Source organism: Mustela lutreola, chromosome 1 (assembly GCF_030435805.1).
Source record: "Mustela lutreola isolate mMusLut2 chromosome 1, mMusLut2.pri, whole genome shotgun sequence".
Taxonomy (NCBI): domain Eukaryota; kingdom Metazoa; phylum Chordata; class Mammalia; order Carnivora; family Mustelidae; genus Mustela; species Mustela lutreola.
The window spans coordinates 276769042-276832911 of NC_081290.1; the positions used below are offsets into that span (position 1 = coordinate 276769042).

The 63870-nt window shown below is 39.7% G+C and overlaps 1 protein-coding gene across 1 annotated transcript; it reads left to right on the forward strand.

Annotated features, from left to right (window-relative positions):
• The first annotated feature begins 4773 nt into the window (after nt 1–4773).
• Nucleotides 4774–41193, forward strand: LOC131822672 (fatty acid desaturase 2-like protein FADS2B). The gene is made up of 12 exons (XM_059158961.1): nt 4774–5361; nt 12075–12185; nt 17028–17225; nt 19466–19567; nt 25339–25464; nt 28782–28842; nt 33735–33811; nt 33989–34086; nt 35015–35111; nt 36970–37049; nt 38944–39069; nt 40712–41193. The coding sequence occupies exons 1-12, from the start codon at nt 5047–5049 to the stop codon at nt 40761–40763; spliced, it is 1443 nt and encodes a 480-aa protein (XP_059014944.1). The 5' UTR covers nt 4774–5046; the 3' UTR covers nt 40764–41193.
• Nucleotides 41194–63870: the final 22677 nt, after the last annotated feature.

Sequence of the window (63870 nt, forward strand, 5' to 3'; positions counted from 1 at the left end):
CCTTCTGGGGAGTAATGATGTCAAGAAGACTCGTGTTGTTTTTAAAGATGGCAGAGAGGCCTGGAGGCACAATGCCAGCCCACAGAATCTCCTCATTACAGGCTTGGTGGATGAATCCGTAAATACATGAATGATTCCCCTTGCCCTGGTAAGAGATGCTAGCTTTTCAAAAAGCTCATTATGGGGGGCACCTGGGTGGCTCAGTAGGTTAAAGCCTCTGCCTTCAGCTCAGGTCATGATCCCAGGGTCCTGAGATGAAGACCCGAATCGGGCTCTCTGCTCAGCAGGGAGCCTGCTTCCCCTTCTCTCTTTCTGCCTGCCTCTCTGCCTACTTATGATCTCTGTCAATTAAATAAATAAAATCTTTTAAAAAACAAAATTTTAAAAAATTTTAAAAAGCTTATTATGGATCATGAGAGACTATGGACTCTGAAAAATAATCTGAGGGGTTTGAATAGGGGATGGGGTGGGAGGTTGGGGTACCAGGTGGTGGGTATTATAGAGGGCACGGATTGTATGGAGCACTGGGTGTGGTGCAAAAATAATGAATACTGTTATGCTGAAAATAAATTTTTTTAAAAAAAAGCTTATTGTGGACTTCACATATCAGAATCATATCCTTCAACGATATTTGGGGTTACACACACCTTTTTGTAATCAGAACAATCTTGAGCATTACCTCTGAGGTAAGGCATTTACTTCATTCCCCTCCCCAAGTAAGAGTTAGAGCAGTGGGTGTTTTACTCAAGTAATGAATCATTGAATATTACATCAAAAACTAATGATGTAATATACATTGGCTAACTAAACGTAATTTAAAAAGAGAGAACATGATGAGTAAGATAGTTACTGAGGGGAGATTGCTCTCTATGAGGCTGGGACAAGACCCTCGAAGTCTGGGAAAGAATTGAACACAGCCACATACACTCATATTTCTACAGACTTGCATCCATTCTGGAAAGGCATGTGTGGCAGGAACCAAGTGTACTGAGGACTTTGCTAGGAAAACCTCCATCACCAACACTTTCTGAGCCTTCAAGACACCTTGCACATAAAGCAAGAACCAAACCATGCCCAATTACCTTATTTAAAGAGGTTCTGGTCCCCAGTTAGCAAAGGCTCATGTGCTCTCCCTCTGTGACAAGGCCAGTATAAGAAATCATTCTAAACTGTCCCCTAAACCACAAGAGGTCCTTCCAGAAAGGCCAGCAACAATCCTAACACTACTGAGAACTACTCAAAACTACTCAGAAGCCCATCGTTACATTTTCCTATGAAATGAAGTAAGGACATTTTCTCTCTCTTTTTATATGCTGTTAAACTTGAACGGCTGCTGGAGGCCATCAATTTTAACATCTCATGTTAGAAATGAACAAACAGTGCCAGTGAAGGGGCCAGGCTGGCAGTAATTGGGGACGAAGCTGGGACGTGCATCCCAGTCCCCACTGTGGTATGTACTTCCTTTTTCTACTCCATACCACTTCCTCCTTTCTTATCTACTTCCTCTGGGGTTTTGCTCTCGTTTCACTCACATTTATCATTTCTTCTGTCACTTTCCTTGTCTCCCATTCTCACTTTCCCTCTCTCTTTCTTCCACAGAATTGAGTTAAACAAAAATGGAGTCCACTGGACTCTCTCTCTCCTAAAAGAAGATAGAACAGAACTCCTAGCCTAGAAAGTGCCAGATGTAGGGCCCTTTGTTTTGGAGTGGAAAGAGGTAGAATCCAGAAAGCCCCAACTTCGGTAGTCAAACACCTTTGGTCTCTTCTCCTGGACCTTAATAACGATGGTCATTTTAATGACAACATTAAAAACAATAATAATAATATGAAGTGAGCACCAAAACACAGGTGACGATGTTCCAAAGCAAAAATAAAACACATACGATAACAGCAATAGCAAATGTAACATTTATTGTTTGTCCAGGTGTTAGGCACTACACTAGCTTCTTCCAATACATCATATAATCGTCTTCATAAATTCATAAGTATGGTTTTCGCTCACCCCACTTTGTAGAATAAGAAAACGTACACACATAGATCATAAGAATCTTGTGCAAGAATACTCAGCTTAGGTATTTCTGAATCCAGAGTTTGTTTCCAATTTACAAGAAGGCTCTCTTCCTCCAAAACAAACAAATACAAAAGCCTTGAAAGAATGAGTTGCTACACTGAATATCCATGCAAGTACAGACAAGAAACTAAAAATTACAGAAGTCTGCTATGTGCCAAGTGTTTCCAAAGCATCACCATTGGAGGGATGGGAAAGTCCTTGATTATCTCCCCCAACACACAGCCACACTTCCCATCAGTGTGTTTGCATTCTATAGTATAGCAAAATGACATTATCTCAAGCATACATAAAGGGCCAGCCTACTTCCTTAGGCAAGCCATCTACCAGCTCCCCAACAAATTTCCAACCAGATTGTTGCCCTCAAACCTCAATTATACTGAAATTCTGCAAGATGCCTGAATGTATGTGTAGAGCGTACAAATACTATGTATATATATGTTGGATTCATGAAATTTCCATACAAAAGTCATGGAAACTGTTGAGAGTTTCTGTAAATACCACAGCGTTTATGTTAACTCACTGTAATACTGAGAAGAGTGCTTCTTTCATTTTACAGATGGGAAAACTAAAGCCCAGAAAAATAAGTGATTTGCATGATGCTCTACAGCTAATAAATGGCAAACAGAAATATGATACCAGGTTCAACTACCTCCAAAATTCATGCTTTATGTATTTTTTATTGGATCCTTATTTTGTAAAAATCTGCTTTTTCTAAATTATAAAAGTAATATGTATTCATTGGTAGGAATGTGGGAAATGCTATTAAAAATAAAGATTAAAAACATGCTTCAATAACACTATAATCCAAACTAATGGCAACATTTTAACATTTTCCCTTCCAATCATATACTACTCAGTAAATAGAATTTCATCAACTGATTATTTTCATTATATTGTATACATAAGCCCATGAATTTAAAAATTCTATAAAAATTACTTTTAAAATATCTATATATCTATATAATATTCAACATAAATAAATATCTATATAATAAACAAATATCGATATATTTATATTATAATATAATAATACAATATATAATATATAAATAATATAATATTATAATATAATGATATTATATCTATAAAATATTCAACATATATATAGTTCATTCACCTTCTTTTAATTGCTGGACATTTAGGCCATCCCTGATTTTTTTTTTTTCTCATTAAACTTTTGTTTTAATGGGTCTCAAAATTCTGTGACAGATTTTTGGTCAAGTTGTTTCCATTAAAAAGTACTGATTTTAAAAACTAATAAATTAAAACTGCCACACACACAAAAAAATAACAAATGGTCCACCAAACATTCTCCTTTCCTTCTGAAGGTTTTATGATGCATTGTTATCATTAACCAGTCTTTTACTATTAAACTTAAATGGCCAATTGACACAAACAGTTCTGAGACCGTTCTTCCATCACTGATTAAGACTCGGGTGGCAGGTATTGGGGATAATATTCATTTAGGCTTCTGAGCTTTCTCGGCAGACTTGGTGACCTTGCCAGCCCCAGCTGCCTTCTTGTCCACGGCTTTGATGACCCACAGCAACCGTCTGTCTCATGTCACGAACAGCAAAACGGCCCAGAGGAGGAGAGCCAGAGAAGCTCTCAACACACATAGGCTTGCCAGGAACCATATCAACAATGGCAGCGTCACCAGATTTCAAAAACCTGGGACCATCTTCCAGCTTTTTTCCAGAACGATGATCTAGCTTCTCCTTCAGCTCAGCAAACTTGCAAGCAATGTGAGCTGTGTGACAATAGCAATTGTAAACTAGTACTAGAATAAGCCCTTAGCATATAAATCTTGGGCTGAATTATTGATGATTTACTTAGGACTGATTCCCAAATAGAAGAATGGATGTTTTCTATTATTTCATGCCTCTTCTTTTCTTGAAATTAAGACCCTTCCCCACCACCACCACCACTATATTATCCCAGAAGCTCTCCTTCTGCCTCATTTCTAAACCACTGAGTTAAGTTACTATCATATATGTCTAGACCCTAGGTTTGAAGAACGCCAGGGGAAAAGTTGGAGATCTGTAAATTCTGAATTCCTCAGCAATTTACTTATGAATAAGTGATTCTGGCACGTTACCTGGGGTCTTCAGTTCATGTTTTCTCACCGGGAATATGGGACACTAAGAGCACCTCCCTCAAAAGTTAAGGTGAGGATTAAATCAAATATAACATGTGATAAAGGCTTTGTAAACCATCACGTCTTCTAGCAAACATCAGTTGCTGTTCCCTTTAGTAGTACGACAGATTTAGACAGCCTTCAATGATAAGAGAGAAAAACTAGTTTTCTGCTCATTGGCTCTTTTGGTAAATCTAAATCATTTTTTTAAAATGTTGTTTTTTTAAAAAAGTTAGCAAAACCCAGGGAGAAATAACAGCTGTCCACAAAGAACACTTCCCAAGTCTATCAAGCGTTCATGTCATCCTGGAGGTTTTGAAAGGTTTTGCTTTCATGCGGAATTAACAAACCTAAATGCCTCCAACCACAAGCATGCCAGAGACCTAGTGAACCCAACCCCATGGGGTAACAGTGTAGGACAGCCCAGTAACCTGAGGCTTTTCCCTCCAACCTGGGGCAGGCTACAACTTTCAGACCAACTGATTGGCTCAAGTTCCTTCCTAAGGAAGATTTAATGCTGAAGGAAGACGTTGCTAAGACACCTGCCAGCAGAGAAAGGAGAAGTGAAGAGAGACAGTTGGTCTCATCCCCCAGGAAAAAAAATGTGATCCTGCCTCTATCAGTGCAGAAAAGATTCAGAACAGACAGAGACGTGAGAAGCTGGGGACGTACACACTGTCAGGTTTGCGAAGAGGTAACTAGGCTAAAAAGAAGTGCTCCGGGAAGACATCACATTGTAGTGGAATAAGAAAGAAGGAAAAGGTCATTTTGTGATCCAATCATAGGCAAGGATTAGAATTTCAGGAGTCAACCCAGAAATCTCAGGGGTGTTGACAATGATGCTTGAAGACGAGCATGAAGGTAATGGGAGCCTCGTGGGAAAGAGTCAGCAGTATCTAGGTGAGAAGCAACAAGCAAATGGGAAACCAGTAACAAATGGGAAAGACTCTGTAAAACAGGAGGCAAATGGGAAATGTGACATGTCCAGAAAAATCCTCACGATGTACAGCTGGCAGGAGATCCAGAGACACAATCAGGAGGCTGATCAGTGGCTGGTGATCAATCGCAAGGTCTACGATGTTACTGACTGGGCCAAGAGGCATCCAGGTGGGCACCAGGTCCTAAACCACTATGCTGGTGAAGATGCCACGGTAAGGAACTCAAATCTCTGCCCTTTCTCTTCCAGCTAATGGGGGACTGAGACGTGGCTCTCTTCCCAAAAGTATTTTGAGTGTGTGCTCAAACTCCACAATTGCTCATCTCCTCCTAAACCAATTTTATAGGATTCCTATCCAGCAAGAACCTGAAAGCACATTAAGCCTTGAGGTTTAACTCTTACTTGAGGATGAGCTCAGATGTTGACAGTGGATACTGTTTGTGTCTTTTGAATTTTGTTCTGCTCTTGGTGTTTTGTTTTGATTTGAATTAAAGCCACTGTCTATTTTGCTTTGTTTTTTGAGAATAGTTGACACAGCAGTGTTAAAATTAGTTTCAGATATACACCATAGTGGTTCAACAATTCTATATATTATGCTATGTTCACCAGAAGTGTGGCTACCATCTGTCATTGTCTTTTAAGAAGAAAGTAACAAATGGGTGAGTAAAATCTAGGGAAAAAAATATCTGTGCCCAAGGAGAGATTTCTCAGACTCTTATAAATGGAGTGTGTAAAAGACAGATAGTGATTCATCTGATAGGTATAAAATGTTAATAACGATAATGCAAACCTACAAATAAGGATGGTGCTTTTCTAGTTCAAGTCACAGAATCAGCTCAGATGATCTGTTGCCAAAGATGTGGGCTTTCTACCACCTTAGAAATAAATCACTGATAAACTCACTCAGCTGGAGACAGCTGGGCTGATAAATGTGTAACTTGCTGATAATGTTTATCTCCCAGAAATTAAGAAAACTCCATGATTCTGCATTCAATTCTAGCCAACAAGGAGGAACTGAGTAATAAAAAAAAAAGAAAAAAGAAACCATCAGAGAACTTCAGGGGAAAATACCCATGCCATCTAAGGATTCCTATCTTAAGAACGAAAATCCTGAGCATGGTCAACCGTGTACCTTAGAAGTAAGGTAAATAAGCCCAAAAATATTCAGAGAAAAGGTTCTTCCAAAGGAAGATGTCTTGAGAAGAACGGGAGGTTCTGAAAGAATTCTGACAAATGTAATGTTCCATAGCTACTCAGAATTCAGGGAGCCTGAACTTTGGAAGTGATTGTGTGAACATGGGGAAGTTATTGCAATTCTCTCAGCCTCTACTTCATGATTTGTGAAACAGGAATGACCTTACCTATCAGACAGGTTTATGGTAAATTGGACTAATGTTTATAAAGTGCTTAGCACAATGCCAGATACTTAAGAAAGTTTCATTAAATTGTACCTATTATTATTTATCTCATTTATTATTAATAATAAATATTATTATTTATCTCACTGGCTAGGCTACTCCTAGCCTCAGAGGTGTAATTATTATTTCCTGTTTAGCACCAGGTTAGAAATCTGGTTGTATTTGATGTCACGTGATTGGGGAAAGATGGAGCCCATGGTGGGGAAGGATCATGCTCCCTAGTGAAGAAGAGCAAAATGTATATAGGACCTGCAGTCAGATGTTTACTCCACAACTTAAGAGGTGTTTGGAGGTTGTACCTTGAAAGGCAACTGTGGACCAAAGAAAGTGTGGTCTCTCTGTGTGCTGGTCCTGGACCCAAAAGTGCCCAGAGGGGGACACCTTTCTTATATTTACATGGAAACTCTTCTCCAAGCTTCCATCCTCCTTACAAAAGGTGACTAATGATAGCCTTTCCCATAAATTGATTAATTCATTCCTTCATGTAGCCAGCCATTCTAAAACCTTTGTTAAGGGTCCAGCCTAATAAGTATGAGTACAGACTTAGGAACGAAACAGGCCTGGCTTGTATCTGAGTTCTTACTGAGAATGCCTTGAGGGAAGACTACAGAAGCTCTTGGAGCCTCAGGTCCTTTACCTAGAAAGTGGGGATAATAATACCTTCATCTTAGCCTTGTGAAAGTCAACAGTGCCTGTGGTGTTTGACACAGATTAAACACTGAAAAAATGACAGTTCCTGGGCCTTTTTATTACTTTATTCTGATATGGGTTGTAATCTTCTCCAAAGAACAAACAAGACAAATAATTCCGTAAAACAAAGGGGGTACATCAGCTCCTATTACTGCAGATACAGGTTATCTTACTGTTTTTGAACTATGTGATCTAAAACTAATGACACGATGGGACACCTGGGTGGTACAGTTGGTTGAGTGTCTGACTCTCAGTTTCGGCTCAGGTTATAATCTCAGGATCATGGGATCCAGCCCCCTGTTGGGCTCCATACTCAGCAAGGAGTCTGCTTAGGACTCTCTCTTCCTCTCCCTCTGCCCTTCCCCGCCCTCCAAAATGGATAAATAAATCTTCTTAAAAAATAATAATGACATGATGCTAATAATTACAGTGTAGGCCTAGTCTTCTTACCAGAGAAGAGCTTACAGGAAAAGTCCAAGTAGAATTGATTATATAATTAAGTATATATTTATATGATGGGCTGCTTTTGCAATTATTGAAATGAGGTTTACAAAGCATTGGAGGACATGACATGAAACCCTACTTGGTCACAAATTTTTTGTAAGGCAACAGTAGGAAAGGAACAAATGCAATATTGTGGTGCATGCACATCAGCAACATGTCCAGAACAAACAAAGTAGGTTAAGTATTCTCCTTATCTCTGGAGGCCACACTCTTTTTTTTAAGATTTTAATTATTTATTTGACAGAGAGAGACCACAAGTAGGCAGAGAGGCAGGCAGGGAGAGAGGAGGAAGCAGGCTCCCCGCTGAGCAGAGAGCCCAATGCAGAGCTAGATCCCAGGACCTTGGGATCATGACCTCAGTTGGAGACAGAGGCTTAACCCACTGAGCCACCCAGGTGCCCCTGGACAGCCACACTCTTAAGAAGGACACTGAGAAACTCGAGTGCTTTCTTGTGTGGGTCAAAGGTCAATTTGATAGAGAAGGGATGACAAAAACTTAGAGGAAATATAGAAAAGTCCATTTCATCTATTTAGAGGACTGCCATGTGGAAGACAGGAGCGTTGTGTGCAACTCCAAAAGGGTGGTATGGAGCCAAGAGAGGTGAGGCTAGGGTAGGAGATGGAGAGGATGTGCACAGAAGTGGAGTGAAAATAGGATTCACATCAGGACTAAATACCCAGCCAGAATGGACATCCCAGTTTAGCCACTTCCTCTGCTTAGCACAATATTGGCACATAGTATATGCTCAATTAGCATCAGTGACTGTCATGGCATGAGGAGGAGAGGTTGGAGAGGAAAGGTAGAGAAAGAGAAAAGAGAAAGGGGAGGAAAGGAAGGGGTCTTAGAGTGCTGAGCCATGTCTTCCTCCTCTTCTTCTTCCATTAAACATAGTGACACTGCCCTAGCACGTCATCCCTCCCCACCCCCAGCCACCACAAAAGCAGCCAGGATTTCTAAGCTGTTGATGAAAAGAAAGTAATAATCAGTAATCATAATTGCATCTTCTCTGGTAGGGGGGCAATCTTGAGGAAGAACAAATCTAGAGGCATCACACTCCCTGATTTCAATACATACCACAAAGCTATAATAATAAAAACTGTATGCTTTTGGCATAAAAAGCAGACACACAGATCAATGAAACAAAATAGAGAACCCAGAAATAAACTCACACATACATGAACAATTAATTTATGACAAATGATCCAAGAATATGGGAAAAGACAGTCTCTTCAATAAAATGGTATTAGAATAACTGGACATGGACAGTTACATGCCAATGAAGGAAACTGAACCACTATCTTGCACCATACACTAGAATTAAAAATAGATTGAAGACTTGAGCACAAGACCTGAATCACCAGAAAAATGCAAATCAAAACCACAGTGAAGGATCACCTCACACTTGTTAGAATGGTTATTATCAAAACATAAGAAATAGCAAGAGTTGATGAAGATGTGAAGAAAAAGGAACTCACTCTTGTACTCTATTGATGGGAATGTAATTTCTGCAGCTGCTATAGAAAACAGCATGTAAGCTCCTCAAAAAGTTAAAAATAGAACTACCCCATGATCCAGAAGTTCCATTTGTGGATATTTGTCTGAAGAAAACAAAAACACTAACTCAAAAAGATATTTGCTCCCCTAAGCTCATAACAGTATTATATACAATAGCCAAGACATAGGAACAACTTAAGTGTCCACCAACAGATGAATGGATAAATAAAAAGTGATAGATAAATGATAGATTAGTCAGCCATTAAAAAAGAATGAAACAATTATCATATGATTTTACTTATTTGTGGAGCATGACAAATAGCATGGAGGACAAGGGGAGATGGAGAGGAGAAGGGAGTTGGGGGAATTTGGAAGGGGAGGTGAACCATGAGAGACTATGGACTCTGAATAACAATCTGAGGGGTTTGAAGTGGCGGGGGGTGGTTGGGAGGTTGGGGGAACCAGGTGGTGGGTATTGGAGAGGGCACGGATTGCATGGAGCACTGGGTGTGGTGCAAAAATAATGAATACTTTTACGCTGAAAAAAAAAGATATAAGGGTAATAATATAATCCTGCTGAGGAACAAGGGATAAAAAGGGGAAAGGAGGTAGTGCCAACAACTGTTGAATGTATCCTATGTACAAGGTACCCTATGGGCCAACTCATAATCAACACTTTAGTTCTATGAGGCTCTTAATCATTGAATGGCTCTCTTCCTGGTTTGGGGAACTAAGTTTTAGACTTGTAGAACATAACAGCTAAGAAACACATTTGAAATAATACAGTGTAGCCTTTCCCAAGGGGGTCAGAGGAAGCATACAGAAGCAGAATGGACAGTTGAGCCTGGACTGGTTCTAGCAAATACAAAGCCCTTTTTACATCATTGAATCTAGAGACCCTTAGGTGACGGAAGTCTAAAGAGTTGATATTGTACCCCTCTAATTAATGTTATTTGTTATATAAACACCTTCTAAGTAGGCTTGTATGTAGTTCATAGATGTATCTAAAGTTGCTTTATACTTTGAAGATGGAGGGTTCATTATATTCACTAAAATAAGTGAGAGCTCGTATTACATTAGGCATTGGAATATATGAAGAAAATCTACGAATTGCTGTATTGAAGAGAAGGTGGGTAGTAAGTTCTTAGAACTAGAAGTATACATAGAAGGGGCACCTGGGTGGCTCAGTTGGTTAAGCGACTGCCTTCAGATCAGGTCATGATCCTGGAGTCCCAGGATCAAGTCCTGCATCGGGCTCCCAGCTCCACGGGGAGTCTGCTTCTCCCTCTAACCTTCTCCCCTCTCATGCTCTCTCTCACTCTCTCTCTCAAATAAATAAATAAATAAATATATTTTTAAAAAAAGAAGTATACATACAAGAAAGATGGCTGACGGGCACCTGGGTGGCTCAGTGGGCTAAGCCTCTGCCTTTGGCTCAGGTCATGATCTCAGGGTCCTGGGATGGAGCCCTGCATAGCATCGGGCTCTCTACTCAGCAGGAAGCCTGCTTCCTCCTCTCTCTCTCTGCCTGCCTCTTTGCCTACTTATAATCTCTGTCAAATAAATAAAAATCTTTTTTAAAAAAAGATGTCTGATATGTATTGAGGATTTACTATATGCCAACAGGATTCTAGTTGATTCACTTAATCCCTACAATAACTTTATGAATTGGTTGGCTATGATCACCACCCTTATATATTAGAGAAATGGAAGTACAAACAGGTAACAGGACTTGTCCATAATTACACAGATAGTAAATAGAAACCAGAACTTAGATGTAGGAATGCTGCTCCAGGGTCCACTTTCTTAGTGAATACTATGGAACACCAGCGCTTCAGAGTCATATGTAAGACTTCCATGTATTCAAGTTACAATCTTGGTAATATTTCCTCATTTTTAATCACTCCTGTCCCCAAAGCCACACTAGCAGAAAGTCTAGCATCTAGCTCTTGGAAAATTCTCCTTTCCCAAAAACTGCTTAAATCCCTGGGGTGGAAGAGAACATTTCTTACTTCTAAATATAAGCAGGACATACAAACCACCACTGTTTCTCATAGCCTCTACAAAGTGCTACTTAACATGGAGATGAGGCGGAGGAAAAAAAACACACACACACACATACAGTTGGTCACCTCTCTTCTATGCCTAGCTGTCACAATCCTTTGCAGAGATTGTCTTAGAATTTTTTAGAAAAAGTGACGAGACCCCTTCGGTGTCAAACTGTGCCAAGAGTGTAATACTTTAGATGACACAGACCTCAGAGCTGTGCTCCCATGCTCTCTTGTGCACTTGTCCTACACTACCATTGCCAACTTTAACCCATCCTTGTTTAGAAATAATGTAATTCAAATGCTTCAGTCTTCTTGGCTTTGGCCAAGAACCAAGAGGGAGATTTGATGGGAGATGGGATTTTTATCTGTTTCCCCACACAGTGTGATCAAATTCCACCAAGCCTGACATTGGGCTTTAAAGAGGTACCAAGGCTCATTAACTCAAGCTGACTACTTCTTCTGGTGCTCAACAAAATAGTAATCTCTTTCAATGCTTAGGAATGTCCTGGCTGTATTGGGCTTGGCTAGTGAAGCAATGTGCTAAGTAGGTGGGTCTCTAGCAATAGGCTTTCATAGAGGATTTCCAAGAGTAATGGGATTATGGTAATTTTGATTTTTCAACTTGAAACATCCACCTGGAGATAGAAGAAATCCTCCAGAATAGATTCTACTGATTCCCAAGATGGGTGCAGGATCAGGTAAGGAAGGGAAGTATTCTGTAGGTAAGTGTGTATCTCTTAAGCATCCAATAGTTCTCTCTGATTTACAGGATGTCTTCAGAGCCATGCACCTGAAGCTTGACATTGTAAAACTGTACCTTGAGCCACTGCTTATCGGAGAGCTTTCCCCAGAAGAGCCCAGCCAGGAAAGAAACAAAAATGTGAGTGAGGTCCTGGGACCCAGGTGCATGTGGAGGGATGGAGATAAGAGCCAGTTGACTTTTTCCTGATATATCCAAGAACTGATCATTTTCTGTGAGCCACCAGCCATTATGCCTGGGTGATCCTGCCATACCATGAATGAGTAGATTCTGCATACTTCAAAACAATGTTATCCTCCTTGGACCCTCAAACTCTTAAACTTCTGTGTGAGAAAAGAATGAAACTTTTGGTCCTGCACCAAACAATAATTCCACATCTCTAAGTACCTGCTTCGTCCCAGGCAATGTACACATACAATTTTTTTCAGTGGTTACTTATAGCTGTTTGATGTCTATATCTGTGTTTCCTGCTAAAGTAAATTCCATGAGAGCAGTAAATATGTGTATTTTGCTTATCCATCTGTCCTCAAGCACCCACATACCCAAGATCAGACATGTAGTAGAGACTTCTAAAATGCTATTGAATGAAAGATATGGGTACATCCTAACAGCAGCACCTTTTAAATTTGGTGAAATTATAGTCCTGGGAGAATAAATTACTTTCTGGAAGTCCCACAGTTGGTGGGTCAAAGAACTGGGACTCCAAGTGTCTTCTTTCTGGTCCCAGCCCTTAGGTATTCCCAAAGAAAGGTGCCACTCTTTCTTTCTCTAATACTTTGGCTATCTGAGTACTGTCTTCCAAAAGACAGAGTCTCGGTAAGATCAAACATTCCCTCGGATGATTTTACAGAAAGCTTACAGAGATTTTAACTAACATCGAGCATTTATTTTTCTTTTTCTTTTTCGGCAAGTTGTTTTGTTAAAACCTGTTTACGTTCTGTTTAATTGTTAAGAAATAATTTTTACTGAGTGCTGATCCATACGTCACTGTGAGGAAGATAGAATAAGCATTATATTTCTGCCTGAAGAAATGATACAAACTTGCCAAGAAGAGGACACACAGCAGGTTTGGGGCAGACCTCAAATGAACACTTATGCTTACCCCTCAGGTCCACATGCATCCCACACAGCTATGTGTCAGGAGGCACAGCCCTGCATTTCGCAGCAAGGGCTCTGAGGCTGCACACTGGTACTCACAGCCCAGGCCTACCATAGGTTTTATGGGTTCAGACCAGTTACAAAACCTCTCCATGACTCAGTTTCTCTTTTTCTCTCTCAAGCAGTACAGTAGTAGCACCAGCTTTCCTAGGAGACATTGGGGGATTATGGAAAGAGTTAGAGGCATTTCGAGTTAGCACAGTGTCTGGAATGTAGTAAATACTCCATACATTTTAGATACTATCATTATCATGAACCCAGTGGTGACACTAGCAATTGACAAACCTCTAGATATGCCCCCACCATTTAGAGCAGGAGGCTCTTGGTTTAAAAAGAGAAAGTGATGAAAAGCTTAATTGTTTTTCCTAAATATTTCTAAAAGGAAAAGAAAGTCCACTAATGGTTAAGAGCTGTAAGACAATCATTCATTATCTAGAAGTATATTGGTCTCTGCAGGGAAAGGTCTGCTCTAAATTGTCTTTAGTACATCTACATGGTTTGATTTGTTGTTGATTCTCCAGTTCTTTAAAGTGTAGAGATAGCTGGTGTATTCTGGATTTTTCAATTTTTTTAAGGGAGGCTTCGATGGCTATGTATTTCCCCCTTAGGACAGCCTTTGCTGTATCCCATAGGTTTTGGACCAAAGTGTCTTCATTCTCATTGGTTTCCATGAATTGTTTCAGTTCTTCTTTGATCTCCTGGTTGATCCAAGCATCTTTTTTTTTAATATTTTATTTATTTATTTGACAGACAGAGATCACAGATAGGCAGAGAGACAGGCATAGAGAGAAGGGGGAAGCAGGCTCCCTGCTGAGCAGAGAGCCCGACGTGGGGCTCGATCCCAGGACCCTGAGATCACGACCCGAGAGGCCCAACCCACTGAGCCACCCAGGGACCCCCATGATCCAAGCACTCTTAAGCAAGGTGGTCTTTAGCTTCCAGGTGTTTGAGTTCCTTCTGAACTTTTCCTTGTGATTGAGCTCCAGTTTCAAAGCATTGTGATCTGAGAATATGCAGTCTTCTGGTATTGGTTGAGTCCTGATTTGTGACCCAGTATGTGGTCTATTCTGGAGAAGGTTCTGTGTGCACTTGAGAAGAATGAGTATTCTGTTGTTTTAGGGTGGAATGTTCTGTATATATCTATGAGGTCCATCTGGTCCAATGTGTCATTCAATGCTCTTGTTCCTTTATTGATTTTCTGCTTCGATGATCTGTCTATTTCTGAGAGAGGTGTGTTAAGATCTCCTACGATTAGTGTATTCATATCAATATGACTCTTTATCTTAACAATTTTCTTAAGTAATTGGCTGCTCCCATATTGGGAGCATAGATATTTACAATTGTTAGATCATCTTGGTGGATAGTCCCTTTAAGGATTATGTAGTGTCCTTCTGTATCTCTGACTAGTCTTTAGTTTGAAGTCTAATTTATCTGATATGAGAATCGCTACCCCAGCCTTCTTTTGAGGCCCATTGGCATGAAAGATGCTTCTCCATCCCTTCACTTTCAGTCTGGGTGTATCTTTAGGTTCAAAATGGGTCTCTTGTAGACAACATATGGATGGGTCCTGTCATTTTATCGAATCTGCAACCCTGTGCCATTTTATGGGTGCATTTAGGCCATTCACATTGAGAGTGATTATTGATAGATACGTTTTTATTGACATCGAGTTACCTTTGAAGTCTTTCTTTCTGTAGACTGTCTCTATATTTTGTTCAATGCTATTCTTGGGATTTTTCCTCTTTTATAGAGCCCCCCTTAATATATCCTGCAGTGTTGGCTTGGTGGTTGCATAATCTTTTAAGCCTTGCCGGTCTTGAAAACTCTTTATCTCTCCTTCCATTTTGAATGTCAGTCTTGCTGGATAAAGTATTCTTGGCTGCCTGTTCTTCTCATTTAGTGCCCTGAATATATCTTGCCAGCCTCTTCTGGCTTGCCAGGTCTCTGTGGACATGTCTGACGTTATTCTGATGGGCTTCCCTCTGTAAGTAAGGAGCCTCTTTGCCCTGGCGGCTTTCAAGAGATTATACCTACAATTATAATTCCTCAATTTGACTATCAGGTGTCGTGATGGTTTTTTTGGAATGTATAATCATGGGTGGAGACCGTTCAGCCTCCTGTACATGAATGCTGGTTCCATTTGCGAGATTGGGAAATTTTTCTTGAAGGACTTGTTCCACTATATCTTCTAGACTTCTTTCTTTCTCCTCCCCTTCAGGGATTCCAATAATTCTGACGTTGGAACACTTCATGGCATCATTTATTTCCCTGATTCTGTTTTCGTGGTTTCTAAGCTGTTTGTTCCAGTACATCTACATGGATACACAGATATACATATTCATGTGTATGTGTAAAATAATACATATATACTCAGATACATGCATATAGACAATTAGTTTGAGTACAACACTTGTGTCAGGTAGCATAGTTTGGAGTCCTGTATCTGTTGCTGACTTGATGATGATTTCCGAGCAGTTACTCTACTGGGCTTGCTGACCCCCTACTAAGCAAAATAAATGGGTTGGAAAAGATGACCAGGATGGAAGGCAGTCTAAGAGATGGCCTCTTAAGGTCATCCATGGCTACCAGAATTCCAAAGTTGATGGCGGCTTGAAAGATAAATGCAGATCTTCTAAAAGTTCAATCAGTGAATTTTGAAGTGAAAATGGTTGCTTCTAGAATTTTGTTCATGGCTCTTTCTTTTGATACTGCAAGTGTCTCTCTCTTCATGTATCTGAATAATCCTGCTCTCTTCCTTATACCCTGGTCACTGTGTAAACTGCCCCGATTTCAAACCCATTCATCATTAAGCTAAGGGCTATCTATTCTCAGCCCTCGCACTGATTATCCAGTCTGACCGGCAAGCTGGCAAACCAAAACTAGCCTTGTGCATACACACACATGCATGTATACCTCTTACACAGACAGAGGACCAAGGCCCCCACACATGGCAGCAGATACACACTAACGTCACCAGAGATCCTGCCTTGTTTCTGGGGCTCCATCACGCAGCTCACGGGAAAGTCATCCTGAGTGAGCTACACTAAGTGAACAGTATTTTTCTGCTCAACACCTTTAATGAAAGAGCCCTTCACACATACTAAACTGCTGATGACAAAGAAAATGTTGTGTAAACTGTACCCCTAAGTATGGGGTACCCATATAGACAATGTTATCAGAGATCAATTAACATCTGAAATAAAACTGATGGTTTAAAAGGCAACCATTAGGGGTCCCTGAGTGGCTCAGTCAGTTAAGCATCTGCCTTCAGTTCAGGTCATGATCCCAGAGTCCCTGGTTTGGGATTGACCCCCATATTGGGCTCCCTGCTCAGCAGGGAATCTGCTTTTCCCTCTCCCTCATGCACTCTCTCTCTCTCTATTTCTCAAATAAATAAATAAAAATCTTAAAGAAAAATAAATAAATAGATAGATAGATAAATGGCAACTGTTAGACACAATAACCACATCCACCCCCCAAAAGAAACCCAATTCTGATTTCCAAAACAGTCTCAGGACAGTTTACAAATCACTACTCATCTTTCTCTTCTCCAGAAAAAAAATATTATTTTTATAATATACATATATATGTAATAACCTTTTAAAAGGTTTTGTTTGTCCATGGTTTTTTTTTTTTTTGTCCATGGTTTTATGTTTTTAATTTCACCCAATTAAACATATTAATATCAATAAATTTCTATGCATTAAAATTAAGGTATTAATAAGCTTATAGAATGGATTATTCATTGTGTTCACTTGTGTTCCCTGAGCGAATTAATTCCTTCCATGAATATTTATTTCTCAGCCCCAGTTGGTGGAAGATTTCCAAGAACTGCGAAGAACATTGGAGGCCATGAACATGTTCAAGACCAACTGGGTGTTCTTCTTCCTTCACCTAGCCCAGATCTTGATTTTGGAGACCCTGGCTTGGCTAATGGTGTGGCATTTTGGCAATGGCTGGCTTATGACAATATTCATTTCCTTCCTTCTCTTAATTTCCCAGGTAAGCAGGTAGCCTAAGCTCAGGCAGTGGCTTAGGTGGAAGGTTCAGAAGGTTTCCTTCTCTCTCTAGACTGGCATCAGCTGCTGCCTGCCACTTCCTGTCAAGCTACTAGTCAGCGTCTGACACAACTTGCCAGACCCCAGTTCTTTTTTCTGTAAAAGTGGAATAATAATTGCTTATGGAAATATTCCAGACTAAACAAGCTAACATATAAAATGCCTAGCAGTGACAGTGACTGGCACATAGGAAATATTTAATTTATGACATGTGCTACATTTCACCTAATTCTCTACATACCAGTTCAGTAACTGGAGTCCTTTCTCAGCCATGTAACACTCACCTTTATCTTGTGTTCATCTTCCAATCAACAAATAGAGAGAGAGAGGCAAACCAAGAAACAGAATCTCAAAGCTGTGATCACCAAGACAGCATGGTTCTGGCATAAAAACAAACACATAGACCAGTGGAACAGAGTAGAGAGCCCAGATATGGACCCTCAACTCTATGGACAAATAATCTTCAACAAAACAGGAAAAAATATACAGTGGGAAAAAGACAGTCTATTCAATAAATGGTGCTGGGAAAACTGAACAGCTATATGTAGAAGAATGAAACTCGACCATTCTCTTACACCGTACACAAAGATAAACTCAAAATGGATAAAAGACCTCAACGTGAGACAGGAATCCATCAGAATCCTAGAGGAGAACATAGGCAGTCATCTCTTCGATATCAGCCACAGCAACTTCTTTCAAGATATGTCTCCAAAGGCAAAGGAAACAAAAGTGAAAATGAACTTTTGGGACTTCATCAAAATCAAAAGCTTCTGCACAGCAAAGGAAATGGTCAAGAAAACAAAGAGGCAACCCACGGAATGGGAGAAGATATTTGCAATTGACAGTACAGACAAAAGGTTGATATCCAGGATCTATAAAGAACTCCTCAAACTCAAAAAAAAATGTTCATTATCACTAGCCATCAGGGAGATTCAAATTAAAACTACATTGAGATATCACCTTACACCAGTTAGAATGGCCAAAATTAGCAAGACAGGAAACAACATGTGTTGGAGGGGATGTGGAGAAAAGGGAACCCTCTTCCACTGTTGGTGGGAATGCAAGTTGGTGCAGCCTCTTTGGAGAACAGTGTGGAGATTCCTCAAGAAATTAAAAATAGAACTTCCCTATGACCCTGCAATTGCAGAATCTCAACTATAGAGAACACACTGATAGTTATCAGAGGGGAGGGAGTTGGGGGTGGGTAAAATAGGTCATGAGGACTAAGGAGGGCACTTGTGATGAGCACTCTGGAGGTTGTATGCAAGTGTTGAGCCACTATATTATACACCTGAAACTAATATTATATTGTATGTTAACTAACTGGAATTTAAATTTTTAAAGAAGAACATATGGATTCTACCATAAATTATAATCAACAACTGGCACATAGCAGAATATTTGATAAATCTTTGTTGAACGAAGTATGAATCTCTGAACATGGCCTTCTGTGAGCACAACACTGTGTTGTGGACATGAAAAGAAATGCACCCGGTTCTTGCCTTTGGGAAAAGAGTTTTCAAGTGCAGGAGATTGATGCTCCAAATTGCTAAACATACTACATAACAGAATGACATTAATGCTAAGGAGGGGGAAAAGTATGTGCTGTTAAAGCAGAAAAAGACATTTATTTCTCCTTGGTATATCTGGGAAAGTTGTCCATGTTAACTCCAGAATTTTATGCTAATTTTTTCTTGAAAAGTCAACTTGCTTTTAAGAAAGGAAACAAACATTTCTTGGTGCTTAGCATAAGCCAGGCACTTTACTGGTATTTAAGATACCAAATGGTCCATGAGTAAGGTATTATTATCTGTACTTATCAGAAGAAGAGTTAAGGTTCAGAGCTACTGAGTATCTTGCCACAATCCATGCAAAAATTACATGGTAAAGAACAGTTAAGAACCCAAATCTGCATGACTCCAAAGGCCATACTCTTTCTATTTCTCACACGAAGATTTTGACAGTGGCAAGGAAAATGTTCTAGGTTGTGAGAACCCCATGGACAAAGGCACACAATTGGGAAAGAATCCAACATGTGGGAAATAGAAAGTGAACATAGCTTGGGGTCAGCTGAGATCCCCCACAATTCCTCTCCAGAGGTCTCCTGAGTCTACAAGCAGACTTAGTTATTAATTTCTTCTTGACACTCCCCTAATTTCTCTAACAACAACTTCTCTCTTCTAGATGCAGAGTTTTTTCCTGCAGCATGATTCAGGACACCTTTCCATGTTTACAAACTCCAAGTGGAACCACCTGATGCAGAAATTTCTGATGAGTCATCTCAAGGTACAGGATGTTAGGGGAATGTGATGGGATTCTCAGACATCATTTCCTAATGCAGTGGTTTCCAAGTTCGTGAGCTCAGTAAAAAATGTTTGTGCACAAATAGATTTATAAATAAGTGTAAATATACTAATAATGTAGATACTATGTATATGCTAATATGTATATAATATGCTAAGATTGGGATGTTAAATTTTTATGGAGATAAGTTTATTTTTATTTAGGAAGTTCCAACATCTTTTCTTACCCTAATAAACTCTTTGGCCCAATCCCTGGAGCCCCATTAAGAAACCACCTCACAGGACAAGGATTGTGCCTTTATAAATGAAGATGTGCCTTGTAAAATCATGAATGGGAGCATTCAGAGAAGGGGTCTGAACATTTACTGCAAGAAAGCTACAGGAATCCAGCAAGACTGATTAGTTTTGGAAGAATAGGGTATGAAGAAATAAAGGAAAGGCAGCAGAATAGAAAAAAGTGAAGAGAAAGAGAATGGACCAGAAAGGTCAGATGGCACCATTTGAGTCAAGGACTACAAACCCCAGACTGCTAGAAAAAGCAGTGGTGATGGTGACAGTTGACCTTGTCTCCCTTCCCAATTCAAACATAAGCTCCAGGAGGGCAGGCACATTGTCCTATGTGCCACTGCAATGCAGCACCTAGCAGAGTTCCTGGCACCTAGTAGGCCTTCAATTTCAATAGCATTTGTTGAGTGGATGGATGGATGGATGGATGGATGATTGGATGGTTTTGTGAACCAAGGTAGCAGTACAGAACTGCTAGGAATGGGTTTTAGCCTGGCTATGATAAGGCTCCTTGTGTGATCTGGACGGAGTCATATTCCATCTCTGGTTTTCAGTGTTCTCATCTCTAAGATTAGGACTTAAACTGAATCTGTGCTTTTCTATGACATTCTAGGATTTATTGACTATGTACTCTGGCCCAGAAGGGAGGAAGTGCCTCTGAGCCTTCCACTAAGCCAAATCTTGCGTTTGAGCCAGGTCATTTTAGGAAAAACTCATAAGCACTGACTCAGAGTCTATGTGTTTTGCTTTAACACAATGGTTTTATATTGAATGGGAAGACACTTAAAATCACAGCCTTATCAACCCTCTTTATGGTTGAGCAAACTAAGTTTAAGTAGATTAAATAGCACAGACTTGGATCTAGATTCATATTAGAATTATGTCTGTTACTCAAATTGGTTAGAATGAAAAATATACTGTCATTTTATGTGCCAAGTCTCATTTAACTGGAAAATTCCTACAGATACACTGCTCTGCCTTCTATCCACCAGTGCTGGATTGACAAAATATTTCTGCATCCATTCAGAATCTTTACCACAGAATAAAAGCAAAGATCATTTCTTCTGTCCTTGTGAGAACTAAGTAATGGGCTCTCCAACTCTCTCTGTTTTGAGGAAGTCAGAGGAAAAGAGGGACTCATGTAGCCTGAAGATAATTGACAGTTGACTCAGTGCTAGTATATGCAATATTTCAAGCTCCATCCTCTCTGGTGCTTTTAAAAAGTCACTGCTTTCCCATTGGTCCAAATTCTTACACTACTCTCTCTCTGTAAATTGTGTTGCCAGGAACAAGTTTGCACTAGTTTAAGTGAATATAACCTTGATGACTCATGAGCGAAGTAAGTAAATGGGAAATGCTCTAAAAAGCAAATCGAGTATACTCTGCTGTTTTGCCCACAAAACCAGGAAGTGAATTTTGAGAAAAATAAATATAGGCTTCACTCTGTGCAGGAGAGAAAACTATACAGGAAGGATAGGCAGGCAGGAGGGAGATAACAAAGAAAATTATAATATAAGCAGCAACAACTTCACCTTCTACGTACATTGTTGGGTTCCCAATGTTGGGTCCCCCCATAATGGGTCCGTGATTAAAGGAGCAAGACTGATACAAAGCGAAGGTCAAGCAAAGCTTTATTTCGCGCCAAGCATCGAGAATCAAACCGACCAGCCAGCGCCATGCCTCTTACAGAGAGCATGACCCCGCCCTGCCTCACAGACTAACGTTTATAGAACAAAGGCCATGTGGTTGAGCCTGGCCACACACAGGTAGCCAATACACAGAGAAAGCAGTACAGTCATGCTAGGTCACAGACCGGTGGCCAATTGAACTACAATTCACCCCATAGTAAACATTTGAACTAGCCTAACACCTTAGTGAGAATTGGCACCCAAAAAAACAACAACAACAACAACAACAACAACAACAACAAAAAAGAATTGGCACCCAAAAGGCGAGGCCCACACTCCTTGGTAGCTTGGGAGACAGTATGCCCACTTTACTGATTGGATGTCTCCACCTGACCGGACTCAACTCTGCATTAGGGCTGTTATCTCTACCTGACCTGACCCACCCTTGTATTTGGGCTTTGTTACCTGGGATTGGTTTCCCGGACTGGCTTTTAAGTAAATTCCCCTGGGTGGTGGGGGGCAGTGTCAATTTAAGTTTTACTGCAGAAACAACAAAATGGCTGTTCAACTGAGGTGGGACCGCTTTGGCTAAATAGGCCTTTACATACATCACAACTTTAAGTTTTTTAAAACTTGATTTCATGTCAATTTACCCTCCTCCTGGAAAAGCACAGACACTTAGTTGGGTTTTGTTTTGGGTTTTTTTTGGTGGGGGGAGGGATTTTTTTTTCACTTACTGCACTAAGCAAATGTGTATGCCTGGTCTTCATAGCAATAAAAAAACCCTTGTGAAAACACACTGCAAAATATCTTTTTCCAAAACACATTTTGGATTTTTGTGCAATGCCAAAATCCAAATCGACCCCCTGTGGTGTATCTTTCAACTCCCCTCCCCCAACACCCAGTATGCACAGTTTGAAAACTATAAGAATCAAGTATATTATAAGAACAAAGAGACAAAATATTTGATACTAAGACTTACCTTGAAACTGGCCTATCCTGTTTCTATGACTACATCTGAAAATAATTTGGGAGGGAGGAGTCAAGCATGCTATTTCCTGTAATCCTCTTCTTACCTATTTCACAGATGAGGATTTTGCCCAAGGCCACACACATCCAGTAGCAGGGATTTGAATTCAAGCCAAAAAATGGCTTCAGGCCAAGGCTTGGATTCCTTATACTGCACGGAGAAAGGACCTCACTTGGAAATGAGAAATGACTTTTAGGGTAGTTTCTAGATGACATTTGGTATGGGGCAGCCTATTTGCATGCAGCTAATAATCTTCACATCCCCATGGATCAGTAACTGTGACTTCCAGACCCAGGGGTAAGGGTAGAGCTAGCTACTTTAGATTCCACTCACAATTATTCTGACCATTGTTCTAAGCTACAGAAACTTGAGCTGTCAAGATCTACTACCCAACCTATCATGAATCAAAACTTGTCTCTCCTATTATCAGTTTCCACATATAGTCATTGACTGTAAAGTTACAGTCAGCTGATGGAAAAGTCCAAAATGTTGGCTCTCAGAAGACTTAATTAAGAAAGTGAATCACTGCTTATTACAGTGTCCTTGTGTGTTTATTGCTCCTATTAAGGTTGTATGTTTCATAAATGAGGGAACCCCATTTTATCATGTCTGACTTTGTATTCCAATGTTTGACTCAGTGTCTGGTGCATAGGATCTACTTCAAAATGGATAATGAATGGGTCAGTAAAAATGCACAGCTCTAAGAGTGAGTGAGTGGTATGCTGTTTTGATGGAGTTTTAGAATATAAGTGAAGTTTGGTGGGGTGGGGTCCGGAGTCAATGCAAGAAAGAATTCTTGAGACACTTTTGGTGCAAAATGGTGGTTTATTAAAGCCCTGGGACTGTGAGCAGTGGTCCATTATATACTTGTAAGTTGGGAGGGGTTCAGGGATAGCGTAAGTCTTTAAGGAATTTTGGAAGCAAGGTTTCCAGGACCTTTAGGGGCTATTATTGGGAAAAAGGTTGTTCATTATTGGTAATAAAACCTTTGTCATGAGACCCTTTAGATGTGTTTCAATGGGCCATATGCTTGGGAATGATTGTCAAGACTATCTTGGAGTGTTTAGAGATAAAGTTTTCAAAAGAATTGTTAAAGTAGACTTCAGGAGCCTGGTAGAGGTTGGGGTGGGTCAGGCTAGGATTGCCATTTGCCCTTAGCAAATCCTCCAGGTGGAGGTAATTGAGTCCCTAGAGGAATGTCACTCTGCCTTTTCCAAGGGTTTGTCAGTGGGTAAGGAAATTTAATAATTTTTCTTCTGCCTCTGTTTCCCACATCAGTTTGATGGGATAATGCAGAGTTCAATGGAGCCCCAGAAGAGGGAATAAAAATTGATGAGTACACATTGAGTTTGACATATCATGAGCCAGAAAAAAGGAAATGTTTGGAAAGTGACTGCCCTTTCAAGCGTGAGATTCAGGGGAGAGATACGGGGATAAAAGAAGAGAGATTTTACTCTAAGAATGGTAGGGGGTGTTAGAGGTGAAAAGAGAGTATCTCTCCTGATTGATGGGGTCAGGAAAAGTTTGCTAAGAGAGGGCTCTTCTCCAAGGACTATGGAAAGACAATGTTAACACTTGCAGATTTTCAAGCATACCCCTCCCCTTCTACATGGTATGTCAGTGTCTAGACCAGCATAGTCCAACAGAAATATAATGTAAGCCACATTAAAATGACACCAATCACTTTAAATTTTCTAATAGCCAAATTTTAAAAGGTACCTATATTACCCCACTTATATGTATTCAAAACATTATCATTCAATATGTAATCAATAGAAAAATCATTAATATGGTATTTAGACTCCTTTTTTCATCCTGAGCCTCAAAATCTAATATTATACACATACAGCAAATCTTAATTTGACCGGTCAAATCTTAATTTGACCAGCATGTGGTCCTGGCTACTATATTGAATAGTAAAGATATAAAATACATATAAGCCAGTTACTGAAAGAGGTCAAAAATTCAATAAAAAAACAAATGCTCTTTATTCTTCTGTAGTGATTAATGTAATGGAAAGAAGAGAAATTGAAGATCTCAATGTACCAACAATTTACATATATCATCTCATATCTCCCCAAAAAAACTAATGGAGGTAAATGTCATTATATTACATTTACTGAAGATGGACTAGAGCCTCAAAGAGAATGAAAATTACCCAAACCGCACAACAGTATTTATACATCCAGGACATGAAACCACATCGATGAACTTCCAAATCTTAGCTCTGTAAAAACGTTCAGACTGTAATTGAGAGAAAATCACAAACAACTTAATCAGAGATTATTTGAACTTGACATCAATTCTTTATTTTTATATGAGAGCACTGAAGCCTGAACATCAATCTTCTGAGTCAAGCCCCCCTAAGAAAACATTACAGATCCATGGTTCTTTGAAATACTCATTAAAGCAGGATTCCCAGCACCATTGTGCTTCCCCAAAACTAATTAAAATTTTACAGCTGAGTTTTCTTTATTTCTAAAATAAGAATACTCTCTGCCCCACCCACCTTTAGAATTTTTTCAAATGAGGAGCCCCCCCTAAAGAAAGAGGGATGGAAAAAAATTTCATTGCCACAGGTTTTTATGAAATTTCATAATCAGGAATTGTGTTAGTCTGAACTTGTGCTCCTGGACCACATAGTTATTTGTTTGTAGGTTTTGAAAGCTTTTGTCCAATGAGTCATTCTATGGCCTGAGGCAAGTCAAGAAGCGCAGATGTCTTTGACTTTAGAGATGCATTCAGGAAACTCTGACAAAGGACATTTCAGAAGAGAAATCTCACCACTAATAAACTGTCTCTTCTCCTCAGGGCCTCTCAGCAAAATGGTGGAATAACCAACACTTCCAACATCATGTAAAAACAAACATCTACCCCAAAGACCCAGATATTGATGTGGGCCCACTTTTCCTGGTTGGAGATTTACAACCTGTCAAGGTAGGTTTAGAATTCCCAAGCATATGAGAAATGTTCCTGGAAGTGGTTCCTGGAAACAGCTATGATCTTGTCCAGGAAAAATCAAGTGGGAGGTTCCCACTTCAAGCACATTCTCAGAGCATGTCTCCTTCTTTTAAGCCCAGGACAGAGACATGAAATAATGAAACTGGGGTTGTATGAATAGAGAGAGATGTAGAGCATGTGATTCTATGACCGGGAAGACATCCAACCAACCTCCTATAACAGGAAAAATGATAACTCATCACCCTGCTTGAGCAATCCTGGTGACAGACAGATCCCTGCCCAATGGCCATCATTACCTCTGAGGTGACACAAGATAATGTTAGATAATGAAACCAGGTGACTAAGGTTGACAATGACTCTAAAGTTTAATAAGGATATGGAGACATTCATTTAGAGAAAACATGTTGGTACATTCAGTAAGCATTAAATCACAAATACCTGAATAACTAGATATCTCAACTAATTCTAGCTCAGTTAGAAAAGGTTATGCTGGTATTTTTAGTTTGTATTTATTTGGTTCATTTATACATGAACAGCCCAAATGCTTTGTAAGACACTGAGAGATCTCACCACTAATTTGGACTTCTTAAACAAGGAAAAGGAGGGGAAACGTCAATTCCAGAATTTCTCAGTTGCTGGTTTTTTGTGGTTTTTTTTTTCTTAACCTCAACTTAAAATCATCATGTGAAGGACTTCTACCAAAATTTTTAGGAAAAAAAATTTTTAGAAAAAAAACAAATAAAGAAAGAAAGAAAGAAAGAAAGAAAAGGTACAAGGATAATCAAAGAAAGGTATTTCTCCTCCAAGGGAAATGATACATCCTGAGAGCCAGGTACTTAGAAAGAGGCTTCTATTGCTTAAAAGAATTTAGGAGTTTATAGCTCTGTAAGTTGCTGCCTACACTTGGCAGTATCTAAAGAAAAATCGTGCAACTTTTTGAAAGTGAGTTTTCCCAGCTTTGGAAGACCCAACCTTCTCCAAGTGCATTAAGAACCAGATTTTTGACTAGATTTTAAAAAAAAAAAAAAAAAAAAGGTCTCTGAGTGTGATCATGAATCAGTTGCTTTTGACAATGGCTACAACCAAGCTGGACTTCTGTGATGGTTGTGGACTCCTATACTCATCATCAAAAATGTGACACTTATTATTTTTTTTATTAATTTTTTTATTTTTTATAAACATATATTTTTATCCCCAGGGGTACAGGTCTGTGAATCACCTGGTTTACACACTTCACAGCAAAAAAAAAAAAAAAGTGACACTTATTTCTCTCTTTTTTTTAATTGTGTTATGTTAGTCACCATAAAACACATCATTAGTTTTTTGACACTGATTTCTCTAATCATCCCCACAGAGCAAGGATTTGTCTTACTGAATTTTATGAAGCATGATGACCCTCTCCAGAAGTACCTTCCTTAGGACTATGTGTTCAATACACATGCTACCTCTTTTCAATACACATGCTACCTCTTTACAAATGATGGAGCTCACCACTCCAAGATTTACAGCTGCTCTTGGGACATGTCCCTAGACCTTATAGTTCTATGTGATATAATTTCAAAGCTACTGCCTAAGGCATTGCTTAAAATTATTTAAACTCTAAAATTCAGTTGTCTTACATAAAAAATGGTTCTGAAGAGCTTTGAACTTTCCCTTCCTTCTCATTTTACTGCCAAACTTTCTACATATGTTCATGTTCTGAAAGACATAGAGCCCTCTTTTGGAGTGATACTCAAAATCAGTCTCCATCTAGGTGTGCCATCTCCCAGGAATTTTCCACCTGCTCACTACTTAAATATCTGGAGGTTTGGGAGTAACTTCAAATAGCTCTTATAACATTATCACCATGATATTTCTTATCTATGACAGTAAAGAAGCAAGAGTCAACCCTGCTATCCAAATACAAAAAAAAGTTTATATGTAGGAGGAAAGATATCAACAGAAAGGGGGGGAGAATCAAATGTTGCCCAAAGTGTTGTGACAAAGTGAACTATAGAAAAAAATATAGAGATGTAAATTTTCATTTATTCATTTATTCATTCATTCATTTTTTTCAACTAAAGATATATTGTATGTTTACTAGGTATTGGAGACAAAACCATTACCTCTACACTTCCCCTCAGGGTATTTGCTGTCCTTGTGTGCTGAGCACAGGCTAAATTAAGGAAACTACTAGAAAATGAATAAAATTTACAGTATTAAGATTATATGTGGGGGGGCACCTGGGTGGCTCAGTGGATTAAAGCCTCTGTCTTCAGCTAAGGTCATGATCTCAGGATCCTGGGATTGAGCCCCGCATTAGGCTCTCTGCTCAGCAGGAAGCCTGCTTCCTTCCCCCTCTCTCTCTGCCTGTCTCTCTGCCTACATGTGATCTCTCTGTCAAATAAATAAATAAAATCTTTTTTAAAAACTTGTATGTAGGGACACCTGGGTAGCTCACTCAGTTAAGCATCTGACTCTTGATTTTGGATCGTGATCTCAGAGTTGTGAGATCAAGCCCCACTTCAGGCTCTTCAGTGGGCATGGTCCCTGATTAAGATTTTCCCTCTTCCTCTCATTACCCCCACCCCCCCCCAAAAAAGATGTACATAATATCATTATGCTTTAGAAATAGTAAATTACAGTTTTAAATCCATGATGAGAACATAAAGGAGGAAAGATGGAACAGATAAGAGGTGCCATGACTATATCTTTTATCACATGACCACTTGATAAATATCTGTTGGATGAATGGATGGAGATAGAGACTGGCTTCAAGCAAAATTCTAAACACCATAGTTAAGATGAGCTAGGAAAATTCATCAGAAATATTCCTTCTGATCACCACTCCACTCCATTTAAGGACAAAAAGTTTCAAAATGACTTCCTTGGGAAATTTTTTAACATTAATTGTTGTGGGTTTTTTTATTAACATATGAGGAATTATCTGTTTCAGGGGTACAGGTCTGTGATTCATCAGTCTTACACAACTCACAGCATTTGCCATAGCACATACCCTCCCCGATATCCATCACCTGGAAATTTTTGTTAATCACAATCCCTGTAGTCAAATGCAAGAATTGCCCATATTTAATTAAAGCAAAAATTTGCCTCAATATTTCCTCTTATTACAGTTCTGGATCTTCTAGTACTTTAAGTTTGATAGCCAAAAAACTGACCAGATGGTTCTTTCTACAGAGATTTTAGACACACACACACACACACACACATACACACACACAGAGGGCATTGTCCTTGAGTGTAATGACCAGAAGTCTTGTCTCTTATTTTAGTTTTATTCTCTCTCCATTCAGTATGGCAAGAAGAAAATCAAATTCATTGACTATGAAAAGCAGCACCTGTATTTCTACATGGGTGAGTTTCCACATGGGTGAGTTTCCTTGAAGCCACTTTCTTTACCATCCCATCAGGTCAAGCCAGACAGCTTGACTGTTGCACTCTCACAGACAAGCTCATGTCCTCTTATGACTGGGAAGAACAGCATGTCTTATCTAGGGTTTCCTGGGGCAAAACTCTGAAAAGGAAAATGGAAAAGCAAATAGACATTTTTTTTGTGCATCTCAGGGGATGCTTCAAGAGAGATGGAACTCAGGATACCAACCAAGAGATTTTGCATCTGGTACTCTCATCCTTGAAAGACTAAACATCTTTCAAGAAGAAAAGAATAGTGGTATTTGGATAGGGAAGAAAAAGAGATAGGAAAAGAATACCAAAGGACTGACAGAGTGCAGCCAGAAAATATAGAATCTCTGGAATAAAAGGCACCTGTTAAACTTCTGTGTAAAAGAGAGATGGTTATTCCCATGACCTACTTACAGCTATAGAAGATATTTTGGTGGACAGAGACATGTAGATATATGTCAGTATCTATTTTATTGTTAAAGTAGTACTTAAAATGGTCCAAGCAACAAAATTTATTTAGTAGTAGAATATTTAAACTATTCTACTAGAAACAGCCTAAAATTAGTATGCTTATTTTTTTACATAAAGCCAATATTTGAAACAATCAACTGTAAAGATGCTTAAAACCTTCCCTCATTCAAAGTGTATTTTGTAAGATAAAGGGTTTTTAATTTCTAAGCTAGTGTCATCAACATCAAAAAGCATTCAAGAAAAGCATAACTCTGAAGACATAGTACTTTGTCCAGTTTCTCAGTGGAGAATGGTTGGCATGTCTATTCAACTTTTGAAGCTCACTAATCCTGCAAATGTTTGAACTCCCACTTTATAAACACAAGTCACTGGAAATCCTTTATGATAGCTGCACCCAATATAAGCAAAAATCACAGGTACATACAAATATATATATATATATATATATATATATATATATATATACATACATATGTGTATATGCATATATATATTATTAGATATGAATGTGGATTCAGGCTTGAAAGACAATAACTAAATAATTCTGATACTAATAAAAAATCATAAGCAAAATGCTTTGAATTTTTTTTTAAGTCTCAGAGTTAGAATTTAGTGATTCATCAGTTGCATATAAGACCCAATTCTTATTACATCAAGTACCTTCCTTAATGCCCATCACCCAAATATCCCTTCCACCCACCACCTCCCCTCCAGCAACCTTCAGTTTTTTTCCTAGAGTTCAGTGTCTCTTCTGGTTTGCTTCCCTCCCAATTTTCATTTTATTGTATTTTTTCTTCCCTTCCCCTATGTTCATCTGTTTTGTTTATTCAATTCTACATATAAATGAAATCATATAGTAGTTGTCTTTCTCTGACTGACTTATTTAACTTAGCACAATACTTCTAGTTCCACCAATGTCATTGTAAATTGCAGGAGTTCATTCTTTTTGATAGCTGAGTAATATTCTCATCTATATCATATCTTCTTTGTCCATTTATCTGTTGATGGACATCTGGGCTTTTTCCATAATTTGGCCATTGTGGACATTGCTGCTGTAAACATTGGGGTACAGGTGCCCCTTTGGATCACTACATTTTTATCTTTGAGGTAAATACATAGTAGTGCAATTGCTGGGTCATAACTAGATCTATTTCTAATTTCTTGGGGAAACTTCATACTGTTTTCCAGAGTGGCTGTATCAGCTTGCATTCCCACCAACAGTATAATAGGGTTACCCTTTCTCCACATCCTTGCCAACATCTGCTGTTTCCTGTCTTGTTAATTTTAGCCATTCTGACTAGTGTGAGGTGGTATCTCATTGCAGTTTTGATTTGTATTTCCCTGATGCCAAGGAATATGGAGCATTTTTTCATGGGTCTGTTGGCCATTTGGATGTCTTCTTTGGAGAAATATCTGTTCATGTTTTCTGCCAATTTCTTAATTGGATTGTTTGGTTTTTTGGGCATTGAGTTTGATAAGTTCTTTATGGATCTTTGATGCTAGCCCTTTATCTGATATGTCATTTGCAAATATCTTCTCCCATTCTGTACGTTGCTTTCTAGTTTTGTTGACTACTTCCTTTGATATGCCAAAATATTTTATTTCGATTAAGTCCCAATAGTTCATTTTTGTCTTGTTTCCTTTCCTTTGGAGACATGTCTAGCAAGAAGCTGCTATAGCCAAGGTCGAAGAAGTTGCTACCTATGTTCTTTTCTAAGATTTTGATGGATTCCTGTCTCATATTTAGATATTTCACCCATTTTCAGTTTATTCTTGTGTTTGCTGTAAGAAAGTCATCTAGTTTCATTCTTCTGCATAGTATATGGCTGTCCAATTTTCCCAACACCATTTATTGGAGAGGCTGTCCTTTTTCCATTGGATATTCTTTCCTGCTTTGTCAAAGATTAGTTGACCATAGAGGTGAGGTCCACTTCAGGGTTCTCTATTCTGTTCTATGATCTATTTGTCTGTTTTTGTGCCAGTACCATACTTTCTTAATTATAGCTTTGTAATAGAGCTTGAAGTCCAGAATTGTGATGTCTTCAGCTTTGGTTTTCTATTCCAACATTCCCCTAGTGACTCAGGATCTTTTCTGATTCCATACAAACTTTAGGACTATTCATTCCAACTCTGTGAAAAATGTCAATGGTGTTTCGTAGGGATTGTGTTGAATGTACAGATTTCTCTGGGAAGCACGGACATTTTAATAATATTTGTTCTTCCAATCCATGAGCATGGGATGTTTTTTCCATTTCTTTGTGTCTTCTTCAATTTCTTTCATAGGTGTTCTGTAGTTTTCAGAGTACATATTCTTTGTTTCTTCGGTTAGGTTTATTCCTAGGTATCTTATGTGTTTTGGTGCAATTGTAAAGGGGATCGATTTCTTGATTTCAATCACCAGAAAAAAATTAGAAGGAACACAAATACATGGAAGTTAAAGAGCATCTTACTAAAGAATGAAGGGGTCAAACAGAAAATTAAAGATGAATTTTAAAAAATACATGGAAACAAATAAAAATGAAAATGTAACAGTTCAGAACCTTTGGGATACAGCAAAGATGGTCCTAAGATGGAAGTATATAGCAATACAAGCCTTTTTCAACAAACAAGAAAGATCTCAAATACACAACCTAACCTTACATCTGAAGGAACTGGAAAAAGAACATCAAATAAAACCTAAATTCAGCCGGAGAAGAGAAATAATAAAGATTAAACCAGAAATCAATGATATAGAAATTAAAAAAAAAAAAACAGATAACAAAACTGGGAGCTTGTTCTTTGAGAGAATTAAAAATGATTTGTTCTTAACCAAAATCAAATTCATGGCAGTTAACAAAGAAAGTTTTCATAGAACCCCAAAATATGCTCATTACACATTTGAGAAATAAGACAAAATCATGGAAGGTTCCAAACATTTCCTGTAGATCAGTGGTTCTCTACCAGAAGTAATGTTTCCCCAATAGGACATAGACAAAAATGTCTATTGGCTTTTTGGTCAACCAATATTAACCAAAAATGTCAATTCCCACTGCTGCCCCCTTCCACCACTGGGAAATGTGTGCTAAAGGAAATTACCAAGAGGAATTGAGAGGAGAGAAAGTTGGTCAGTGTGATTAGGCCATCTGTATCTGCTTAGGGTCCTGGTGCTTAGGGTCCCACTTCCCCCTCCCTACAGAGATACTGGGAGACAGGGCCTATCCTGGACAATTATATTTAAAGGTATGACTCCCAGGTCCTTGAGAAAGGCTTTTCTGGGTTGTAGGAAATCTGTTTCAAAGAGACAGAGAAAGGATTTTATAATTGTAAGTTTTCTAACAGATATACTCTAAGAAAAGGAAGGTCTGATGCCTATAATCAGCTTTGGCTTGAACAAACAGTAAATTCTTTTGGTGGTACTGAACTTTCTCAGGCAGAACCATAACCATAAGGGTCTGGGATCATCCCAAAGGTGTGGCCTTGCACTGTTAGAAACTCTGCTCCAAAAAAAAAAAAAAAAAGTAAGAAACTCTGCTCCTGATGTTCAAGTCTCTCAGTGTGAGGTATAGACAAAATCATTTGTACATGGGGAGTTAGAGAGGGTTGGGGTAAATTGGAAGGGGAGGTGAATCGTGAGAGACTATGGACTCTGAAAAATAATCTGAGGGGTTTGAAGTGGCGAGGGGGTGGGAGGTCGGGGTACCAGGTGGTCGGTATTATAGAGGGCACGGATTGCATGGAGCACTGGGTGTGGTGAAAAAATAATGATACTGTTATGCTGAAAATAAATAAATTTTAAAATTTTTTTAAAAAATCATTTGTACTAAACGTTTGTATTTGAGAGTCTAGAAGCCAATGGTGAGATCTAGTCAACAAAGAAGGCTTTAACTAAAGTCTGATCAAAGACAGAGTTGTCAAAACTCAGAGAGACTCCATCAGACTGTACTCTAGGCAGCCTCACTGCTCCTGGGGGAGAAGAAGGTAAATAACCATCTGGTCAGAAAATGAATATTGCTTCTTTATTTCTACCACCTTGACATATTGTGACAGGGCCCAATCCCAATGATTGTGGTAAACTGAAGGATTCCATGTACCTTGAGAAAGCATGAGAGTTCAGAATAGAAGATTTTCTAGGATGTCTCTATCAAGAATGATGCAAATCTTCAAAGCTTCCTTAGTCTTCTTGAGAGAGCTTGAACTAAATCCTTGTTTCAGCCTCAGAGACTCAAAGAGCCCCATGGAGCCCAGGATGTGGCTGTGGTTCTCCACTTTGCATTGCTTCTCAGGGGCAAGGTTCCAGAAGTGACATGTTAAGAAGGTAGACTCCTGCTGTCTTGCACTGGGGTCATATTCTACTCATTTACTTACCATATTTTTTTGCTGTTGTTCTTTTTCAGTTGGGATCCCCCTCTTCGTGCCTCTGTATTTCAACATAAAATCCATACAATTGATGTACTTCCAAAGGTGTTGGGAAGTGAGTAACTTGACTTATCCTCTAAAGCTAGATAAGATAGAAAGGGGGATATGAAAATGCTTAGTCCCTTCAGATGTGGCTTCCTTGACTAAAAAGGCATAAGACTTAGCCTTAGCCCGGTGAAGGGGAAATGAAATTGTTTCCAGGGCATTTAACTGTCAGTCATTCTCTCTGCAGGACATTGCCTGGATCAGCAGCTTTTACATCCGCCATTTCATTATGTTAGGCCCTTTCTATGGAATCTTCGGAACCATACTGCTCATATATGGGGTCAAGTAAGAAAGCAAGAATATTTTATTCCTGCAACCTAAATGATCCTCTTATGTTCCTTATCTGAGCTGTTTGGGATTATCAGAAGATTGGGACAACAGGCCCCATTCTCTGTAACTGACATATTTCCATGAAAATATTTTTTTTGAAGTTGAATTGATTGAATAAGAAAAGTTCCTTAGAAAAAGATTTACCTAATCTTGCCCTTTTCTTTCCACATGTTTAATTCCCAATTACAGAGTTCCATCTGACCCCCAAGTTCTTTTGAATTGCAATCCAGCTGGACACCAAAATCCTTCCATAATGGAAGGACAGGAATTTTTAATAGTTATTTTAAGACAAGAGATTTTCCCAAAACCAAAATGACTAAAGAGTTCTCTTCAACTTTACAATTTATTCCTCACCCATTCTTTTACATTATTATTCTAAACCCTACATAATAATGAGGATATTGACAGCTACTATGCATCAGGCACTTGGATAAAGGATTTATCTGCATTATCCTATTTGATGTAATCCTTGCACATTCCTGTAATGTAGAGAGCACCATCATTTTTCTGCTAAGAGAGCTGAAGCTCAGGGAGATTAAATCATTTGTCAAGGTTACAGAGCAGGTAAGGGCCAGTGGCAGTGCCAAACCAGAACTTGAATCCAGTTCTATCTGATGACAAAGCCAAAATTTCACTCACTTTGCATATCCTAGGTATCTTTTGATCCTTGGGCCAATGCTGCAGTGATCATAGCCTAGTGTGTCATCTCTATATACAAAGAGCTTCCAAAGAGGGAAACAAAGGACCACCATTTTATTGGAATCTCTCCTTCCCTTTCATTTCCTCTAATGCTCAACCAGATCTGCCAGCAGTTGTACGAGCCCAGTGATAGGAACTGAAACACCCCAAGGAGTCATCACCTCCTCCTTTTATTCTCTGAAAGGTTTCTTGAAAGTGCCTGGATGACATATGTTACCCAAATGAGCCATATACCAATGAAAATGAGCAGAGAGGAGAACCGGGAATGGTTCAGCACCCAGGTAATGTGAAGTTCCTAGGAGAAGATCCTTGAGGCCATGATTTAGAGTCTGGTTTCCTCAAATAATAATAATTTATATTTATGGAATGCTTACTAGGGGCCAGGCACTGTCCACTGCTTTGCATGTAACTACATGACACAGATGCTATGATTATTACTACTCCACAGATGATAAAATTAAGGCATGAAGAAACTGAGTAACTGTATAAGATCACACAACTAGTCCGTGGTAGAAAGCAAGTTTTAAACATTAGGCAGTCTGATTTCAAAGCCTTTTCTCTAAACCAAGGGTCAGGAAACTATAGTCCAAGGGCCAAATACAGCCCATGGCCTATTTTTATAAAAAAAAATTTTATTGGAATACAGCCATGCTTATACATTTACATATGATCTATGCCTGCCTTCATGCTACAATAGTGAAACTGAGTGTGACAGAGAATTAAAATATTTGTCTTGCATCTTATAGAAAGTTTACTGACCCCTCCCCCAGATGACACAGTCTTTCAAAAGAATCTGCATTCCTAGAATTACAAAATGAATTTTTACACCTAGAAGGACCCTGGAATTCACCTCATTTCAGTGTATAAATAGAAGGGTCCAGAGAGGAGACCTGGCATGATCTCTGAGCACGCTGTTAATGATTAACAGGGCTATGATCAGTGCAGAATATCTCAACCTCCTAAGCTTTCCACTCTCTATGCCATGATTAACTGGAGAATTCTGTCATTATAACACTTTGGTCCCCAAGCTCATTTCCAAATTAAGTGGACCTTCAATTAGAGCATAGAGTATTGATTCTCAAACTTTTTGGCCACAAAACCATCTTAACCCACTGAGCCACCCAGGCGCCCCAGCCACAAAACCATCTTATACTCAGGAGTTACTGAGAACGTCAAAGAACTTTTGTTTATGTAGGTTATATCCACTGATATTTACTATATTTAAAATTAAAACATAATTTTAAAACATTTATTTATTAATTAACTTTAAAATAATGAAAATAAAACTCATCAATACACGTTAAACATCAGACTGATGATGTCATCCCATATTTAGAAGCTTCTGGGGGGAAAAAAAACTCCACAGTACAAGAATGAGACTTTGAAAATGAAAAAGGCAAATTCTATCTTAGAAGTATTCTGGAAATGGTTTTGACTTTACAGATCGCCTGAAAGGATCCTAGAGAATCCCAAGGTGTGCTAAACGCATACTTTGAGAAATACTGACATCGAACCACAAAAATAACACTCAAAATGGCAACAACCCCAACTAGAATTAAACCTTAGAAAGACATTGAATAAAATGACATTTATAAGAGTTCTTAATCTTGGCAGTCTAGAGAACCCCTTGAATCCTTCCTAGGATAAAGGTTTTAAGTTCATAGAATACATAGATTACAAAGGAAACTACTTACACTGAAATGCACTTCTATGCCCAGAACCTATGGTTAAAACAATTGAATGCCTTACTCCCCATCTAGAAGTCCTCCAAGTGTGCCCTATAGAAAAGGTATTCTAACACCTATAATCTCTACCAAATTCCTACAGTCCCATTTCCCTCTGCCAGAGTCTTCATTCATGACAACTTAGTCATCTATATCCAAAAGCTGATGATGATTTAGCCCCTCAGGCCCCACATACTTCTTTGTATCTATTGCCTTGTATAAACTTCTTAGCAAAATGTTTTATTACTTTTTAAAATCATAAGTTCTTTGAAACAACACACTGTGTATCCTTTTCATTCCTCATAGTTTCTTACACTAAATAGGTACTTGTTGAACAATTGAATTATTAAAGGAATAAGTATTTTATTTGACACTTGGGCTCACTTTACATCTAATGTAAGATTTTTCTTTGCAGGTCTTGGCCACCTGTAATACTGAACAGTCCTTTTTCAATGACTGGTTCACTGGGCACCTGAACTTCCAAATCGAACACCAGTGAGTAATAAAAACAATCCATGGTAAAAGGCAAGGGCTGTCACTTCGAATAGCCCCCTGCAAACATTCCAGAGCAGAGCCCTACAGTCAAGATTTCAGAGAGAAAAAAATGAACCAGAATTCTTTAAAGGCTGCTTTCTTTCTAAAACATGAATGGTAAGGAAGGGAAAAAAAGAAAACAAAGTGTAACAATTGTGAGAAATTGAAGTTCTTGAAAAAAATACCAAAGACTCAGTTTCTAGATTCCCAAAGACTTAGGAATTGGTGATTGGTTTTGTTTTGTCTTGCATGTGGTTTGTTGGCAATACCCAAGAAAAAATCATAATACTTGTGTAACCAAGTTGTGTTGAAACTTAATTAAGATTTCATATTAATATCAATCTATATCATTAGAGCTGAGGTTACAAAATAATCAACAATGAAATCCAATTCCTGCTGCAATTTCCAAATGATATCTGGAAATACTTTACCAACAGGCAGTTAGGAGGATGTACACTAAAGAAAGAGAAAATGAGAGTACTTTGAAAGTCAGTCTCTCCAGAATATTCAAAGAAGAGACTTTCCACACCCTTTTTCCCTAAGCTGTATCTGATAATCAGAGGAAGGAAAAATATGTACTCGTGGAATTTTCTCATCCTTCTTCTCCTGTTAGTCCCTTACAATCTCAGCAAGGGGGACACCTGGGTGGCTCAGTCATTATGTGTCTGCCTTTGGTTCGGGTCATGATCCCAGAGTCCCAGAATTGAGCTCCACATTGGGCTCCCTGCTTTGTGAGCCTGCTTCTCCCACCCCTCTGCCTGCTTCTCCCCCTGCTGTGTGTGTGCTCTCTCTCTCTCTCTCTCTGTCAAACAATAAATAAAATCTTTTTAAAAAATAAAATAAAATAAAAAATTCTCAGCAAGGGGCACCTGGATGGCTCAGTCACTTAGGCATCTGACTCCTGATTTGGCTCAGGTCATGATCTCAGTGTCATGGGATCAAGTGCCACACTGGGCTCCACTCTCAGCCCAGAGTCAGGGGCAGATTCTCTCCTCCTCTCTCTCTCTCTCTCTCTCTGCCTCTGCCCTCCCATTCTCTCTCTCTCTCTCTCTCTCATTCTCAAATAAATAAATAAATAAAATCTTTAAAATCTCATCAAAACAGCAAAGATTATTATTCATATTTTATCCAAGAAAAGGTTAAAAGCCAAGAATTTCATCTGATCGATTAGGGAAAGCCTTGGATAAAATCCATCTCTCCTCACTTCTTATTCCTATCCTAGAAATTTTTTCCACATACCTTGACTACAACTTACTGAATACTCAACATATTAATTGTGCAGGAGTTAAACGTATATATAGAGAGAGACAGAATGGTGGAGGGGTGGTTATCTCCAACTCTGTAGGTATTTCAAGATGGTAGAAAGCCCTCTACTTCCATTTGACCTGGCTAAAAATAAATATATTTGGTAGAGGTAGTTCTCTTAGGTCTTCCCAAACATTTGCACCCACAGGGCTTGCAGAAGATTAAGAGATAAGATTAGAGGGTTTTGTTGTTGTTGTTGTTGTTGTTGTTGTTGTTTTTAAAGATTTTATTTATTTATTTCACAGAGATCCACAAGTAGGCAGAGAGGCAGGCAAAGAGAGAGGGGGAAGCAGGCTCCCTGCCAAGCAGAGAGCCTGATGTGGGGCTCGATCCCAGGACCCTGAGATCATGACCTGAGCCGAAGGCCCAGGCACCCCCTAGATTAAAGTGTTTTGACAAGAGTTTTGAACTTCCTGGAACAGGAGTACTATGCAATGTCAAGGTTGTGTCTGCCTTGCTAATAGAGTTTTATCTAGTAATAGGAGGAAGGAAACTTCTTCAGGTTGCTCTTTTGATCTAAGTTTTATATCTCCTGTCTCTGTATCTCTAGTCTGTTTCCCACAATGCCACGCCATAATTATCACAAGGTGGCACCCCTGGTGAGGTCACTGTGTGCCAAACACGGATTGCCATATGTGAGTAAGCCCATGCTGGAAGCATTTGGAGATATTGTCAGGTAATTACAGAGTCTTTCAGCTCACAGTTCCTATCACTGCTGGTCTCCAGTCTGGAGACTGTCATTGCCTTGTGAATAATTTATTCAACAACTATTTATTAAAGGGACATGAGAACCTTCAGGGAACAACGTCAACAATGCAATGATAGTAAATAATTCTTACTGTGTACCTACTTCCTTCTAGGTAATTAATTCTTTGTGAAAATGCCTTACTGCCCTCTTAAATTTCAAGGTTCTTAAGACCAGAATTGTGTGTTATTGGCCCCTGTATTTCTTCAAGAGCCTTATCATGCTTTATAATTTATATGCCGGGGGTGTGGGGAACTCTCCAATCATCTTGCCCAGAGTTATGAACTTAGATGCCTACAGGGTCCAAGAACATAAATGTGTGGATCGGAGAACGGTAACTGACCAAGAGCAGAGATGTCTGCTGGAACTGAACATCTGTACTCATCTTGGTATATTCACATCCTCCTACAAAACACTAAAAGCCCATGATCTGGATGTAATAAGTTTCTCTTACTTTTACAATTAGAAGAAAAAGAAAATACCGGTGTTTTGAATTAAGCCAACAAGGCCAGGCCTGGCCTGATCTGACCTCTGGACAGTGCTCCCGTTTCAGACTCCCCACCACTCCCATTTCCCTCTTCCACCTTCCGGATGTCTGGCTTCTCTTCAGTTGCTACAAAACTCCCTGCCCCTTACCATTTCCTGTCCTTTCCCACCTTTTCTTTGCTTAGAATGTTCTTCCAGGGGCGCCTGGGTGGCTCAGTGGGTTAAGCCGCTGCCTTCGGCTCAGGTCATGATCTCAGGGTCCTGGGATTGAGCCCCGCATCGGGCTCTCTGCTGGGCAGGGAGCCTGCTTCCTCTTCCTCTCTCTCTCTCTGCCTGCCTCTCTGCCTATTTGTGATCTCTGCCTGTCAAATAAATAAATAAAATCTTTAAAAAAAAAAAAAAAAAAAAAAAGAATGTTCTTCCAGCCCACCACCTCCCCCTCACATCACCTTCTCAATTTCCATCCACTTTCCAAGGCTTATAAATGCTTTTTCTTCATCTCAATCTCCTCTCACCTCCAAGACCAAACCCTTCATCTGCACTTACAGCACCTGCTTCTCTTCACTTGTGACTTTTATCACAATCGTGACTAAATAACATCGTGGCTAATATATTATTTAATGTATGTCTCCCAACCTAGACCAGGAATCCCATGTAGATGGGACTCGTGTCTCTCCTACTCATTGCTACATTCCCCAAGCCTAAAAAAGTATCTTTCACGTTGTAAAATACGATAGGTGGGTAGATATAGGATGCGTTCATATAAAGGGATATGCTTTAACTTATAGAGACTCAGAGACTTTATTTTGAATACTAGAAAAAAGAGCAATTGATTTTTGGGGTACAAAGGAGAATAAAATGAAATATAAACTCAATTTCCTCCTTAGAGGAAAGGTGAACTCATCTGCTAAAAAAACAATGCAGTGTATTTGACTCCTTTTTCTGGGCAACAGAAAAAAACATCCATCAGATATTGCTGGAAGTGACAACATTGCTGTGAATCAAATGAAAGAGCATATGTTATATGGAGCAGCTCTTTTTCCATTAAAGTCTCACCTACTGATGATTTTGTCTGTTTCTCCTACAGGGCATTGAAGAAATCTGCAGCCCTCTGGAGGGATGCTTACTACGAAACATGAAGAAGAGCATCAGCCTTAATACACATGTAGGGGCATCTCTGAAGGAGGTTAATGAATGTACAAGAGATCTTTCCTGCTTACCTGCTGGTGCCTCTGGCATAACTGAGGGTGCCAGGAGAGTGAATTCCAAGGATACATGATAACCCCTTCCCTGAAGATTTTCTCTGCAAATGCAAAGCAATGGAAACACAAGGTGGTTAAGGTGACAAAAGGGAAATGGGAGTCAAATTCTTTTATTTCTTCAATAGAATCTTGAACTTGGTCCTACCAATTGGATCGTCTCCATCATTGGGGCATAAGCACAAGAACCAGAGAAAATTTTACTGATGAGGTGGGTATAGGAAGAAATGGGCCAAAGGAGAGACCTCTGATGGGCACTTCAGGAAACACTTCAGTTGTTCCTAGAAGAGAATGGTGTATTTAGGAAATTTCTGCCAGAATACAAATCTTTGCTTATTCCTTACTTAAATGTGTGAGTCTCTTTTTCTTTTTTTTTAAGATTTTATTTATTTATTTGACAGAGATCACAAGGAGGCAGAGATGCAGGCAGAGAGAGAGGGGGAAGCTGTCTCCCTGCTGAGCAGAGAGCCTGATGTGGGGCTTGATCCCAGGACCCTGAGATCATAACCTGAGCTGAAGGCAGAGGCTTTAACCCACTGAGCCACTCAGGTGACCCAGAGCCTCTTTTCCTTTAAAAAATAAGTCTAATTAATGTTAAAGCCTCCTTAAATGTTTTCATCTTCACTTTGGTTTTTCATTATTGTACCTACATAGGTGTAATTGTTATGTATATAAATTTTGCTTCTAAATTATAAAATCTCTTAAAGGGTTCCCTACATCAAGGCCCAATAGCCATTGATTAAGGAGGTTAAGATTCCATGTTTGAAAACTATTGGTCTTATGCTAAAGTATAAACTGTCCCTGATCATTTGATTGATTTATCTAATCCCTACCCACCAAAGAAGAATTACTACACCTTGTTATTAGGTAACTCTGATGAAGAAAAGAGATTTGTTTTGTGTACTGTAGACATCAGGCTGTGTCAAAGCATTTTTCAAGCTGAGCATTGAATTAAGCACATGTTAGGACAAGAAAGTTTCAATGCTAGAAGGATTAGGGTAGGGGATGCTTTCAGCACCATACTGATGCTGAGATGTCGAGCATCTGGGCTTTTGCTCATTCATTCATGGGGTCATGTTAGAGATGACCCTAGCTGTGGGGAGGGAAAACAAACAGCATAAATTTCGACCTGAAGCTCCAAGCAAGTCAGCATTATGAGTTATCTGTTGTCTGAAATGCTACCAGTAAGTATTCCATTCCCCTTCTTCAAACCCTATAAAACACTCTTTTTCTTTGTATCTTAATTAAGTTCCTGGGTTCCAGAGCAAAGATCCTAAGGCAAAAGGAAGTGTGATGACTTGAAAGAAGCCCCTGGTGCTAAAGCATTAGGAGCAGAAGCCAGAGTGGTACAAGAAGGACAATGAAGAACAATACATGAGGTTACTCAAAGGTCCACAGGAGTTACTCATGTATGTCAAAGCTCAGAAAGCAAGAACTACTCAGGAGGAAGAAACATAGAGATGCTAATGATAGCAAACAGGGAAGTTGGACAGAGGATAGAAAGGAAGAAAGGCTTTGCTGACTTCATGATTCTTTTTGATATAAGCCCTGAATTGATGTGGCAAGAACCCACATTGCACATGCTAGTGGAACTACACATGATTTCTCCTGCCTGAAGTCAGGGTTGTAAGTGGTTCTGGGGTACAGTGGCTGGTTTTCTCTGCTGTATCTGGCCCAACTCCCAGAGATGCTCCAGTACTCTTTCTTCTCCTTGTCTCTTGAAATAGCAACCAGACCTCTTTCTAAACAGACTCACTACCTCAAAGACATCCCTCCATCAATGTTGAAACTAGTTCACTTGGCAGTTGCCCAAATGAAGTTGGTTACTATGGGCCTGGACAAATCTGGGAGATTGAGACACATTATCTAGGGGAAACACATGAAATCAGTTCAAGAAATTTGCTAAAGAATACAAATTTATGATGGAGTCAATTTTAACCTGCTTTGTGGATATTATCTCAGTGTAACAGTCATTTTCTTGAACAAACTATCTCAACTGATTTCTCTCCCTCACCCTGTGATGACTGGTATTTTTACTTGAGGAGGCATTTTATTACTTCTTTTATTGTATTACTTCTATCATAAGCCTCCTAGAGAAGGAGAACCAAGCCCTATAATGTTCACATCTTCCCAGACCACTTAGCACTGGGTTAGAATCTAGATGGAAGTACTCAGGGCATTTTATTGCTGTTCTCCAGAATGTAGGGCTCTACTCCATGGCGACATGAATGAAGATGGACCAGACTTCTGTCTCTTTAAGCCAAATGACTCTTGAAAGTGGCTCTGGGAGGAGCAATCAGTTGAACAGCCAACTCTCAGTTTAGGCTCAGGTCATGATCTCAGGGTCCTGAGATTGAGTCTGCATCAAGCTTCACACTCTCACCCTCTGACCCTAACCCCCCCCTCTCTCTCTCAAAAATAATAATAATAATAATAATAATAATAATAATAAGAGGAGGGAAAATGACAGAAGATTAGGGGACCCACATTTCATCTGGTCCCTTGAATTCAGCTAGATATCTATCAAATCATTCTGAACACCTATGAATTCAATCTGTGATCTAAGGAAAACGTGCTGCAATTCTATAAATAGAAAAACGACCACTTTTTGCAAGGTAGGAGATACAGAGACATGAATCTGAAGGGATATATTGGAAGGTAAACCTCAAGGGAGAAGGAACCTCCATAAGCCAGCCCTGGAAAGTGATACAGCGGCAAAGCACAAAATCAGAACTTAAAAATCTGTTCTACTGAGGGTGTCCTTATCTGAAAGGTGCTCAGGTGGCAAAGTGGGGCAGAATACCAGGTAGGATAGTGTGGTGGGGATCTCAGGATTCCCAGGGTCACAGAAAGAACAGGAGTGCCTGAGTGCAACAGAGCTCCCAAGCATTGGAGCAGGGAAGCCAGCTACAGTTAGCAAGCCCTGGAATGGCCTCTCAACCAGGTGTTGCCATAAACCATGAATGGCTCTCTAAGCAGGGGTCCAGCAAGAAACAACCATTATAGGTTGTTTGAGATGCAGCAACCGCTCCCCAAGCAGGGACACAGGAAGTGGCTGGGCTGTGGTGAGACCCCACTGCCTTTCCCTGGGAGGACTGGTGTGGGTGTGCACCAAAGGAGTCTACAGAGTCTGGCACACACAAAAGAGATTGACTGCTTTTCCCTGAAGGAGCACCATAGAATAAGGGCAGAGATCATTCAGCTCCAGGATTGGAGAGCAGGGCCCTGTTATTTTTACTTTTTCTTTTTTGAAAGATTTTATTTATTTTTAAAGATTTTATTCATTTAAGAGAGAACAAGAGTGAAAGAAACCACAGAGGGAGAGGGAGAAGCAGTCTCCCCATTGAGCGCAGAGCCTAACATGGGGTTCAATCCCAGGACCCCAAGATCACAATCTGAGCCAAAGGCAGACACTCAACTGACTGAGCCCCCAGGTGCTCCCATTTTTACTTTTATCTTCATCCTCTAAACCAGTGGGAAAATGTTTCAGGGGACAAAAGCTACGTAGAGGAGCTTACACTGAGCCCTGCCTCCTGGCAAAGGGTGGTGAAACTCCACCAAGGCAAAGACACCTGAGAATCAGTGCAACAGGCTCCTCCCCCAGAAGACCCCAGGATCTCAGGCAAATACCAACTCTAGGGAACACACAGAACTGAAAAACTCCTGTGCTAGGGAAAATAATATATAGAATTGGAGGTTTTATTCTCCTGAGATTTTACTCTTTCAGTTTCGAATTTTCTGTTTCTGTTTCTGTTTTCTTCTTTCTCCTTTTCAACTAATTTCTTATTTTACCAACTCTTTGTTTTTAGATCTTTTTTTTAATTTTCATTTTTACACTTACATTTTATAGATATATTCTTCATTTTTGGCTTTCTGTCATGGTACTCAATTTTATTTTTGTATATATATCTTTTTTCGGGGGGCTTAAGTGGGTAGAAGAAGAATCAATGATATAATTTTGGAACTTAATGTCTTCTAACAAACGTACCAAAATACACCCAGGACCAAGTGGATTGACCTGTTTTGTCCACCTGGGAGATTATATTTTCTCTATTTTCCCTTTTTTTTTTTCTTTTCTTTTTTGGTTTCCAACCTCTTCAGATTTCCCTAGTGTGTATTTTGCTAGGGTTGTGGTTGATACTTTCTTTTTTTAAGATTTTATTTATTTATTTGACAGACAGAGATCAGAAGTAGGCAGAGATGCAGGCAGAGAGAGGAAGGAAAGCAGACTACCTATAGGGCAGAGAGCCTGATGCAGGGCTGAATCCCAGGACCATGGGACCATGACCTGAGCCAAAGGCAGAGGCTTTAACCCTCTGAGCCACCCAGGCACCCCGTGGTTGATACTTTTTTATTTTGCTCTCTCATCATCTATTCTTCTCTGAACAAAATGACTAGAAGGAGAAAGTCACAACAAAAGAAAGAACCAGGAGTAATACTTTCCTGCCATAGACCTAATCAATATAAACATAAGTAAAATATAAGATCTAGAATAGGTCTTATTATATATATACTATATATATAATATATAAATGCAGAATGATGATTATAATGTTACTAGCTGAGCTTGGGGGATAAAAAAGGATAAATGACACTAGAGAATCTCAGTGCAGAAATAAAATCTAATCAGGCTAAAATTAAAAATTCTTTAACTGAGATGAAGTCCAAAATGGATGCTTTAACAACAAGGATAAATGAGGCAGAAGAGAGTCCACAGTGTAGAACACACAAGGACGGAAAGAAAGGAAGCCAAGGAAAAAGAGAGAAAAACAATTAATACCATGGGGGAGGCTTTGAGAAATCAGCAATACCATAAAGCAAAATCTATTTAAATTATTGGGGTCCCCTAGGAAGAAAAAAAAAGAGCAGGACAGAAGGTATATTTGAGCAAATCAAAACTAAGAACTGGGGAAGGAAACAGTCATTCAAGTCCAAGAGACACAAATAACCCCCCTCAAAAATCAATGAAAATAGATCAACATCGAACGTATAATAGTGAAGCTTGCAAATTTCACAGATAAAGAGAAAATCCTGAAAGCAGCTCAAGACAAGAGGTTCTTAATGTACAAGGACAGGTACATTAGACTGGCAACCAGACCTATCCACAGAGACCTGGTAGGCCAGAAAGTGCTGGCATGACATATTCAGAGTATTAAATGAGAAAAATTGCAACTAACAAAACTTTATCAATCAAGGCCATCATTCAGAATGGAAGGAAAGATAAAGCACTTCCAGGAGAAACAGAAACTAAAAGAATTTGTGATCACTAAACCAGCCCTGCAAGAAATATTAACATGGATCCTATAAGCAAAGAGACACACAAGGAATATTACAATGGCACCAAATTCATATATTTCAATAGTTACTCTGAATGTAAATGGGCTAAATGTTACAATCAGAAGACACAGGGTAATATATTGAACAAAAAAGCAAGACCCATCCATATGCTGTCTATAAGAGACACACTTTAGACCCAAAGACACCCCCAGATTGGAAGTGAGGGGTGAAGGACAATTTACCATGGTAATGGACATCAAAAGAAAGCTGAGGTAGCAACCCTTATACCAGAAAAATCAGCTTTTAAAGCAAAGACTGTAGTAAGGGATAAAGAGGGACACTATATCATACTTAAAGGGATTATCCAACAAGAAAATCTAACAACTATAACTATTTATGCTCCTAAGTTGGGAGTAGCCAATTATATAAAATAATTAATAGCAAAGTTAAAGTATCACATTATAATAATACAGTTATAGTAGGGGATTTAACACCCCATTCACCAGCAATGGACATAGCATAAGAGCAACAAGGAAACAAGGGCTGTGAATGACCCAATGGACCAGATGGACTTCACAGAGATATATAGAGCATTCCATCCTAAAGCAACAGAATACATATTCTTCTCCAGTGCACATGGAACTTTCTCCAGAATAGATCACATACTGGGTCACAAATCAGGTCTTGACTGGTACCAAAGATTGACACCATTCTCTGCATATTTTCAGACCACTATACACTGAAACTTGAAATCAATCACAAGAAGAAATTTGGAAGGAACTCAAGTATTTGGAGGTTAAAGAGCATCCTACTAAAAGGATGAATGGGTCAACCAGGAAATTAAAGTTTTAAAAATTCATGGAAACAGATGAAAATAAAGACACAACTATTCAAAACCCTTGGGGTGCAGCAAAAGCAGTCTTAAGAGGGAAGTGCATAGCAGTTCAAACCTTTCTCAAGAAATTAGAAAAGTCTCAAATACACAAGCTAACCTTATACCTAAAGGAACTGAAGAAAGAACAGCAAACAAAGCCCAAACCAAGCAGGAGAAGAGAAATAATAAAGATTAGAAAAGAAATCAATGAAATAGAAACCAAAAGAACAGTGGAACAGATCAATGAAACTTGAAATTGGCTCTTTGAAAGAATTAATAAGATCAATAAACCCATAGCTAGACTTATCAAAAAGAAGAGAAAGGACCCAAATTAATAAAATTGTGAATGAAAGAGAAGAGATCACATCCAACACTAAGAAAATACAATTATAAGATTATATTATGAGCAACTATATGCCAACAAATTAGGTGATCTGGAAGAAATGGATGCATTCCTAGAAACTTATAAACTATCAAGACAGAAACAGGAAGAAATTGAAAACCTGAACAAATACATAATAGACAAAGAAATTGAAGCAGTAATCAAAAACCTCCCAAGAAACAAGAGTCCAGGGCCCGATGGCTTCCCAGGAGAATTCTACCAAACATTTAAATAACTAATACCTTGTCTTCTGAAGCTGTTTAAAAAAACAAAACTAGAAGGTAGATTTCCAAACTCGTTCTATGAATCCACATTACCTTGATCCCAAAGCCATACAAAGACTCCAACAAAAAGGAAAATTGCAGATGAATATGTCTCAGGAACATGGATGCAAAAATTCTCACCAAGATACTAGCCAATAGGATCCAACAGTACATTGAAAAGATTATTCACAATGACAAAGTGGGGTGTATTCCTGGGATGCAAGGTTGGTTCAACTTCACAAATTAATCAACTTGATTCATCACATTAATAATAGAAAGAACAAAAACCATATGATCCCCTCAATTGATGCATAGAAACCATTTGACAAAAGACAGCATCCTTTCTTGATTAAAACTTCTCACAGTGTAGGGATAGAGGGAACATATTCCAATATCATAAAAGCCATATATGAAAAAAAAGCAATATATGAAAAAGCCCACAGCAAATATCATTCTCAACTGGGAAAAACTGAGAGCTTTTCCCCTAAGGTCAGGAATGTGACAGGGATGCCCATTTGCATCGCTGTTGCTCAACATAGTGCTAGAAGTCCTAGTCTCAGCAATCAGACAACAAAAAGAAGCAAAAGACATTCAAATTGGCAAAGAAGTCAAATTCTCTCTGTCAAATAGTTTTTTTTTAAAAAAAGGAAGATGCAATTCATATATAAAATGGAATATTACTCAGCCATCAGAAAGGATGAATATTTAACATTTAATTTGATGTGGGTAGAACTGGAGGGTATTATGCTGAGCAAAACAAGTCAGAGAAAGACAATTATCATATGGTTTCACTCATATGTGGAACACAAGAAAAAGCACAGAGGATGATAGGGAAAAGGTTGGAAAGCTGATTGGGAAGTCATCAGAGAGGGAGAAAAACCATGAGAGAATCTTAACTATAGGAAACAAATGAGGGTAACTGGAGGGGGTGCTAGGAGGGGGGATGGGTAATTGGGTGATGGTCATGATGGAGGGCACATGATGTGATGAGCACTTGGTATTATACACAACTGATGAATTACTGAACTCTACATCTGAACCTAATGATGCAATATTGTTGGCTAATTCAATTTAAATTTTAAAAAGAAAAAAATAAATATAAATCAATCAATCAATCCTGAGAATTAAGTCACAGCCCTACTTAAAACTCTTCAGTGGATTCTCATTGCTCTTGAAATAAAGACCAAACCCCAGGACTTCCAAAAGACTTTGCTTACATTAGCCATCCCCATGCACCCTACCCAACCTTATGCCACTCTGGTCTTTGCTCCCTCTGCTTCAGACCCCATGGTTTCTTCTAGTAATCACTTTCCCTCTGCCACAGGGTTTTTGCTCCTGAACACAGTGTCTGAACATCTCTATCACCCTCCTGCCCTCCCTTCTCACCTGGTTATGTGCCACTAAACTGCTGATCTCAGGGCAACCTCCCCACAAAGTCAATGCCTATTGTGATATGCTCTGTAGCCATCACTACAGGTAAAATTTTACATTCTTTTGTGTGATATCTTAATTTTTTTCTCTTCTACCCATGCTTGCAATATCCATGAGTCAGAACTTCCTGACATGTTAGAGACCCACAATAAAGATGTGTGGAAGGAGGGGAGGTAGGGAGAGAGGAGGGAAGGAAGAAAAAAAAGTACGTGAATGTAGCTTAGATCAAAGGGTAAATTTTGTCAAATATATGAAAGGCACTTCTATATCCAATTCTGAATTATTAGAATGCTTATCAAAACTGGAGAACATCTACCAAGTAATAAGTACTGAGCTACACCCTTCATGGCATTATTCCATTTAATTCTCATAATAGCACCATGGCACAAGTCCTATAATTAATCCCATTTTATAGGTGAAAAACTTGTGGCTTAAGTAGGCCAAACAACTTGCCTGATGTCACAGTTAGGAAGTGGTGGAGCAGTTTCAGACTCAGCGATATCTGACTCCATACTCAACGCTCATTAATTTCCATGCCAAGAAATTCAAAGGAGAATTATGTGACATTAATAGATATGAGCAGTTGGCATTTCTGGAATATCTCCAATAGCTTGCCAGGAGCTGATGGAATAAGCATCAAGGGAGTTAGCTTTTCACCTCAGCAGGAACAGGCACCCCAGGCAAGGGAAGGCTAGAGCAGCATGACAGGCAAAGCACCAGCTCAGAAAGGATTCCTGTTGACTGACAGCTACTCACCAATCCTAAAAGGGTATCCTGCTCAGAGAAATATCACTTGGGAGTAGTCAAGCTGAGATCTAAGTTTTCAGAAATGACAGGCACTGCTTTAACCTATAGGAACAGGATGAAGAAATGTATTTGAGGTTTTGTGGTGATATAACATGAATTCAGTCAAAAAAAATTCATCTTCCCTGTGGCTATTTTCATGTGGGCTTCCCTGAAACCGTATTTCCTCTAAAGCCTCATTCCTCTTGGTAAAATGATGCAGTAAGAACCTGCGTGCCTTTTCCATTGCGCATTAAGTAAGGGTGACTGGAATAGAAGTCCCCTATAACAGAACCTAGATTCTAATTACAGCTCTGTAACACCCTACAATAAATTGGCCAGGTCATTTATACACTTCATACCTCAGTCTGTGAAATAGGTGTGGTTCCTACTGTTACCTGGTCTACATGCATCATAGTATGGTTGGGACAAACGAGTAAGGTAATAGTTTCATAAGCTGAGAACACCCATTCACATGCTCATTATTGTTATTTTGTTATAAGGAGGTTCCTCCCATCAGAGACCTACCAAAAGCAAGAGAGGCCATAGAGTCACACAGACCCACAGGATCGAAAGACACTAAATTGTTTTCATAATGACAGGAACACCTTTCTCCAAATAAGCTTATGAGTCACAAGTGAGAAAATGATTTCTCTTGTGGCAACAAGTAACACCCATGAGTCACCTTCCACCTCTGGCCCTTAATCTTAAATCTCCTGGGACCAGCATCCAGATCTCAGGCTGGTGAGATAGAAGAGAGCCAGGGGTTCTATTTATCCAGACTCCTGGTTAACCATGTGAAGGCACAACTGTCATTGTTGGAAATCATACCCAATACAAGTGTACCATTTGTTACTTCATCAGTATATTATAAAGGACTTTCTTGACTATTCCCATGCTAGTCATCAACCTTAAAGATGCAGAAGGTATAGGGCATTGAATTTAAACCCTTTTGATGACAAGAATATACTCAGGGACTTTTTCTCTCCTTGCAGGATTTGTGGAAGTTTGCAAGCAGACATCAATGTTGAGAGAATTTTACAGTGAACATCTGAGTAGCCATCACCTAAATTGAACAGTAACACTTTAGAAAACTCATCTCATTTCATACCTATCCATCCACCTATCTGTCCATTAATCCATCTGATTTTTGTATGTGCTCCAAAGTAAATCTAAAGAAGCTTACTTTTTTTTTAACTTTTTTATTTTTTTTTCAATTTATTTATTTTCAGAAAAACAGTATTCATTATTTTTTCACCACACCCAGTGCTTCATGCAATCTGTGCCCTCTATAATACCCACCACCTGGTACCCCAACCTCCCAGCCCCCGCCACTTCAACCCCTCAGATTGTTTTTTAGAGTCCATAGTCTCGAGATTCACCTCCCCTTCCAATTTACCCCAACTCCCTTCTCCTCTCTAACACCCCTTGTCCTCCATGATATTTGTTATGCTCCACAAATAAGTGAAACCATATGATAATTGACTCTCTCTGCTTCACTAATTTCACTCAGCATACTCTCTTCCAGTCCCGTCCATGTTGCTACAAAAGTTGGGTATTCATCCTTTCTGATGGAGGCATAATACTCCATAGTGTATATGGACCACATCTTCCTCATCCATTCGTCTGTTGAAGGGCATCTTGGTTCTTTCCATAGTTTGGCGACCGTGGCCATTGCTGCTATAAACATTGGGGTACAGATGGCCCTTACTTTTAAAAATAAGCCCAGATTAGGCACACCACAAAAGTATATTTCTCTTCTTCCATAAAGAATTGGTGAAAATTGTGGAGCAGCTTCACCTTGCAAGGAATTTTAAGGGAATTTTGCTATAAGAGAAAAATAACATTGTTAACTTTCTGGAAAATTAAGCCAAAACAGAATAAACATTGGACATACATTTATCTTTCACTGTTTTTCACTTACTTACACATTTATCTACATCATCCTCTTTCATTTAGCAACAGTTATTAAACCCCTACCATGTGTCAGGCATTGGGCAGGTGATGTGAATGAGAGAGGCTGGACCCTGGTCTCTTGGACTTTACATTTTGCTGGAGAAGACAGTCAATAAACAAGTAAGTGGAAGAAAAAGCAAGATTATGTATGAATATAAACTGGGTGTTATGTAAGAGAATGATAAACAGGATGTCAGGGGAAATTGAGTGTGAGAAGAATGTGAAGGAGCCTGCCATGAGATCCTGATAAGCAGGATAATCAGAAGTAAGTACAAGGGCCCTGAGGCAGGTGTTGGGGTCCGTTATCAAAGGAATGAGACTGAGACAAAGTGAAAGTTATGCAAAGCCTTATTCTATGACAAGCATTAGAAGTCAGACTGACCTTCCAGGGCTCCCTCCGAAGAGAGCAACCCCCTCCCGATCTCACAGCCTGGTTTTATAGGGCATAGCCACAGACCCAAGGTATGTGGCTTCTATTGTTAAGGCGTTTACTCCCGGAATTGATACCCGGAACCGATACCAGGAACTACTAGGGCGTTTATTCCCGGAATGAAGTCTGTGGATGTAAACAGCGATATGACTACCTAGGCAATATGGAGTCACTCTGGCTAAGCAGGCCCTAATAGTTAAACAGGTTTTAACATTAAATTGGCCCTAACAGCAGGAACAAGCTACTGCCCAAAGAATAGAATGGGAGCCCAGTGAGATTATAGAATAGTGTGCCAAGTTCTCTCTTCACTTCCATTTCAACTTCATTTCTTCATAAGTCTATTTCGCGTTGGCTTTTCAGCAGCATTCAAACATAATTTTCTATTATTTGTACAAACATTGTTTTCTCTGGGACATCTTTCTAGACTTCACTAACCAGATTAAGTCTCCCTTGATAAGCTCCAACGCCCTGTTCACCACACTGATAAAACTTATCCCTGTCTGTATATCCACCACACTGAAAATGCCATGGGAGCTATCACTCATCATTTTATTACCAATCCAGCCCACTGTTTGGCATTGCGTGGGTGCTCAGTAAGTGTCTTAATAAATTAGTTCGTTAGAGCTATGGTGCATAAGCCTGGAAAGTTACACTGAGTCCACACTGAAAAAAAAAAAAATCTAAAATGCCAGGTTGGAAAACCTCTGCTTGGTTTAGTACACTACATGGATCCACAGGGAATCTTTGAGCTGAAGAGCAGTGTAATTGGAACTGGGATCTTGAAGGACCCTTCTGGAACCACATAAAGAGAAGACTGGAAGATGAGTGGCATGGAGGAGGGGAAACCAGCAAGATGACTAATTCAATAACTGGGTGAGAGATCATGAGAACCTAAATTTGGCTGGTGGGATAGATAATGAAATGGAAAGGAATAAATAAGACAGGTTGTAGAGACCTAAACCATGGAATATGGCACATTATTAAACATTAGGGAAGCCCAAAGACAATCCAAAGTTCCCATTGTAGGTGGTGAGATTAACCAAGGGGCAAAAAGTAGAAGATGGAGCAAAAGGGAAGGGTTGCTCTTAAACACCTTGAGCTTACGGTACTGAAAGAAAATCGGAGTGGGGTTGGCTAGCAGGTCATTGGAGAAAACGCCCTTGCAAAACCTGGAAGGGAAGTAAGGGCAAAAGATACTGACTTAAGCACACTCCCCAGAGAGCTCACCGAAAAAGAGAGTAGAGGGAGAGACTTGCTGTGATAGAGCATTTTAAGGACACTTTCAGTCAAGTTGGGGCGGTGGTGGGGGTGGGGAATGGACCAGCCTAAAGAAAAAAAGAAAAAAGAAAAAAGAAAAGAAAGCATTAGCTCAGTCCTTGCAGGATATATAAGGGAATGTCAGAGGCTAGAAAAGAAGTCTAATACTGAGAGAAGGCATCAGAGAGGAAAGCCCATTGTATTTCATTGACATTTTTTCCATTTGCAAAGCTGAGTTTGGTTCATCTCTAGAAAAACATAAAATATCCAGCTTGAAGAATGTGCCCTAAATATGTTGCACTATATTCTAAAAGGAAGGCTTGGCTAATGTTTGCAAGTTGGCCATCATTCATAAAAAGCACAGATAAGGATTTTATATTTGCATACCACCCAAAAATTTTTCTATAATGGCACAGACATAAAATTGCAATGTTTATATGAAACACAAGGGTGAAAGGTATAGGACGCTCATCGTGTAGGAGAACCCATCAGGAAACTCTGTGCTCCAGGCCCCACACAGCTGAACTGAGAGATGAAGGGATCAAGGTCACAGACTATCAGGGTGTCCCAGCATATCAGTTCTGGTTTACACCAGAATTCTTGTCTACACCACTTCAAGGAAGATGTCTGGATTTCACTACTAGTCCTGCAGAAAGAAACAGGAAACAGTCCCCGCAGGTGTATCATGTATTAAAAGACTGAGACACTTCTGTATCAGTCAGGAAATAGCCACTCCCCTCTACCCGAAGTCCTACCAACTCCCCCTCCCTGATGCCCCACTCCTTCTACCAAGACACACACCTCCATTTGTCCCAGAATGGAAGTGGGTGAGCCGGTGGGTGGGTAGTAATTTTCCATACCTCTTAAGCCCTTTCCGATGTGCTGAGGAAGTAGTTTATTTGCCAAAGACAAATATTCTACCCCAAATAAGGTTTAAACTCTAGGCTTCAGGTGAATTGAGCTTCACCATTTCCATGTGACCAACAAAAAATCTCCCAATTAAGAACAACCATTGGGGCGCCTGGGTGGCTCAGTGGGTTAAGCCGCTGCCTTCGGCTCAGGTCATGATCTCAGGGTCCTAGGATCGAGTCCCGCATCGGGCTCTCTGCTCAGCAGGGAGCCTGCTTCCTTCTCTCTCTCTCTCTGCCTGCCTCTCAGTGTACTTGTAATTTCTCTCTGTCAAATAAATAAATAAAATATTTAAAAAAAAAAAAGAACAACCATCAAAGCCACAAAACGTCTCTACCTGGTGACGAAAACAGTCAATAATCTTTATGCTTCAGACAAGCATTCAAAACATTCCTGGTAACTGCTGCCCAGAATCCACCTGTCACTGCACCAGTGCTGCCTATCCAGCGTGACCCAAAAAACAAGTAGCTGAAATTATTAACACCTGTAACTTGGAACTCTGTTCAAACAACTGGAAAAGGTGGCACAAGAGCAGTTTGGGTCTCCTTCTCACTGTAAATGCAAACACTGATTTACGTTAAAAGAATTCGTGTTACAATGCATGATTTATTGGGGGCAGGACTATGCAGAGCTAAAGAGAGAGTGTTTGAGGCTGTCTAAGCCCAACGGGGAGTTTTTAGCCAGAGTGGTGCATGGCCACAGCCCCCAAAAGAAGGTTCTCTTAAAAATTATGCATTCTAGGGGCACCTGGGTGGCTCAGTTTGTTGAGGATCTGCCTTTGGCTCAGGTCATGATCCGAGGGTCATGGGATAGGATTGAGCCAGGCATCGGGTGTCCTGCTCAATGGGGAGCCTGCTTCTCCTTCTCCCTCTCCCCCCTGCTCGCTCTCTCTCACTCTCTCTCTCTCAAATAAATAAGCGAAATCATTAAAAAATAAAATAAAATAGAAGTTGCACACCTACTAATTAACCATGTGATCATGAGTTTGCCCCTTCCTAGGATTACCTCTTTTATTCACAAATGACCCGTGTATTGGGGCTTTAAAAATACAACATATGTTAAAGTATCAGAACCAGGCCTGTCACTGGTCACCTTGCAGGAGCCATGGTACTAGCCTCCTGAGTGTTCTCCTTGCTTCCTCTCCCCCTCTCTCTCTCAGCAGCGACCTTGAACTTGATGTCCTACCTCCCTGGAATCTCCCCTAATCCATGTGCCCTCCCCTACCACCATTGCCTATCATTCCCTAAACTAACCTGTTTTCTTTCCTTTATAACATGTATGCCATCTGAAATTGTCTTCTTTCTTGGTCACCTCATCTCACTAGAATATAGGGGGGTGTTTTGTTTTGTTTGTTTTGTTTTTTAAGATTTTATTTATTTGACAGAGATCACAGGTAGGCACAGAGGAAGGCAGAGAGAGAGGAGGAAGCAGGCTCCCTGCTGAGCAGAGAGCCCGATGTGGGGCTCCATCCCAGGACCCTGAGATCATGACCTGAGCTGAAGGCAGAGGCCTTAACCCACTGAGCCACCCAGGCGCCCCTAGAATATAGGTTTTAATACAGAAACCTGGAAGAGTGCATCCTAAATGAGTGAATGAATTTAAGTGTGTCTTTGTCATTTACAAAGTGGAAGGAGAATGGGAAAATGACATGAGTTCCTTGAGAGCAGTGATTTGGGCCTATGTGTCTTCTGGTGCGGGCCCAGAGGGGGTACTCAGTAGATAGTCCTTCTTTGGGGACTCCTTTTGGGGACTCCTTTTCTCCACCTCAAGCCATCCACCACATCTCCCAGTGGTCCTGCAGAGGATGCAATTTCCTGGTGCCAAGCCACCAGCACTATCCAGGACAGCACTTTTTGCAAAAGGATTCTGATGCCCACTTCAGAGGACCCAGCAAGGAACTATGGAGACCCTGTGCTGTGGTTAAGGCAGGCTGCAGGCACATAGAATGCAGGCACGCCATTGTTCTGCCCTCAAGGAGTTGACAATTTTATAAAGAAGCCAAGAGTCATATGAATTAAAAAGAAGGATAAAATTAAGACAGTCCAGGGCTGTCAAAAATAGCAGGAGCGAGGGGTTACAAGGGTGTCGCTGGGTATCTATGCAGGAGCTGCCTTTGTCACGCTACAGGTTGAGGAGTCAAGGCAGGTAATGTGGAGGGGTGGAGCATGGAGAAGCCGGGATAGATGACAACAGTAGGGAGAGAAACTGGCTGGAGGGGTGCAGCCATGTGGGGGAAAAGGCCCCTGGGGGAAGGGGGGAGGCGGGAGGGAGAAGGGAATTCGGGGATTGCAGAGAAGGGGGCAGAGGTGTTAGGGGGTGAGCAGTGTGGGAAGGGGCTGCCAGGCTCCAGAAGACCTCGCAGGAGGGCCTCCACAGGGAAAAGAGGTTGGAAAAGCTGGAGGCAAACGGAGTCTAGGCAGCAGAATCGGCGTCCCTTTCCCCACATCTAGAAATCTTACCTTCCCATTTGAGGGCTCATCTTTCTATCCAGAGTACATATGCGGACTTGGACGACTCCTGCTGGAGAATGGCAGCCCCACCAGCGGGGGCTACCTGGCCCTGAACGTGCTGCTCCTGTGGCTGAGCTGGAAGGAAAGCAATCCCCACTGTCCTCCCCCACAGGCACTTTGCTGTAGATTATTAGGAAGCTCAGGCAATATTAATTATTCTAATACCAGCTAACATGTACTTAGCACTTACTCTGTGTCAGTCACTTACAAATATCCTCACCAAAATATTGATGCTATTATCCTCATTTTATAGGAGAGGAAACAGAAGCACAGAGAAGTTGAGTAAATTGCCCATGGCCACACAGGTGATAGGTAGTGGAGGCAGAACTTGAACCCAGGATGCCTATCTCCATAGCCAAGTACTGCTAGGCACTGGACCAAGAACACATTCCCACTGCACTGGCAACAATGTCTACTGTGCTCTGACCTCTCTGCCTTGGATTTCTCGCATGCTAAGTTAAGCTAGGGAGGGAGACAGGAAGGTAGCTAAATTCTCATCTGGTTCTAGTAATTTTCATACCCAGAGGGATTATCATGTACCTGCAGGTCCTCACATGCCCTCAAAATTTTTACTAATAATTTTCAATAGTATTTCATATCTTTCACCTACCAGAATGTAAACTTCCTGACAAGCAAGAGTCCAAAACTTATCTCTTGCTCACTGTGAGACCATCAGAGCCCAGAATGTACCAGAATCAAATCAGGTACTCAGTGAATATCTGTTGAATGATTGAATAAATTGAGTTCTTCCATCTTTTGTAACAAAATCCCTTAGCCATATAGGAACCGTGAGGCATCAATCATTTTGGAAATTTTTCAATCCCATAAAGCTGGTATCATTCTAAATCTTACCTTTCCCTGTTCATAGAACATCTTAAATGATCATGATGATATTATAAGCCTAGGAAATGCCCCTATCCAAAGGTATTTATGGAATTGAGGGCCAAAGCCTACTACCAGCTGACACAAAGAAGGTGACCAGAATTAATCAGAGCCAGATCTCCGTCCAGGTGAGCCTCACATTCTTTGTACATGGAGCTGGATGGAGCTATGAGAAACAGGTAAGTGTTTCGAGTGACAAGTATTAATGTGCCTTACTTATGCAGCCTTAATAACAAGCTAGACTGTCAGAAAGGAAGATATTTGGAGATGGTCCTCAAACTCATCAGAGTAAACAAGATGTAAATTCCCCTAAAGGATAGAAACTTGGGGGAAAAATAAATTTTAATGGTGCCAGCTGAGAAGTTCAATGCCATGCACTCAACTCAGCCCCCACTGTTTGAGATTCTTATGGGAATAGATCTTAATCCCAAGAGCTACTCTTCTCTCAAAGACATTGTGGGGTACCTGTTGTGGGGTACCTGTTCATGTCTGCAGGAGGCTAGGAAGGACTCAGCTGACCTCAACGTAATGGACTCTAACTGGCCTTCCTTAGTTTAAACAACTCAAGGATCAGCAGGTAGGGGAACCCTGGTTGTTTGGATTCTGTTTGCTTTTGCACCAAACTGCTGGATGACCCCTTGCCTCTGCCCCTAAGGAGTGCTCCAGGGATCATTTACTCTGTGAGAAGTTCTATAATGAGGCAGAAGGAATCCAGCCTTTATCTCCTTAGACCCCTCTGGATTGCTGTTAGCTTTTCACCATTTTCAGTTTTGACCAAGCCTCTCACAAAGCTTTTTGAACTCCATTTTATGTGTCAGTTAAACTGAGGGTTTGTTTTGTGGCAATGTCTTATCTGCTTTATCTGTACTTTATTTTGACCTACTTCTTCTGTCTTCTCCTTCCCAGTTAAATGGCCCCATCATTCACACAGTTGATCAGAACAAGCATCTAAAAGCCCAACTTGGTTTTCTCTCTCTTTCCCTACCTAAATTCAAACCAAAAGCAATTTTCCTGTAAACTACCTCTTCAAAACAATGCAACTAAATATCATTGTCTCCATATCCCTTATACTATTCTAATTCAAGCCCCTGTTATCTTTCAAAAGAAAGATGGCATGAGCCTCATCAAAGATCTTCCAACTTCTATTCTTGCTCTTATCTAAGTCTAATCAACAGCAGGAATAATCTGTCCAAAGCAATATGTCTAATGTCACTTCTCCCACAATGAAACTCTACTATGATGACTCCTTATCACACCAGGATAACATTCAAACTCCTGAAGGCTCTGTGTCATAAGGCATTTGCCCAGGTTTCTGACCCCATGTGTAACATGTCCCCTTCAGTCCTTCCAGCTCACTTTCTTGCCCTTGGAACACACCAATAGACCAGGTTCATTCCAGTTCCCACTTTAAGGATTGTGCACTATACTTTCCCACAGGTGGTTTTGGTTTTCCCTTTCATCTCTATAAGGAGGCCTCTCCAGACTAAGGTGGGACCTCTTATCAGACACCATCACTCCACACCCATTCATGTGTTTATTCCATGGATTATCCAGCATTTTATTTTGCTTAAAGCACTTACCCATGTTGGAAATTGTCTTGCCTTTTAATGGGTTTCTCTGTGCTTACTCTGCTCTGCACACACACTAGGATGCAACTTCCATGAAAATCATATCCATATGTTCCTATTTCCTATGTGATCCTGGTGCCTAGTGCAAGGCCTCCCATATGACAAGTGTAATAATATCTATTGCATCGACATTGCACATTTCACATAAAATCACTGAATTTATGTTTTTCCTCATAAAGACAGGATTTTGCTATTCGGTTTCTTTTTCAACTTTGGTTCTGGCTCAGACCTGGTGACTTAGATCTTAAATTCTGGATTCAAAGTGACTTACTTGAATTCCATATGCATATTGTACTACCCCTGCAGTCATGGCTGACTCACTTCCCTCTCTGAGAGGCAGTTTTTTAATCTATAAAATGCAGATAATAACAGTGCTTATGCCATAAGGTTGTGCACAGACTCAACAAGACAATCCGTGTAAAATCTTTGAGCCCAATGTTTCCTAATGGCCAACACTAAATACGTTTTATTAGTATTACCAGTGTTGGTTTGGTGCTCTCAGTAGTCACCACCATAAAGGAGAAGAGGCAGATTTCCCCACCAGAGAGTATGCCTCTTTCATTCACACCCATTCATGTGTTATTCTGGATTATCCTTCTAGCCCAGTCGGCATTTGTTCCATCAAAGGACGACTAGAACAAGGTCTGTTACTTAGTAGGTAACCAGGCAACAGATTCAAATTTATTGAGCACTTCAATAAACACGGATTAAATTACTGAATGCATGATTCCATCCTTAAATCCATGAAACCTGAAGTCCAAAGTCTCCAAGAGGTTAGGTAATTTGCTCATGTTTACCCAGTTAGGGAGAAAGTCAGGATTTGGACCCAGGCCAACTGACTCTGAGAGTTCATGCTTTAAATCCCTATGCCAGCCAGCCCTATCACTTCATCCATTTTCCTAGGAAGAAGACCAAGAGAGACAGCCTCTTTTTTTTAATTAACATATAATGTATTATTTGCCCCAGGGGTACAGGTCTGCAAACCATTAGGCTTAGACACTTCACAGAACTCACTATAGCACATACCCTCTCCAGTGTCCATAACCCATCCACCCTCTCCCTATCCACCTCCCTGCACCCCAGCAAGCCTCAGTTTGTTTTGTGAGATTAAGAATCTCTTGTGGTTTGGAGAGACAGACTCTTAATATGGCATGATAACCACTGGACACCAAATATGAGAAGAGGAGGCAAAAAAGCAGTAATTTAGAACAACCTATTGCTCTTCAGTCACAGTTCCTGCCAGGACCTCTATCTCTGGAAGAGAAGAATTTCAACTCTGCAGAATCACTCATTAGGCACTTGCACTCAGGGAAGAGTCCTAAAGAGCTCTCTGAAGTGATGGTCTAGAACTATAGGATAACGCCTGTGAACTTTCTTTTAATGATGCCACGGGACTAATGAAATGAGGCATGGAGATAATCAAGTTAGAAGGGCATGTGAATGTCTTCACTGAGGTTGCAGACAGAGCTTCCACTGAGGAACTTGCCTGTCTGTGCAACATCCCAGAGAGTCAGCAAGGTAAATGACAATGATAACAGGCACTGCAATGAGAAGAAGGGGCACTTTGATTAGGAGAAGACTTCTAGCAATGATAATCCTGATAACCTCTCTCGTGGCCAAGTCCTTTGTTGTTCAAGATATATGCATATGCATTCCCTTACTTGCTCTTCCAACACAACACAGATGTGGCTCCCTCTGAGGGAACCACATCTTCCTATTTTATACACAGAGAAACTAAAGTTTAGAGTAGAAAGATCCAGCAGGCAAAAGCGGATTTCCAAAACCAAGATTGGCCCCAGGTTGGAACAGATGGTCCCCAAACTCATAGGAGTAAACAAGATGCAAATTCCCTAAAGGACAGAAACTTGAAAAAAGAAAAACTTTAATGGTCTCAGCTGAGAAGTTCAACACTATGCCCTCAACTCAGCCCCCAGTGTTTGAGATTCTTATGGGAATAGATCTTAATCCAACAGCCCTCAAAAAAACTGCCCTCCCCCATTTGTAGCAAAAGCAAAAATATCACCTTATAGCAAGTGTTTTTCTAAGCAGACCCTTGGACCCAGTATCCCGAAGGAAAATCCAAGCCGAGAAGTCAGAGGAATATACCAGGAATTTTATCTCTGGTTCTTTGCAGACTCCGGAAGATCAAAAGTTGAAACAGAGTAGCAAGATGTACTGATGGAGTGAGCTGGGAGCATTTTTGACATTCAGTTCCTAAAACACTTGAATACTGTCAATGCACAGTAAAAGTTTTGAAGCTAAAAGAGTTCGTCTTGGTTACCAGCTAACACTGTGGGAATGGAACAAGTTGGATCTACATACAACTTAACTTTATTTAAGAATATCTTCGAGTAGAGCAGTAGTTGCTGGGGGCCGGAGGATGGAGGGAATGGGGACATGTTGGTCAAAGGGAACAAATTTTCAGTTAGAAAAGGAATAAGTTCCAGGGATCTGATGTACAGTGTGGTGATTCTAGTTAACAATACTGTATTGTGAGAGTTGTTATAAGAGTAGATTTTAAATATTCTCACCATAACAACAACATGATAATAATGTGAGGTGAAGGATATGTTAACTATTATTTTGCAATATACATGTGTATCAAATCCTCACAATCACATCTTAAACATCTACAATATTACATTCAATTTTATGTCAATAATATTGGGAGGGAAAATATCTTTGAAAGATGCACATAAAAATTCCATAGTCATTTAATATAGAAATTATTCCTAATTAGAGCAACACTCCTTATTTGTATATAATGGACTCCCTATTGTGTCTTTCCTTTAGCTTGTGGGCCAACATCACCATGCATTTGTTCAAATACTTCCTCTGCTTGGAGCTGCTTTCCCTGGCCATACATCTCTCTTTCTTATATAATCCCAAATACAGTTCTAGAACCAATTGTAAAGCCACTTTTTTTAGGGAAGTTTTCTATATCCTGTGATACAATGAGATTAGTTTGCTGAACTAAAGTCAAACAGCATATGGTTTGTATCTCCTTTGAACACTATTAACTTTAACTTTTGTCACAGAGAACCAACATAAAAATTGAACTTGAGGACTGGATGTAATTTGCTTACCAATTTAGATCCAAAATCTCTGACCATTGTTTTCAACACCTGAGATGTTGGATTTTTCCTTTGGACTGACCTCTTTTAACCCTTAAAATGGTAATAATAGTCTCATTTCTCTAATGTCGTGTAAAGGAGGTGTGGCTTTAATTAAAAAAAAAAACTGGCAGCATTTTGACTTGCTGAGAGTTAGTTCAGTATTCCTATAAACTGCACTTGAAAGGCAACTTGGGGTGTGTAAAACATATACAAGACATACTTAATAATTAAAACAAGACATACAGAATATACAACAAACACAGGTAATCACCAGATATCTATGAATATAAAATATCACCAATACCATAGAAGCACCAGTATTATATCTTACTGTAATTAGTCAAGAAGCACTTTCCTCAGCATTATGATTTTAAAATTCGGGTAGAGAAATGTAGGCCTAGGACACGTGGGTGGCTCAATAGGTTGTCTCTGCCTTCGGCTCAGGTCATGATCTCAGGGTCATGGAGCCCTGGGCTGGAGCCCCACATCGGGATCTCTGGGCAGTGAGGAGCCTGCTTCCCCTTTCTCTCTGCCTGCCTCTCTGCCTACTTGTGATCTCTCTCTCTGTCAAATAAATAAATTAAATCTTTTTTTAAAAAAAAGTTTTAAGAATTTTAGAGCTTACATCTAATGAACCCTCTAATCTATCAGTATCAGAAGATTTTTCAGTTTCTTGACCTTTTCTCAATGGAAAATATTATTAATATTTTATGCTACCTCTATTTACTCTTATTTTTTGACCTGTTTACCAATTTCTAAGCTCCCCATTTCTTCTTGTTTCTGAAACTTTTTTAAGGATCATATAACCCTCTTCTGAGCAACAGTCCTTACAAGCATATTTAGTGCGCAACATTTGGTGGTAAACTCTCTCCATTTGTTTTTGTACGACAGTGTTTTATCGATGTTTTTCATTAACTTCTTACATATAGATGTAAAACCTTCATAATAGTTAAAATGATGGTTCAGTGAGCACTGGGATGCACTTCACCTACATTAACCAATTATTTTTCTTTCCCTTTTGCTTTATCTCTACTCAGACAAATGGACAGATGAGAGATATCTGGCATGTCCCTTTTGCAAACAAAGAAAATCTCTATTATAACCACCTGTTCCCACCAAAGAAATTTGATATTGATAAAATTACATTATATATATTCACTATTATAATTTCCCCCACTTTCCTCGCAATATCTTTAGCAGATGTTGTATTTACAGATCCAGGAGCCAGTTAAGGATTGTGTATTGAATTTAGTTGCAATGTCTTCCCACTCTTATTAAATCTAGAACCG

Coding starts and splice junctions, on each gene's coding strand:
- LOC131822672 (XM_059158961.1), top strand. CDS start 5,047: ATGATGCTTGAAGACGAGCATGAAGGTAATGGGAGCCTCGTGGGAAAG. Junction 17,226..19,465: donor TCCTTCTCTTAATTTCCCAG/GTAAGCAGGTAG, acceptor TCTCTCTTCTAG/ATGCAGAGTTTTTTCCTGCA. Junction 28,843..33,734: donor GCACCTGTATTTCTACATGG/GTGAGTTTCCAC, acceptor GTTCTTTTTCAG/TTGGGATCCCCCTCTTCGTG.